General features: G+C 44.5%; 3 protein-coding genes across 3 annotated transcripts; 2 read left to right on the forward strand and 1 right to left on the reverse strand.

The window, feature by feature from the left end:
* Positions 1 to 38,792: 38,792 nt before the first annotated feature.
* Positions 38,793 to 39,086, forward strand: LOC308426145 (large ribosomal subunit protein eL37-like; the record flags this gene model as incomplete). Its single annotated transcript, XM_080923901.1, has 1 exon — positions 38,793 to 39,086. One exon carries the CDS (start codon positions 38,793 to 38,795, stop codon positions 39,084 to 39,086), a length of 294 nt encoding a protein of 97 aa, XP_080780027.1.
* Positions 39,087 to 49,630: 10,544 nt separating this feature from the next.
* Positions 49,631 to 54,589, reverse strand: LYZL6 (lysozyme like 6; the record flags this gene model as incomplete). Its single annotated transcript, XM_080924661.1, has 4 exons — positions 49,631 to 49,700; positions 51,538 to 51,616; positions 52,549 to 52,707; positions 54,451 to 54,589. The coding sequence occupies 4 exons, from the start codon at positions 54,587 to 54,589 to the stop codon at positions 49,631 to 49,633; spliced, it is 447 nt and encodes a 148-aa protein (XP_080780787.1).
* An 11,716-nt stretch (positions 54,590 to 66,305) lies between these two features.
* RPRML (reprimo like) lies at positions 66,306 to 66,659 on the forward strand (the record flags this gene model as incomplete). Its single annotated transcript, XM_080924428.1, has 1 exon — positions 66,306 to 66,659. The coding sequence occupies one exon, from the start codon at positions 66,306 to 66,308 to the stop codon at positions 66,657 to 66,659; it is 354 nt and encodes a 117-aa protein (XP_080780554.1).
* Between the last annotated feature and the right edge of the window lie 5,430 nt (positions 66,660 to 72,089).

Consider the following 72,089-nt stretch of genomic DNA (forward strand, 5'->3'; position numbering starts at 1 on the left):
CTCCCTTGGTAACTTGCTTTTGGAAATGATACAAGGAGCTCGTGTCCCACCAGAGTCCATGCTGCTGTCAGAACCCCAGGCCACACACAGACATCAGCACCTAGATCTATAATCTCCCCAAACCCAGATACCTAGACACCAGTGTAAGAACAAACCACAGCAAAGGCAATGTCACCACCAGAACCCAGTTATCCTACTACAGCAGACCCTAAATATTCCAACACAGCTGAAGCACAAGAAAATGACCTAAGCCAAACTTAAAGAGGAAATGAATCCCTTAAAGAAATCAAGGAAGAGGAAATGAATAATAACCCTTAAAGAAAGCCAAGGAAAAAACCCCAAAAGTTGAATAAAACAAAACTGTTCAAGACCTAAAAATGCAAATGGAAGCAATAAAGAGAACAGCAACTGAGCGAATTCTGGAAATGGCAGATCTAGGCAAGTGGACAGGAGTTACAGAGGCAAGCATCTCCAACAGAATACAAGAGATGGAAAAGAGACTCTCCTGCATTGAAGAAATTATAGCAGTAGTTTCATTGGTCAAAGAAAATGTCAAATCTAAAACATTTCTGATACAGAACATCCAGAAAATTTGGAACACTATGAATAAATCAAACCTAAGAATAACAGAGGGAAAAGGAGGAGGAGGAAGAGAAAAAGAAAGAAGAAACCCAGCTCAAAAACCCAGAAACTATTTTCAACAAAACCATAAAAGCATTACTAACCTAAAGAAGTACATGCCTACTCCTGTCTGTTACAAATAAGGCTGCTATAGGACATAGCGGAACACATGTCCTTGTGGTATGGTGGAACATCTTTTTGGTATATGCTCCAGAGTGGTACAGCTGGGTCTTCAGGTAGAACTATCTCCAGTTTTCTGAGGAACTACCATATTGATTTCCAGAGTGGTTGTACTAGCTTGCAATCCCACCAGCAATGGAGGAGTGTTCCTTTTTCTCTACATCCTCACCAGCATGTGCTGTCACTTGAGGTTTTTATCTTAGCCATTCTGATTGGTGTAAGGTGGAACCTAAGGGTCATTTTGATTTTCATTTTCCTGGTGACTACAGATGTTGAACATTTCAAGTGCTTTTCGACCATTCAAGAATCCTCAGTTGTGAACTCTTTGTTTAGTTCTGTATCCTATTTTTAAAATTGGGTTATTGGGTTTTTTAGAAGTTAACTTCTTGAGTTCTTTATATCTTTTGGATATTAACCCTCTATCAAATGTAAAGGTTAGTGAAGATTTTTTCCCAATTGATGTGATCTATTGGCGGTGTTTTTTGTCTTACAGAAGCTTTTCAGTTTCATGAGGTCCCATTCATCATTTGTTAATCTCAGAGCCTGAGCTCTGTTCAGGGAATTCCCCCTGTCCATGCCAATGAGTTTGAGGCTCTTATGTTGAGGTCTTTGACTCACTTGGACTCGAGATTTGTACAAGGTGGTAAATATGGATCTATTTTCATTCTTCTACATACAGACTGCCAGTTAGACCAGCACCACTTATTGAAGATGCTTTCCTTTTTCTACTGTATGTTTTTGGCTTCTTTGTCAAATATCAAGTGTCCATAAGTGTGTGAGTTTATTTCTGGGTCTTCCATTACATTACATCGATTGACCTGTCTGTCTCTGAACCAATACCATGTGGTCTTGTCCCACAACCAAAGAATGTATACAGAAAATGTGGGTCATTTACATAATGGAGTACCTTTCAGGTATTAAAAACAAGGATATCATGAATTTTGCAGGCAAATAGATGGAACTAGAAAATATCATCCTGAATGTTGCAACCGAGATTCAAAAGGACATGCATAATATGTATTCACTGATAGGAGAATATTAGGCAAAAAGCACAGAATACTTAGGATACAACCCATATACTGTAATAAGTTTAACAAACAGAAAGGACCAAATGAGGATGCTTCAATCCCACATGAAGGACATGCTGGGACAATGGTGCAGAACTTGTAGGACAGGCCAATCCATGACTGGTCTAACTTGAGGCCCATGCCATGAGAGGGAACCCACACCTGACACTGATTGGATGGCCAGGAACCAGAGGCAGGGCAGCCTAGAGATCCAGGATGAACCTAACATGACTGGGGGAAAATATTCAATGAAATAATTACTAATAAAATTTTGCTATACTCACAGGTCAGTGCCTAGTCCAGATGTTATCAGAGAGGAGTCATACAGCAACTGATGGAAACAGATACAAAGACCCACAGCCAAACACTAGGTAGAATCAGAGGAATCCCACAAAAGGGGAAGGGGAGAGAACTGCAGAGGCCAGATGAACTGAAGACACCACATGAACACAGTCCACAGAACCAACTAAGCAGGGCTCTTAAGGGATTTCAAAAACTGAAAGGACAAACACAGACCCTGTGTGGATCTGAGCTAGTCCTCTGCATATTCTGCATATGCATCACAGTTGCATAGCTTGGTGTTCATATGGGATTCTTAATAGTGGGGGGGCTCTTTTGCCTACTTACAACTGCTGTAAAAACTGCATTCCGTGCCATGCTTGAAATGTTCCAAAGCTCAGTTCAGTGAGTAAATTGCATCCAAGGTTTCTAAAATAATTTTAAAAAATTAAAAAGACATGAGCCAAAAGAAAAAATTCTTTAGAATAGTAACAATCATCCCATTATACATATGATGAAAATGAGCCTTTCTCAGAAACTGTTTCAATGTTTTCTCAATTCACTAAAATCTCACTGTGGATAATACCGGCTTATGATTTATACTTTATATTTACATATGCAATATACTAACTACACTAAGTGATAACTAGGTCCCCCTTTTGTCAATGATCTTACTTCTCTAGGAAAGGGTTTGTCAAGCTCAAAACCACTGAATTTTTGGGCTGGAGCACTGTTTTGTCTTATAGCTTTGTCCCATATTCTGGAGGGTGTTTTGAATAGCTGTGGTACTTGTATACTAGATGCCAGCTGCAAATCCACAGTTGCCAAATATTACCTGGGTGCACAATCACACAGACTAAGAACCAGCGCTATATTGTAAGACAAGTCTCACTCATTTTTACTCAGATTAAAAAAAAAATGTGGGTTGGTGAGATAGCTCAGTGAGTAAAAATGCTTGCCACCCAGCCTGTGTTCAAGCCCCAGCACTTATGGTAGAAGGATAGAAAATATAAATAAATCCACATGGGTGCACTCACACACACACACACACACACACACACACACACACAGAGAGAGAGAGAGAGAGAGAGAGAGAGAGAGAGAGAGAGAGAGAGAGAGAGAGAGAGAGAGAGAGAGAATTGATTTCAACTGATAGAAAACAATGTCTTTCTCTCATCATCCTCTCTTGTTCTACACATCTTGCTCTCCAAAGTCCATCTTCTACTTTCATGAGACAAATATGTGTATTTACATATAAGTCTAAGGGTTGTGGATTTAGCTCATTGATAGAGTGTTTGCTTAGCAAATACAAGTCCCTGGGTTTGGTCCCCAGTACTGAAAAAAATAGGCATAAATCTATCTTCTACACATGAGAGGAGACATGTACTTCTTGTACTGAGTGTGGCTTATTTCCTACTAACAAAATTTTAATCATGCACTATAAGTAGCATGGGGGTTATAAAATTCCAAATATGAATGTGTTATATTTATAACTTACATATACTTCAAAAAAGGTAATGATTCAAATGTTCCTCTTTCAATATAGGATATTTTATTGCAGGATAGATCCCTAGGAAAAGTAAAAAAAATATTGCTTTGATTAGCTATTAGATATCTCAGTATGAATAAACATCAAAATTTAGAATTGATAATATTATTCTTTTTGTTTAAATTCTAAACCTTTGGCTTTATACCTGAACTTTCTTGAGCCCCAAATCCTATCCTAAGTATCTCAACCTTTATGCTCCTCATATATGAACCCTGGTAAATTTCAAAGGCTGTCTTTCCTGAGAGAATTATTAAGTGACTTGGTTTTGAAACAGGGTTTTTCTATGTAGAATATAATCCTCCACCTCAGCCTCCTGTATACTGAATTTACAAGCACAAATCAGGCCCCTTGGAGCTTTAGAAGATGGAAATTCTCAACCCTACCCCAGACTTACTGAACTAGTAACTGAAGGGTGGGGTACTATCAGAATGAAGTTCTCTCAAGATCTCCAGGTGACACTGAGGCTCCCGGCTGTCTTAGAGCATGAGTTACAGAGCCATGATCCCATCATGGCTCCTTGGCTTGGCACTCAAACCCAAAGAAGGCCTGGATCTGATCTACCTTCCCTCTTCTACTCTGCAGATGATCATCACTACACCCCTCTAACTCTTTCTACACTCTTGTTTTTAATATTTAACACATTCTTCCCAGGAGACCTGCCTGACAATTCCCATTGACTCTTCAAGGTCTTACTCAGATTGCACGGGTGCAGGAACAGCTTCCATGAACCAACCTCAAGTCTTCTTTTCTGTGCTCTAGACATAGTTTATATCTCAGTGACCAATGAAAGTATGTATGTATGAATGTGTTCATGTGTGGAGGTCCAAGGACAGTTTCAATATTTATAAAATAAACAACTATTGTTAAGTTTAAGAAATGTGGCTTATTTGGAAGAAATTCAGTTATGACTTCATGGCTGAATCTTCTGTGTCCTAGAAGCATTAAGATTCATGCTCGTGTGTTGTTTCTTTCACAGTATGTGAATTCTGAGAGGGAAGGAACCTTGTTTTATGCATCTCTGAGCCTCCAATAACAGATGCAGTATTTGGCATGTTCTATTTTAATGCATTTTTAAATTGTAGGATATTTAAATAAATGGATGATAATGTTAACATAAAATAATTGCTTATAAGCTAAAATAATAAGAGGACTGCTCCACTAAGTTTACTTTCTCTAAACATTTTTGTACAGTTTGGCAGTTTAGTTGCAAAATAAAATAGGACCAATCATGGACATCCTCTAAGTGTCTATGGGAGAAAATTGTTTTTGGTTTTGTTTTTAAAGATAAGACTCAATATATAGCCCTGGTTGGTCTTAAATATGGAGAAATCTGCCTGCCTCTGCCTCCAGAATGCTGGGATTAAAGATGTGTATCACCACACCCAGCAGACAGAAGATTTTTTTAACACCATATAAGGCTAGTATATGCACTCCCCTAATGCTCTGTAATTGAAAATATACCCCATTCATTTTTTAAAAAGTCACTTTTTAACTTTTTAGCATGGTAATGATTAAAGATTTGTACTGTTCTGAACTCCATGGGCAAAGGTTAGAAATCTAGCTCTGACACTGAACAACAAGGTATATTCTTATCTCTAAACAAATAGAGTTACTTTTGCAAGTATTCTTTGACAACAATGTTGAGTTCTTTTTGGTATTTGTTTTGTTTCATTTTTGTTTGTTTTGTTTGCTTTTTTATACACTGTTTAGGCCTGGTTGGCCTGGAACTCACTATAGACCAGACTGGCTTCAGCTAAAGTCAAGAAACTTGCCTGCCTCTACCTCTTCAGTGCTATGATTAAAGCAATATGTATCCCTGCCTCTTACTGTTTAATCAATGAATAACAGGGGTATTTCTGTTTCAAGTAAACTTTTGTATATACTTATAAACCACAATTTCAGTATTTATTTTGACATGGGCATAAAATTATTACATTGAAAACTGAAATAACAGAATATTCTCCTAATGGCTTGATCATGTTAATAATATTTATATAATCTACCATTTAGCTACCATAGTTCATTGTCAATTTCATTCAGATTAAATTGTCATACAAAGCTGGATATGATGGCAGTGAATGCAGTCTTAGTACTTGGTAGGCTGAATTAGGAAAACTGCTGCAAATTCTCAAACTAAAAAAAAAAAAAGCATAAGGTATATCTATCATGGTTGATAGAGGTCTTGCCTACTATACACAAAACCTTGGATTTGATCCCCAGTTTTATTTAAAAAAAAAAAAAAAAAAAAAAAAAAAAAAAAAAAAAAAAAAAAAGCCATGTGATAATGTATCTCTGTAATCCCAGAACTTTATTTTTCCTTAAAACTTTATTTTTAAAAAAAAAAAAAAACAGAGATACATGTTCAGATTTTTTAAAGCATTTCGGCATAAAACTATGTGAATATATCTTTGTTGGTACTTGATTTTTCTTTTTTTGCAACAATGATAAACAGTTTTTATTTAGGCAATGAACCATGAAAAAATATATTAGTAATTATCATAATAATTTCTTTTGTGTGAGTATAACTTTTACAAATATTTACCTGACATATAAAAAGGGAAATTACTATGTGTATAAAATCTGAGGATGATTATTCCACACAACACCATCCTGACAGCAGGAGTCAATGCAGTGTGTGCCCCCTACCCTCAACCCAGTGAGGGGCTCCTCACGCACTCCGGGGCACCAGGAGGTGGGGGTGGGGGGATGTTTGACACAGTGGGAGCAGATGTGCAGTAAACACTTGGCACATTAGGTACTTGATTTTTTTAAAGGTTTGATAGGATGCATTGAAATCTTTCTAGTTACAATGAGCATAAAGTACATGTAAAACAAAACATAACATGGAAATAGTCCAAGTTTTCTTGGTGTATATAGATTAAACATAATGATTTTTAAATACCAAAAATTGCCACAAGGCTATCTTCTTAGCTCTTGAGTTATTAATGATTTAAAGTCTAGGTGTACCCCACTCTGAGAGGGTGCTATACACTTGTTTTTTTTTTCTTTTCTTTTTTCTTAGAAGGACTGAGGCTTCCACTTTTTGGCCTTTCGTTTTTTTGAACTTCATATGGTCTCTGAGTTGTTTCTTGGGTGTTCAGAGCTTTCTGGAGCTAGTATCCAATTATCAGTGACTGCATATTATATCTGTTCTTCTGTAACTGGATTACCTCACTCAGGATGATATTCTCTAGATACATTCATTTTCCTAGGAATTTCATATAGTCATTGTTTCTAATAGCTGAGTTGTAATCCCAGAACTTTAAAAATAGAGGCAAGAGATGCAAGAATATGTCAGGTCTAGCTTTGGTTATTTAGAGAATTCAAGGCAAGTCTTTGCTACATGAGACTGTATCTCAAAGGGGAAAATGTCAAAACATTCTAGGTTAATGACCTTTCCAATTCAAATTAATGTAGTTGGCTAATTTCTTCTCTTTGATACAACTATTCAAAGTTAGCATTAATTTCTTTAATCCTTTTATGCTGTCTTAAACCTTTTTGTAAAGGCTAAGTTAGTAAACATGTTAGGTTTCTAAGCCCACACACAGGCCCAGAAACAATGGAGCTAGCTGTCACGAACTAAAAACCTCTGAGATGAAGGGCCAAAATGAATCTTGCCTCCTTAAGTTGTTCTCATCAGGCACCCTGTCACATCAATGTGCACAAGTCCTGTAAGAGCATCAAAGCACTCTCAACTCATGGGCTACAGTAATTGAGAACATGGACCAGACTTGATCGAGGTACGGCAAGATCTAAATAGAAGCATATGCCTTAGAAAACAATGGTCGTGTGGAAAATGATTTAGGAAATTTAAAATGCATAGAAGGCATTTTAATGTTAGAGACAGACTGACACACCCACAGACTGACAGAACTGCAGATTTTCTTTTATCCTGTTCTTAGAGCCAGGCTCTTGCCAAGCAGCCCTGGCAGGTATGAAACACACTATGTAGACCACGCAGATCTCCAATTTGCAGCAATCCTCCCATTCCTCAGTGCTGGGATTATAGGCAAGCACTGCCAAACCTAGTCAATAATTGCACAATGTTGCTGCTTGAAGAGATGTTAGTATCTAATCCATCCACAGATAACTCATAACTTACAAATAGATATGCTCAACTAACTTACAAAACCCGGAGGGATAGCAGTCCTTCGAATGAATCCTTATGTAATTCAGTCAGGTGATTTTCACTGAGAATTCTGGAAAATTAAAAGGTAACCTGGATCAAAAATTATCAAACAAGCGGAGAACATGGGTGGTGAAATGGGGTGAAGAGAGACACACGGTCACGTGCTATTGCCTAGTGCATAAGTTGGCACTACTTATTTTTAGGGCAATTAAAATTTCATATACACAGTGGTCTCCACCCTAAAGGTTCTATTTCTGGATATCTGATCTATGGAAACACTTGTCCAAGGCATACAGGACATTTATTACAGCCAGACATGTAGCAGAGAAACCAGACAGTCTCTAAACATCAGCAGGGTAATACTAAATTCTCACTGATGTGTACATACTATGAAATATTACACAGAACTGTAAATGACTAATACAAATCTCTACATAAGTGAAAGAAAACTTTAAATATCATCAAGTGAAAACAAAAAGTTACCAAATGTTATCATTTATGTAAAAGTGATAAGAAAAGCAGAGACACGTATTTTCTGTATGCAAATGTACAAATATATACCAATTTAGAGGAGTGGTTAACTCAGAGCTGAAGAATTATGGCACAAGGAAGTTTTCACTGTCCCTCTTATTTAATTACTAACCATTTCTGTAGATGATTTCTGTAGGCAAAACAAATCTGCCTCTTCTTTCAATGTAAACCCACAACATTTAAATTAAAAATTTTGCCTGCCTTGGTGAAGTTCCAATTCATGGTCTCATGCACTAGGCAAGCATACTAACACTGAACCAAACCCCAGTCCTCATGCAATTTACCACAGAAATGTAATCAATACCAATTTATTTGTTTATTTAGTGGAATTAGAACTTCCTATCTCTACCCTAAGCCTTCCAAGTTGAGCTATCTATTCTACAGAAATTTCCTGGGATATGCAGAGGAAATGTCTTTCCTCAAACATACTGACCTCAAAATCTGGACAAAAAGGGTCTTAGTGCAATATTTTGCATAATATTTGGAGAGAATATATCTATGCACATACACACACTACTCACAGTTTCTCAGCCCAACGGTATACCTTCCATACATTTTTGTCAATGTAGGAAATATCATTTCCTTTGAAATTTCTGTGGAGAAACAGTTGATATACTTGAATAAATAAAAAAATAAGCAGAATCAGTAAAAATCATAACACCTTCATGGGAAGTGCTCAACGCAGAACAAAGGACACCATCAACTTTCTAATTTCTGAAGCTATCAGTTTCCAAGGGAGCACAGTTAAGAATGCATGGTTACTGGTGCAGACAGTGAGATATTTTCTCAACAGGCGAACTTAAATCTGACTCACCTTTTGTTTAAAAAAATAATAGTTACTAAGTATTTTTCTCAAAATTACTTATGTTTAAATGAAGTCCTTCTATAAATTCATAAAAATATGTGACTTAAAATTTAATATAGTGGTTAATAACTCATCTGTAAAACAGGCAATTTTTTATCACTATGAGCTAGAAAGAAATCATATTAATACCAAAACTTTGCTTAAGGTCTGTCTGTTGCAGCCTATGTAGGTGTTAGAAAGATGAGAAAATTATACTTAGTGAAAGTAAGTGTACTGGTATGGAAATGGTTCTTGGACATGCCACATAGGGAATCACTGTGAAAGGAGTTCTGGCTAATCTGGGAGGAAAAAAAGAATGAAATTGAATTTTATACCCCAAAATACAAGTGGGATTTATGTTATGTATGGTAAAAGAGTGACAAGCTCTAAGGATTGAAGTGTATAAAATAGCCTATAAACATTGTACGTTTTGATTCCATTTTACATGTCGAGGCCCAACTTTGATGTTAAGAGTCATCTTCAATCACTCTTCTACTCTAATGAGGCAAAGTTCCTCAAACCTAGACTCTCGCCAATATAGCAGACTTGTCAGCCAGATTGTTCTGGAGAATGGGATCTAGCTTTCAAGCTGTAAATACAGGTAGACTGTCACATTGACCTGTCATTTACATGGGATTCTGAGAATCTGAACTCTAGGCCCCACACTTGCAATTTGGACATGTTAACAACTGAGTAATCTGCTCAGGTGTCCCAAACCTCCCCCACTTTTTTAGCCCTAATAACAGGATCCAGGGCATGGTGTGTGTTAGTCAAGCACTCTACCACTGAGCTGTATTCCTAGCCCTTTGGTAATTCTGGGATAGTATTACCAGTCCAGTTGGCCTTGAACTTGTGGTTCTCATTATTTCCCAAGTGCTAAGATTATAGGTACATGCCACCACACAAGGCTTCCATGACATTTCAAAAAGAGTGACACATGCTTAAAAGAAGCTATTAAATGCCTTAGTTGTGTTCAATTTCTTTGTTCTGTGACTCACTTTGAGCATTTACCTTTCTTTATGTTATTACATCTCAGTGAAGATCTTCTTGCTCAGTTTAAACATATTTTTCTTATGTTAGGGAAGAAAAACATCTTTTCACTTGATAGTGGACATCTCCACTCAACCTAAGCTAATTTTATGTTCACCAATAAAGATAATGCCTACAACTGAACTCAGCACCCCCAGGCTGCTCTCCTTCCTGATTGCTGAGTCCATCTGTTAAACTATCTTCTTCATCTTCATCAAGAACAAAAACTGTGAGCTCATTTTTTTTTTTTGTATTTTGAAATGGGGCTCACCTGTAAGCCTTGGATGGTGTGGAACTCTCTCTGTATAACTTGATCTGCCAGCTCTGCCTCTTGAGTGCTGGGACTAAAAGCCACATCAGTCCTCGGCTCTTTAATCAGTCACTAAGTCCTATCTTCTCTTACTCTGTGGGGATTTGGAGTTTTCCTCCCACAATCAAATGGCCACAGTGGCTCAGTTCTCCCTCATTTCATTCCTAAATTTTTCTAGCTCCTTCCACATGGTCATCAGAATTAAGCTTCTCCCCTGGATCACTCAACACATAGGTGCTAAAATAATCCTGCACCTGAGTGTTATGACACATGCCTGTATTTGTTATTTAAGAGGCTGGGATAGAATGAGCATGAACTTGGGGGCCAACCGGTACTACCCAGTGAGGTTCTGCCCTCCATTTCAAATGGTTTTTCATTAGTTCTTAGAAATTTATTACGGCTCTCCATATCATACTGTGACTTTAAAGCCACTAGAGATGATATTCAAACTATTTCATAATATATCTCATTGCTTTCTCTTTGCTGGCAAAAAAAAAAAAGTCTACTAAATCCTTATTCGTGTAGCTATGCCTTTGCCTATGCTGTAATCATATTTTTACTTTATTTAAAAATTAGAAACACTTTGAACCAAAGGTAAAGTTTTAACATAGCATTACCCCTTTCCCTGTCTAATGTTTCGTGTTCCAGAGGAAAACACCATACATATATGGGTTCTATACTTCTTAGTCCTAAGTAGTGCACACAATGAATCTGAAATATAGAAAGTTAACAAGAACGAGCTCTGGACCAAACAGAGATTTCTAAGTATTAACAGCTAGCAGTCATGTATGCTAAGAACTAAGATAAATATTCCATGTATTCAACTAAGCCTCACAACAGTCCTATGAAAGAGTAGCTATCAGACTTCTCATTCTACAGGTTAGGAAGTTCATTCATGACTAAGCATTCTTCCTACAGTTGTAGAGCTACCACATGAAAGACCCGGGGTCAGGCTGGAGAGATAGGTCAGCAGTTTAAAGCACTGAGTGCTCTTTCAGAGGTCCTGAGTTCAATTCTCAATAACCATATGGTGGCTCACAATCAACTGTAATGAGATCTGATGCCCTCTTCTGGTGTGTCTGAAGAGAGTAATAGTGCACTCACATAAAATAAATAAACTTGAAAGAAAGAAAGAAAGAAAGAAAGAAAGAAAGAAAGAAAGAAAGGCCTGGGGTCAAACTTCAGGAGTCCAGCTCTGAAATCTACTCTAATCAGTGTTACATCTTCACTAATTAAATAAATTATAAAGAGGGTATAGTGAAACAGAAGAACAGAAGTTAAGCTATGAATATGGAAAAAGAAAGCTATCATAAACAAAAGGTTGGAGAAGGGGCACTGAAGTAGGAAGGAAAGTAAAGACAATAAAAAATTGACAAGCCAAGGTAAGAGCAAAAAAGTAAATCGATGGGAGCTGGGGTGACAAGGAAGGTCCAGGAGTGCTTTAAGGGAAAAGTCGCCATGTCAGGCAGAATGTAAAACAGAAATAAAAGGTGAGTCTTACAAGATAGCAAAAGCGTCATTGTAGGTGTTGGGCCTTGGTACAGGCACTTGGTGGAGTCTCCATACTGGGCTGGGATGAACACACAACAATGTCTCATTTTCACACTCGCAGAAGTCGCATATGTTGGTGTAGTTATAGGCATTTTTTTCTATAGTTAAATCATTTTCTGTATTAGAATTTTCAGAATGTGGAGATATGGTAGATTCCATTTTCAAAACTTGAACTGTGACTTCAGTTGTGCTTGGATGTTTCTCAACTGGAGGTAGACTTGTTATGCCAGACCACTTCAGAGTAGGAGCTGTAGTCTTTGGGGCTTTAAAATGTGCAATCTCAGGAGAAGCAGCTATAGTTGTAGCGACTCCAAAATGTGTAGCCTCTGGATAAGGAGCTGTAGTTGTTGAGACTTCAAAATTCTCAACCTCCAGATAAGGAGCTATAGTTGATGGGACTTTAGAATGTATGGCCTCTGGATAAGGAGCTCTAGGTGTTAGGACTTCAGGGTGTACAGCCTCTGGAAAAGAGGCTGTAGTTGTCGGGACATCAGAATGTGTACTCTCTATTGCTGAAAAACTTAAAAGTTGAGTTTCAACATAAACTGAAGTTAAAACTGTTGTTGAATAATTCTCTACAGATTGGGCTACAGTTTCCACAGGTATCTCTGAAGTCTGAGTTGGAGTCTTTGACATTAGGGCAGAACGTTTGACCACTGTGTTAGGTTGTTGAGTTACAGAAAATTCTGAGTGTGAATGTGGACTTGTGACTTGAAGATGGATTGAAGAAGGAACTGTAGTCTTATTGAAAGTAGTAGAATGATAAGCCTCAGGAGTGCGGCCAGAAGATTCAAAGAGATGCAGGTCCAAAGGTGGATATGAAACACTGGATGATGGATATTTAGCATGATCCTTAATTAGAGGTGAAACAACTACCTCTTTATATTCTAGAGTTTGAACTACAACGTCTTCAGGTGATTCAGTAATCAGACCTGGGGCCTCCTGAACAGGATTAGATTCTGTAGTTTTGAGGAAAAACATATCCAGAGGTTGCTCTACCATTTCCAATGAAGGTTCTGCATGGTGAAAGATAATTTCTTCTGGCTTGTGTTCTTTATTATCCTTCAGATTTGGCGGTTGCTGAGCCCTTCCAGGAGGAGATGATATGATGATTTCCTGATTAAAAGGCTGTAAGAAAACACTGGGCGAAGTTCGAGAATCATCTTGAGCCCCAACTGGAGGTGAAAGTACATACTGCTTATATTCTACAGTTGGAGCTACCACTTCTTTAGGTGACTTTGTAATATGAATTGGGGTCTTCTGTACAGGTTTAGATTTTGTAGTTTTGAGAAAAAACAGATCTGGAGATTCAACTACCATTCCTAAGGAAGGTTCTGCATAATGAAGGTAAATCTTTCCTGGTGTGAGGTTTTTACCCGCTTTTGCATCTGGAGAGTGGGGAGTATATCCAGGAGGCTGAGAAGTCATAGTGAGCTCCTGATCTAAAGGCTGTAATGACTTACTGGGTGGAGTTGGAGACTCATCTTGACCTTCAACTAGAGCTAGAAGCCTGCCCTCTTTATATTTGAAAGTTTGATCCTCAACCTGTTTACGTGATTTTGAAATTTGAGTTGGGGTCTCCTGCACAGGTTTAGATTTTGTAGTTTTGAGGAAAAACTGATCAGTAGGTTCAACTACCATTCCCCTGAGAGGTTCTTCATAATGAAGGTAAATCCTTTCTTGAGTATGGTCTTTATTCTCATGTAGATTAGGTGAGTCATGAGCCAATGAAGGTGGAAAAGAAGGTATTATGAGTTCCTGATCCAAAAGCTGAAATGACATATTGGGTAGGGTTGGAGGATTAGGATGGCCCTCAACAGGAGCTGAAAGTAAACTCTCCTCATGCCTTAGTGTTCCAGCTGCAATCTCTTTAGGTGATTTTGTAATCTGAGTTGATATCGCCTGTGCAGCTATCCTTTTTGTAGTTTTGAGAAAAAACAGATCAGGAGGTTCAAATACTAATCCTATGGGAGGTTCCGCTTGATGAAGGTAAATTTTTCCTGCTGTATTGTACTTAGTATCCTTTGGATTTGGAGGGGGGTGAGTCCATCCAGAAGGTTGAGAAGATAAATGTATCTGATCCAAAGGCTGTAATGACATATTCGGTAAGGCTGGAGAATCCTCTTGACCTCGAACGGGTGCGAGAAGAATGCCCTTTTGAGAAACTGGAGGATACTGAACAACCTCTTTAGGTAATTTTGTAATCTGAATTGGGGTTTCATTCACAAGTTTAGATCTTGTAGTTTTGAGGAAAAGCAGATCAGGAGGTTCGACATACAGTCCCAGGAGAGGTTCGGCATAATGAAGGAAAATGTTTCGGGGTATCTGGTTTTTAGTCAGCTTTGGTTTAGGTGAGCTGTCAGTAAAAAGAGAAATAGAAGAATGCTGCTTCAAAGGGATATCCAATGCAGGTGTAGAATGTATAGTTTTGAGGAAAAACGGATCAGGAGGTTCCACATACGGTCCCAGGGGAGGGTCTGCATAATGAAGGTAGATCTTGCCTGGTGTATGTTTTTTAGGCTCCTTTACGATGCGAGGCTGGCGGGAATGTCCTGAAGAACGAGAAGATATGACACCTTCTTCCTCCAAAGGCTGTAAGAACGGATTCGGTGGTGCTGGAAACTCACCTTGGCTGTCAGTGGGGGATGGAAGCATGCCCTCCTTATACTCCTGGGTGGGACTTGGGACCTCCTCGGGTGAACGTGTAATCTGACTTGGGGTCTCGGGTGCGGGTCTCCTTTTTGTAGTTTTGAGGAAAAACAGATCAGGAGGCTCAACATACGGTCCCAGGGGAGGTTCGGCATAATGAAGGAAAATCTTTCCGGGTCTCTGGTTTGCAGTCTCCTTTGGACTTGGTGGGTTTCCAGTCCAAACAGGGATGGGAGGATGCTGAGGGAAAAGGGGTTCCCATGCAGGTGTAGAATGTGTAGTTTTGAGGAAAAACAGATCAGGAGGTTCCACATACGGTCCCAGGGGAGGGTCTGCATAATGAAGGTAGATCTTGCCTGGTGTATGTTTTTTAGGCTCCTTTACGATGCGAGGCTGGCGGGAACCTCCCGAAGAACGAGAAGATATGACACCTTCTTCCTCCAAAGGCTGTAATAACACATTCGGTGGTGCTGGAAACTCACCTTGGCTGTCAGTGGGGGATGGAAGCATGCCCTCATTATACTCCTGGGTGGGACTTGGGACCTCCTCGGGTGAACGTTTAATCTGACTTGGGGTCTCGGGTGCGGGTCTCCTTTTTGTAGTTTTGAGGAAAAACAGATCAGGAGGCTCAACATACGGTCCCAGGGGAGGTTCGGCATAATGAAGGAAAATCTTTCCGGGTCTCTGGTTTGCAGTCTCCTTTGGACTTGGTGGGTTTCCAGTCCAAACAGGGATGGGAGGATGCTGAGGGAAAAGGGGTTCCCATGCAGGTGTAGAATGTGTAGTTTTGAGGAAAAACAGATCAGGAGGTTCCACATACGGTCCCAGGGGAGGGTCTGCATAATGAAGGTAGATCTTGCCTGGTGTATGTTTTTTAGGTTCCTTTACGATGCGAGGCTGGCGGGAACGTCCCGAAGAACGAGAAGATATGACATCTTCTTCCTCCAAAGGCTGTAATAACACATTCGGTGGTGCTGGAAACTCACCTTGGCTGTCAGTGGGGGATGGAAGCATGCCCTCCTTATACTCCTGGGTGGGACTTGGGACCTCCTCGGGTGAACGTGTAATCTGACTTGGGGTCTCGGGTGCGGGTCTCCTTTTTGTAGTTTTGAGGAAAAACAGATCAGGAGGCTCAACATACGGTCCCAGGGGAGGTTCGGCATAATGAAGGAAAATCTTTCCGGGTCTCTGGTTTGCAGTCTCCTTTGGACTTGGTGGGTTTCCAGTCCAAACAGGGATGGGAGGATGCTGAGGGAAAAGGGGTTCCCATGCAGGTGTAGAATGTGTAGTTTTGAGGAAAAACAGATCAGGAGGTTCCACATACGGTCCCAGGGGAGGGTCTGCATAATGAAGGTAGATCTTGCCTGGTGTATGTTTTTTAGGTTCCTTTACGATGCGAGGCTGGCGGGAACCTCCCGAAGAACGAGAAGATATGACACCTTCTTCCTCCAAAGGCTGTAATAACACATTCGGTGGTGCTGGAAACTCACCTTGGCTGTCAGTGGGGGATGGAAGCATGCCCTCCTTATACTCCTGGGAGGGACTTGGGACCTCCTCGGGTGAACGTGTAATCTGACTTGGGGTCTCGGGTGCGGGTCTCCTTTTTGTAGTTTTGAGGAAAAACAGATCAGGAGGCTCAACATACGGTCCCAGGGGAGGTTCGGCATAATGAAGGAAAATCTTTCCGGGTCTCTGGTTTGCAGTCTCCTTTGGACTTGGTGGGTTTCCAGTCCAAACAGGGATGGGAGGATGCTGAGGGAAAAGGGGTTCCCATGCAGGTGTAGAATGTGTAGTTTTGAGGAAAAACAGATCAGGAGGTTCCACATACGGTCCCAGGGGAGGGTCTGCATAATGAAGGTAGATCTTGCCTGGTGTATGTTTTTTAGGTTCCTTTACGATGCGAGGCTGGCGGGAACGTCCCGAAGAACGAGAAGATATGACATTTTCTTCCTCCAAAGGCTGTAATAACACATTCGGTGGTGCTGGAAACTCACCTTGGCTGTCAGTGGGGGATGGAAGCATGCCCTCCTTATACTCCTGGGTGGGACTTGGGACCTCCTCGGGTGAACGTGTAATCTGACTTGGGGTCTCGGGTGCGGGTCTCCTTTTTGTAGTTTTGAGGAAAAACAGATCAGGAGGCTCAACATACGGTCCCAGGGGAGGTTCGGCATAATGAAGGAAAATCTTTCCGGGTCTCTGGTTTGCAGTCTCCTTTGGACTTGGTGGGTTTCCAGTCCAAACAGGGATGGGAGGATGCTGAGGGAAAAGGGGTTCCCATGCAGGTGTAGAATGTGTAGTTTTGAGGAAAAACAGATCAGGAGGTTCCACATACGGTCCCAGGGGAGGGTCTGCATAATGAAGGTAGATCTTGCCTGGTGTATGTTTTTTAGGTTCCTTTACGATGCGAGGCTGGCGGGAACCTCCCGAAGAACGAGAAGATATGACACCTTCTTCCTCCAAAGGCTGTAATAACACATTCGGTGGTGCTGGAAACTCACCTTGGCTGTCAGTGGGGGATGGAAGCATGCCCTCCTTATACTCCTGGGAGGGACTTGGGACCTCCTCGGGTGAACGTGTAATCTGACTTGGGGTCTCGGGTGCGGGTCTCCTTTTTGTAGTTTTGAGGAAAAACAGATCAGGAGGCTCAACATACGGTCCCAGGGGAGGTTCGGCATAATGAAGGAAAATCTTTCCGGGTCTCTGGTTTGCAGTCTCCTTTGGACTTGGTGGGTTTCCAGTCCAAACAGGGATGGGAGGATGCTGAGGGAAAAGGGGTTCCCATGCAGGTGTAGAATGTGTAGTTTTGAGGAAAAACAGATCAGGAGGTTCCACATACGGTCCCAGGGGAGGGTCTGCATAATGAAGGTAGATCTTGCCTGGTGTATGTTTTTTAGGCTCCTTTACGATGCGAGGCTGGCGGGAACCTCCCGAAGAACGAGAAGATATGACACCTTCTTCCTCCAAAGGCTGTAATAACACATTCGGTGGTGCTGGAAACTCACCTTGGCTGTCAGTGGGGGATGGAAGCATGCCCTCATTATACTCCTGGGTGGGACTTGGGACCTCCTCGGGTGAACGTTTAATCTGACTTGGGGTCTCGGGTGCGGGTCTCCTTTTTGTAGTTTTGAGGAAAAACAGATCAGGAGGCTCAACATATGGTCCCAGGGGAGGTTCGGCATAGTGAAGGAAAATCTTTCCGGGTCTCTGGTTTGCAGTCTCCTTTGGACTTGGTGGGTTTCCAGTCCAAACAGGGATGGGAGGATGCTGAGGGAAAAGGGGTTCCCATGCAGGTGTAGAATGTGTAGTTTTGAGGAAAAACAGATCAGGAGGTTCCACATACGGTCCCAGGGGAGGGTCTGCATAATGAAGGTAGATCTTGCCTGGTGTATGTTTTTTAGGTTCCTTTACGATGCGAGGCTGGCGGGAACGTCCCGAAGAACGAGAAGATATGACACCTTCTTCCTCCAAAGGCTGTAATAACACATTCGGTGGTGCTGGAAACTCACCTTGGCTGTCAGTGGGGGATGGAAGCATGCCCTCCTTATACTCCTGGGTGGGACTTGGGACCTCCTCGGGTGAACGTGTAATCTGACTTGGGGTCTCGGGTGCGGGTCTCCTTTTTGTAGTTTTGAGGAAAAACAGATCAGGAGGCTCAACATACGGTCCCAGGGGAGGTTCGGCATAGTGAAGGAAAATCTTTCCGGGTCTCTGGTTTGCAGTCTCCTTTGGACTTGGTGGGTTTCCAGTCCAAACAGGGATGGGAGGATGCTGAGGGAAAAGGGGTTCCCATGCAGGTGTAGAATGTGTAGTTTTGAGGAAAAACAGATCAGGAGGTTCCACATACGGTCCCAGGGGAGGGTCTGCATAATGAAGGTAGATCTTGCCTGGTGTATGTTTTTTAGGTTCCTTTACGATGCGAGGCTGGCGGGAACGTCCCGAAGAACGAGAAGATATGACACCTTCTTCCTCCAAAGGCTGTAATAACACATTCGGTGGTGCTGGAAACTCACCTTGGCTGTCAGTGGGGGATGGAAGCATGCCCTCCTTATACTCCTGGGTGGGACTTGGGACCTCCTCGGGTGAACGTGTAATCTGACTTGGGGTCTCGGGTGCGGGTCTCCTTTTTGTAGTTTTGAGGAAAAACAGATCAGGAGGCTCAACATACGGTCCCAGGGGAGGTTCGGCATAGTGAAGGAAAATCTTTCCGGGTCTCTGGTTTGCAGTCTCCTTTGGACTTGGTGGGTTTCCAGTCCAAACAGGGATGGGAGGATGCTGAGGGAAAAGGGGTTCCCATGCAGGTGTAGAATGTGTAGTTTTGAGGAAAAACAGATCAGGAGGTTCCACATACGGTCCCAGGGGAGGGTCTGCATAATGAAGGTAGATCTTGCCTGGTGTATGTTTTTTAGGTTCCTTTACGATGCGAGGCTGGCGGGAACGTCCCGAAGAACGAGAAGATATGACACCTTCTTCCTCCAAAGGCTGTAATAACACATTCGGTGGTGCTGGAAACTCACCTTGGCTGTCAGTGGGGGATGGAAGCATGCCCTCCTTATACTCCTGGGTGGGACTTGGGACCTCCTCGGGTGAACGTGTAATCTGACTTGGGGTCTCGGGTGCGGGTCTCCTTTTTGTAGTTTTGAGGAAAAACAGATCAGGAGGCTCAACATACGGTCCCAGGGGAGGTTCGGCATAATGAAGGAAAATCTTTCCGGGTCTCTGGTTTGCAGTCTCCTTTGGACTTGGTGGGTTTCCAGTCCAAACAGGGATGGGAGGATGCTGAGGGAAAAGGGGTTCCCATGCAGGTGTAGAATGTGTAGTTTTGAGGAAAAACAGATCAGGAGGTTCCACATACGGTCCCAGGGGAGGGTCTGCATAATGAAGGTAGATCTTGCCTGGTGTATGTTTTTTAGGTTCCTTTACGATGCGAGGCTGGCGGGAACCTCCCGAAGAACGAGAAGATATGACACCTTCTTCCTCCAAAGGCTGTAATAACACATTCGGTGGTGCTGGAAACTCACCTTGGCTGTCAGTGGGGGATGGAAGCATGCCCTCCTTATACTCCTGGGAGGGACTTGGGACCTCCTCGGGTGAACGTGTAATCTGACTTGGGGTCTCGGGTGCGGGTCTCCTTTTTGTAGTTTTGAGGAAAAACAGATCAGGAGGCTCAACATACGGTCCCAGGGGAGGTTCGGCATAGTGAAGGAAAATCTTTCCGGGTCTCTGGTTTGCAGTCTCCTTTGGACTTGGTGGGTTTCCAGTCCAAACAGGGATGGGAGGATGCTGAGGGAAAAGGGGTTCCCATGCAGGTGTAGAATGTGTAGTTTTGAGGAAAAACAGATCAGGAGGTTCCACATACGGTCCCAGGGGAGGGTCTGCATAATGAAGGTAGATCTTGCCTGGTGTATGTTTTTTAGGTTCCTTTACGATGCGAGGCTGGCGGGAACCTCCCGAAGAACGAGAAGATATGACACCTTCTTCCTCCAAAGGCTGTAATAACACATTCGGTGGTGCTGGAAACTCACCTTGGCTGTCAGTGGGGGATGGAAGCATGCCCTCATTATACTCCTGGGTGGGACTTGGGACCTCCTCGGGTGAACGTTTAATCTGACTTGGGGTCTCGGGTGCGGGTCTCCTTTTTGTAGTTTTGAGGAAAAACAGATCAGGAGGCTCAACATACGGTCCCAGGGGAGGTTCGGCATAGTGAAGGAAAATCTTTCCGGGTCTCTGGTTTGCAGTCTCCTTTGGACTTGGTGGGTTTCCAGTCCAAACAGGGATGGGAGGATGCTGAGGGAAAAGGGGTTCCCATGCAGGTGTAGAATGTGTAGTTTTGAGGAAAAACAGATCAGGTGGTTCCACATACGGTCCCAGGGGAGGGTCTGCATAATGAAGGTAGATCTTGCCTGGTGTATGTTTTTTAGGCTCCTTTACGATGCGAGGCTGGCGGGAACGTCCCGAAGAACGAGAAGATATGACACCTTCTTCCTCCAAAGGCTGTAATAACACATTCGGTGGTGCTGGAAACTCACCTTGGCTGTCAGTGGGGGATGGAAGCATGCCCTCCTTATACTCCTGGGAGGGACTTGGGACCTCCTCGGGTGAACGTGTAATCTGACTTGGGGTCTCGGGTGCGGGTCTCCTTTTTGTAGTTTTGAGGAAAAACAGATCAGGAGGCTCAACATACGGTCCCAGGGGAGGTTCGGCATAATGAAGGAAAATCTTTCCGGGTCTCTGGTTTGCAGTCTCCTTTGGACTTGGTGGGTTTCCAGTCCAAACAGGGATGGGAGGATGCTGAGGGAAAAGGGGTTCCCATGCAGGTGTAGAATGTGTAGTTTTGAGGAAAAACAGATCAGGAGGTTCCACATACGGTCCCAGGGGAGGGTCTGCATAATGAAGGTAGATCTTGCCTGGTGTATGTTTTTTAGGCTCCTTTACGATGCGAGGCTGGCGGGAACGTCCCGAAGAACGAGAAGATATGACACCTTCTTCCTCCAAAGGCTGTAATAACACATTCGGTGGTGCTGGAAACTCACCTTGGCTGTCAGTGGGGGATGGAAGCATGCCCTCCTTATACTCCTGGGAGGGACTTGGGACCTCCTCGGGTGAACGTGTAATCTGACTTGGGGTCTCGGGTGCGGGTCTCCTTTTTGTAGTTTTGAGGAAAAACAGATCAGGAGGCTCAACATACGGTCCCAGGGGAGGTTCGGCATAATGAAGGAAAATCTTTCCGGGTCTCTGGTTTGCAGTCTCCTTTGGACTTGGTGGGTTTCCAGTCCAAACAGGGATGGGAGGATGCTGAGGGAAAAGGGGTTCCCATGCAGGTGTAGAATGTGTAGTTTTGAGGAAAAACAGATCAGGAGGTTCCACATACGGTCCCAGGGGAGGGTCTGCATAATGAAGGTAGATCTTGCCTGGTGTATGTTTTTTAGGTTCCTTTACGATGCGAGGCTGGCGGGAACGTCCCGAAGAACGAGAAGATATGACACCTTCTTCCTCCAAAGGCTGTAATAACACATTCGGTGGTGCTGGAAACTCACCTTGGCTGTCAGTGGGGGATGGAAGCATGCCCTCATTATACTCCTGGGTGGGACTTGGGACCTCCTCGGGTGAACGTGTAATCTGACTTGGGGTCTCGGGTGCGGGTCTCCTTTTTGTAGTTTTGAGGAAAAACAGATCAGGAGGCTCAACATACGGTCCCAGGGGAGGTTCGGCATAATGAAGGAAAATCTTTCCGGGTCTCTGGTTTGCAGTCTCCTTTGGACTTGGTGGGTTTCCAGTCCAAACAGGGATGGGAGGATGCTGAGGGAAAAGGGGTTCCCATGCAGGTGTAGAATGTGTAGTTTTGAGGAAAAACAGATCAGGAGGTTCCACATACGGTCCCAGGGGAGGGTCTGCATAATGAAGGTAGATCTTGCCTGGTGTATGTTTTTTAGGCTCCTTTACGATGCGAGGCTGGCGGGAACGTCCCGAAGAACGAGAAGATATGACACCTTCTTCCTCCAAAGGCTGTAATAACACATTCGGTGGTGCTGGAAACTCACCTTGGCTGTCAGTGGGGGATGGAAGCATGCCCTCCTTATACTCCTGGGAGGGACTTGGGACCTCCTCGGGTGAACGTGTAATCTGACTTGGGGTCTCGGGTGCGGGTCTCCTTTTTGTAGTTTTGAGGAAAAACAGATCAGGAGGCTCAACATACGGTCCCAGGGGAGGTTCGGCATAATGAAGGAAAATCTTTCCGGGTCTCTGGTTTGCAGTCTCCTTTGGACTTGGTGGGTTTCCAGTCCAAACAGGGATGGGAGGATGCTGAGGGAAAAGGGGTTCCCATGCAGGTGTAGAATGTGTAGTTTTGAGGAAAAACAGATCAGGAGGTTCCACATACGGTCCCAGGGGAGGGTCTGCATAATGAAGGTAGATCTTGCCTGGTGTATGTTTTTTAGGTTCCTTTACGATGCGAGGCTGGCGGGAACGTCCCGAAGAACGAGAAGATATGACACCTTCTTCCTCCAAAGGCTGTAATAACACATTCGGTGGTGCTGGAAACTCACCTTGGCTGTCAGTGGGGGATGGAAGCATGCCCTCCTTATACTCCTGGGTGGGACTTGGGACCTCCTCGGGTGAACGTGTAATCTGACTTGGGGTCTCGGGTGCGGGTCTCCTTTTTGTAGTTTTGAGGAAAAACAGATCAGGAGGCTCAACATACGGTCCCAGGGGAGGTTCGGCATAATGAAGGAAAATCTTTCCGGGTCTCTGGTTTGCAGTCTCCTTTGGACTTGGTGGGTTTCCAGTCCAAACAGGGATGGGAGGATGCTGAGGGAAAAGGGGTTCCCATGCAGGTGTAGAATGTGTAGTTTTGAGGAAAAACAGATCAGGAGGTTCCACATACGGTCCCAGGGGAGGGTCTGCATAATGAAGGTAGATCTTGCCTGGTGTATGTTTTTTAGGTTCCTTTACGATGCGAGGCTGGCGGGAACGTCCCGAAGAACGAGAAGATATGACACCTTCTTCCTCCAAAGGCTGTAATAACACATTCGGTGGTGCTGGAAACTCACCTTGGCTGTCAGTGGGGGATGGAAGCATGCCCTCCTTATACTCCTGGGTGGGACTTGGGACCTCCTCGGGTGAACGTGTAATCTGACTTGGGGTCTCGGGTGCGGGTCTCCTTTTTGTAGTTTTGAGGAAAAAAAGATCAGGAGGCTCAACATACGGTTCCAGGGGAGGTTCGGCATAATGAAGGAAAATCTTTCCGGGTCTCTGGTTTGCAGTCTCCTTTGGACTTGGTGGGTTTCCAGTCCAAACAGGGATGGGAGGATGCTGAGGGAAAAGGGGTTCCCATGCAGGTGTAGAATGTGTAGTTTTGAGGAAAAACAGATCAGGAGGTTCCACATACGGTCCCAGGGGAGGGTCTGCATAATGAAGGTAGATCTTGCCTGGTGTATGTTTTTTAGGTTCCTTTACGATGCGAGGCTGGCGGGAACGTCCCGAAGAACGAGAAGATATGACACCTTCTTCCTCCAAAGGCTGTAATAACACATTCGGTGGTGCTGGAAACTCACCTTGGCTGTCAGTGGGGGATGGAAGCATGCCCTCCTTATACTCCTGGGAGGGACTTGGGACCTCCTCGGGTGAACGTGTAATCTGACTTGGGGTCTCGGGTGCGGGTCTCCTTTTTGTAGTTTTGAGGAAAAACAGATCAGGAGGCTCAACATACGGTCCCAGGGGAGGTTCGGCATAATGAAGGAAAATCTTTCCGGGTCTCTGGTTTGCAGTCTCCTTTGGACTTGGTGGGTTTCCAGTCCAAACAGGGATGGGAGGATGCTGAGGGAAAAGGGGTTCCCATGCAGGTGTAGAATGTGTAGTTTTGAGGAAAAACAGATCAGGAGGTTCCACATACGGTCCCAGGGGAGGGTCTGCATAATGAAGGTAGATCTTGCCTGGTGTATGTTTTTTAGGCTCCTTTACGATGCGAGGCTGGCGGGAACGTCCCGAAGAACGAGAAGATATGACACCTTCTTCCTCCAAAGGCTGTAATAACACATTCGGTGGTGCTGGAAACTCACCTTGGCTGTCAGTGGGGGATGGAAGCATGCCCTCCTTATACTCCTGGGAGGGACTTGGGACCTCCTCGGGTGAACGTGTAATCTGACTTGGGGTCTCGGGTGCGGGTCTCCTTTTTGTAGTTTTGAGGAAAAACAGATCAGGAGGCTCAACATACGGTCCCAGGGGAGGTTCGGCATAATGAAGGAAAATCTTTCCGGGTCTCTGGTTTGCAGTCTCCTTTGGACTTGGTGGGTTTCCAGTCCAAACAGGGATGGGAGGATGCTGAGGGAAAAGGGGTTCCCATGCAGGTGTAGAATGTGTAGTTTTGAGGAAAAACAGATCAGGAGGTTCCACATACGGTCCCAGGGGAGGGTCTGCATAATGAAGGTAGATCTTGCCTGGTGTATGTTTTTTAGGTTCCTTTACGATGCGAGGCTGGCGGGAACGTCCCGAAGAACGAGAAGATATGACACCTTCTTCCTCCAAAGGCTGTAATAACACATTCGGTGGTGCTGGAAACTCACCTTGGCTGTCAGTGGGGGATGGAAGCATGCCCTCCTTATACTCCTGGGTGGGACTTGGGACCTCCTCGGGTGAACGTGTAATCTGACTTGGGGTCTCGGGTGCGGGTCTCCTTTTTGTAGTTTTGAGGAAAAACAGATCAGGAGGCTCAACATACGGTCCCAGGGGAGGTTCGGCATAATGAAGGAAAATCTTTCCGGGTCTCTGGTTTGCAGTCTCCTTTGGACTTGGTGGGTTTCCAGTCCAAACAGGGATGGGAGGATGCTGAGGGAAAAGGGGTTCCCATGCAGGTGTAGAATGTGTAGTTTTGAGGAAAAACAGATCAGGAGGTTCCACATACGGTCCCAGGGGAGGGTCTGCATAATGAAGGTAGATCTTGCCTGGTGTATGTTTTTTAGGTTCCTTTACGATGCGAGGCTGGCGGGAACGTCCCGAAGAACGAGAAGATATGACACCTTCTTCCTCCAAAGGCTGTAATAACACATTCGGTGGTGCTGGAAACTCACCTTGGCTGTCAGTGGGGGATGGAAGCATGCCCTCCTTATACTCCTGGGTGGGACTTGGGACCTCCTCGGGTGAACGTGTAATCTGACTTGGGGTCTCGGGTGCGGGTCTCCTTTTTGTAGTTTTGAGGAAAAACAGATCAGGAGGCTCAACATACGGTCCCAGGGGAGGTTCGGCATAATGAAGGAAAATCTTTCCGGGTCTCTGGTTTGCAGTCTCCTTTGGACTTGGTGGGTTTCCAGTCCAAACAGGGATGGGAGGATGCTGAGGGAAAAGGGGTTCCCATGCAGGTGTAGAATGTGTAGTTTTGAGGAAAAACAGATCAGGAGGTTCCACATACGGTCCCAGGGGAGGGTCTGCATAATGAAGGTAGATCTTGCCTGGTGTATGTTTTTTAGGCTCCTTTACGATGCGAGGCTGGCGGGAACGTCCCGAAGAACGAGAAGATATGACACCTTCTTCCTCCAAAGGCTGTAATAACACATTCGGTGGTGCTGGAAACTCACCTTGGCTGTCAGTGGGGGATGGAAGCATGCCCTCCTTATACTCCTGGGTGGGACTTGGGACCTCCTCGGGTGAACGTGTAATCTGACTTGGGGTCTCGGGTGCGGGTCTCCTTTTTGTAGTTTTGAGGAAAAACAGATCAGGAGGCTCAACATACGGTCCCAGGGGAGGTTCGGCATAATGAAGGAAAATCTTTCCGGGTCTCTGGTTTGCAGTCTCCTTTGGACTTGGTGGGTTTCCAGTCCAAACAGGGATGGGAGGATGCTGAGGGAAAAGGGGTTCCCATGCAGGTGTAGAATGTGTAGTTTTGAGGAAAAACAGATCAGGAGGTTCCACATACGGTCCCAGGGGAGGGTCTGCATAATGAAGGTAGATCTTGCCTGGTGTATGTTTTTTAGGTTCCTTTACGATGCGAGGCTGGCGGGAACGTCCCGAAGAACGAGAAGATATGACACCTTCTTCCTCCAAAGGCTGTAATAACACATTCGGTGGTGCTGGAAACTCACCTTGGCTGTCAGTGGGGGATGGAAGCATGCCCTCCTTATACTCCTGGGTGGGACTTGGGACCTCCTCGGGTGAACGTGTAATCTGACTTGGGGTCTCGGGTGCGGGTCTCCTTTTTGTAGTTTTGAGGAAAAACAGATCAGGAGGCTCAACATACGGTCCCAGGGGAGGTTCGGCATAATGAAGGAAAATCTTTCCGGGTCTCTGGTTTGCAGTCTCCTTTGGACTTGGTGGGTTTCCAGTCCAAACAGGGATGGGAGGATGCTGAGGGAAAAGGGGTTCCCATGCAGGTGTAGAATGTGTAGTTTTGAGGAAAAACAGATCAGGAGGTTCCACATACGGTCCCAGGGGAGGGTCTGCATAATGAAGGTAGATCTTGCCTGGTGTATGTTTTTTAGGTTCCTTTACGATGCGAGGCTGGCGGGAACGTCCCGAAGAACGAGAAGATATGACACCTTCTTCCTCCAAAGGCTGTAATAACACATTCGGTGGTGCTGGAAACTCACCTTGGCTGTCAGTGGGGGATGGAAGCATGCCCTCCTTATACTCCTGGGTGGGACTTGGGACCTCCTCGGGTGAACGTGTAATCTGACTTGGGGTCTCGGGTGCGGGTCTCCTTTTTGTAGTTTTGAGGAAAAACAGATCAGGAGGCTCAACATACGGTCCCAGGGGAGGTTCGGCATAATGAAGGAAAATCTTTCCGGGTCTCTGGTTTGCAGTCTCCTTTGGACTTGGTGGGTTTCCAGTCCAAACAGGGATGGGAGGATGCTGAGGGAAAAGGGGTTCCCATGCAGGTGTAGAATGTGTAGTTTTGAGGAAAAACAGATCAGGAGGTTCCACATACGGTCCCAGGGGAGGGTCTGCATAATGAAGGTAGATCTTGCCTGGTGTATGTTTTTTAGGTTCCTTTACGATGCGAGGCTGGCGGGAACGTCCCGAAGAACGAGAAGATATGACACCTTCTTCCTCCAAAGGCTGTAATAACACATTCGGTGGTGCTGGAAACTCACCTTGGCTGTCAGTGGGGGATGGAAGCATGCCCTCCTTATACTCCTGGGTGGGACTTGGGACCTCCTCGGGTGAACGTGTAATCTGACTTGGGGTCTCGGGTGCGGGTCTCCTTTTTGTAGTTTTGAGGAAAAACAGATCAGGAGGCTCAACATACGGTCCCAGGGGAGGTTCGGCATAATGAAGGAAAATCTTTCCGGGTCTCTGGTTTGCAGTCTCCTTTGGACTTGGTGGGTTTCCAGTCCAAACAGGGATGGGAGGATGCTGAGGGAAAAGGGGTTCCCATGCAGGTGTAGAATGTGTAGTTTTGAGGAAAAACAGATCAGGAGGTTCCACATACGGTCCCAGGGGAGGGTCTGCATAATGAAGGTAGATCTTGCCTGGTGTATGTTTTTTAGGCTCCTTTACGATGCGAGGCTGGCGGGAACGTCCCGAAGAACGAGAAGATATGACACCTTCTTCCTCCAAAGGCTGTAATAACACATTCGGTGGTGCTGGAAACTCACCTTGGCTGTCAGTGGGGGATGGAAGCATGCCCTCCTTATACTCCTGGGTGGGACTTGGGACCTCCTCGGGTGAACGTGTAATCTGACTTGGGGTCTCGGGTGCGGGTCTCCTTTTTGTAGTTTTGAGGAAAAACAGATCAGGAGGCTCAACATACGGTCCCAGGGGAGGTTCGGCATAATGAAGGAAAATCTTTCCGGGTCTCTGGTTTGCAGTCTCCTTTGGACTTGGTGGGTTTCCAGTCCAAACAGGGATGGGAGGATGCTGAGGGAAAAGGGGTTCCCATGCAGGTGTAGAATGTGTAGTTTTGAGGAAAAACAGATCAGGAGGTTCCACATACGGTCCCAGGGGAGGGTCTGCATAATGAAGGTAGATCTTGCCTGGTGTATGTTTTTTAGGCTCCTTTACGATGCGAGGCTGGCGGGAACGTCCCGAAGAACGAGAAGATATGACACCTTCTTCCTCCAAAGGCTGTAATAACACATTCGGTGGTGCTGGAAACTCACCTTGGCTGTCAGTGGGGGATGGAAGCATGCCCTCCTTATACTCCTGGGAGGGACTTGGGACCTCCTCGGGTGAACGTGTAATCTGACTTGGGGTCTCGGGTGCGGGTCTCCTTTTTGTAGTTTTGAGGAAAAACAGATCAGGAGGCTCAACATACGGTCCCAGGGGAGGTTCGGCATAATGAAGGAAAATCTTTCCTTTTGTATGTGTTTTAGTATCCTTTTGAGTTGGAGAGTATCTATTCCAATTATGAGGTTGAGAAGATAGGGTGAGTTCCTGAGCCAGTGCCTGTAAAGACATATTTGGATGTATTGCAGAGTCAGTTTGGTCATTAATTATATTTGGATGCAACGCCTTTTTATCTTCTGGAGTTTGATTTGCAACCTTGTTGTGTATTTTTTTAATATTAGTTGGCATTTTCTTAACTGCCTTAGATTTTGTAGTTTTATCAACAAAATGCTCTGTAGTGTCACCTATCATTCCCTTGGGAGGTTTTGAATAATGAAGGAAATTTTTTTCTACTGTATTCTTTTTTGTCTTTTTTTGAATGGGAGTCTCTTTTTCTTCCCCATGAGGAAGAATAGGTATGATATGTTCCTGATCCAAATGTTGCAATGACATATTTGGCAGAAATTGAGATTCATCTTGACCCTCAACCTGTGCTGGAATTACAGCTTTCTCATATTCTGGACTTTGAGTTACTGTGTTTTTAGGTGATTTAGTCATCTGAGTTGGGGTTTCCTGCACAATACGTTCTAGATTCAAACGTTGATTGATGACATCAATTTGATTTAAATTCGGTCTGTTAACATGCTCTGGATATATCCCTATAGGGTACTTTGGCAGAGGAACCATAGACTCATCTGTAATTGTCTTATGATGATCCTCTCTATGAGGCTCTGAACTTATAGTTAGTTCCAGGTCCAAAGGATGAGATGAGACAGTTGTTGAAAGTGGATACTTGGACTGATCCTGAACAGCTGCAGGAATTGCCACTTCTTGATATTCTGGGACTGGATTTACAACCTGTTTGTTTAGTTCTGAAATCTGAGTTGTTGTGTCTTGCATATTTTGAGAAAGTTCTCCCTCAGCAGTAGGTTGTGGAGTTATGGTAAGTTCTAGATCTAAAGGCTGAATTGTGGCTTCAGCTGTGGTTGGATGCTGTGTGTAAACATGTTCTGGATGTATCACCAGAGGGTGCTTTGGAAAATAAACAGTCATAGTCTTCTTTGATATTGTAGAATGGTAAGCTTCTTTTGTAGGCTCTGAAGTTATGGTGTGTTCTAGATCCAACGGTTGCAATGATTTTTGATACTCAGCTTGATCCTGACTTGGTGTTGGAACTGTCACCTCGAGATATACTGGAACTGGAACTGTAACAGCTGTAGGTGGTCCTGTGATTGTCTGAGATAAGCTGTCTTGTAGAGTTTGAGGAAGTTCTCCCTCAGCAGTAGGCTGTGGGGTTATGGTAAGTTCCATATCCAAAGGTTGAATTGTGGCTTCAGTTGGGTGTTCTGGAACTGTAGACTGCTGAGCCTCTCTGGTAGCCTCTGGAGGTACAGTGAGTTCCAGGTCTAAGGGCTGAAATGAGACATTGGGTGAGGGTAGATCCTCAGCTTGATCCTGATTTGATGTTTGAACTGTCACCTCCCGATAGACTGGGACTGGAACTACAACCACTTTTTGTGGTTCTATGATCTGAGTTGTGCTGTCTTGTAGAGTTTGAGGAAGTTCTCCCTCAGCAGTAGGCTGTGGGGTTATGGTAAGTTCCATATCCAAAGGTTGGACTGTGGCTTCAGTTGGGTGTTCTGAAACTGTAGGATGCTGAGCCTCTCTGGTAGCCTCTGGAGTTACAGTGAGTTCCAGGTCTAAGGGCTGCAATGAGACAGTGGGTGAGGGTAGATACTCAACTTGATCCTGACTTGATGTTTGAACTGTCACCTCCTGATAGATTGGGACTGGAACTACAACCACTCTTTGTGGTTCTATGATCTGAGTTGTGCTGTCTTGTAGAATTTGAGGAAGTTCTCCCTCAGCAGTAGGCTGTGGGATTATGGTAAGTTCCATATCCAAAGGTTGAACTGTGGCTTCAGTTGGGTGTTCTGAAACTGTAGGATGCTGAGCCTCTCTGGTAGCCTCTGGAGTTACAGTGAGTTCCAGGTCTAAGGGCTGCAATGAGACAGTGGATGAGGATAGATACTCAGCTTGATTCTGATTTGATGTTTGAACTGTCACCTCCTGATAGACTGGGACTGGAACTACAACCACTCGTTGTGGTTCTATGATCTGAGTTGTGCTGTCTTGTAGAGTTTGAGGAAGTTCTCCCTCAGCAGTAGGCTGTGGGGTTATGGTAAGTTCCATATCCAAAGGCTGGACTGTGGCTTCAGCTGGGTTTGGATGCTGAGTGTGAACTTGTTCCGAATGTATCACAAGGTGCTCTGGAGGATGAACAATTATAGTCTGCTGTGGAACTGTAGGATGTTGAGGTTCTCTGGTAGCCTCTGAAGTTACAGTGAGTTCCAAGTCTAATGGCTGAAATGAGACAGTGGGTGAAGTTGAATACTTAGCTTGATCCTGAGTTGGTATTGGACTTGTCCTCTCATGATGTTCTAGAGCTTGAGTTATAACCTCTTTAGGTGGTCCTGTCATCTGAGTCGTGGTATCCTGCAAAGTTTGAGCAAAATTCTCTTTAGAAGTAGGTTGCAGATTTATGGAAAGTTCCAGATCCAAAGGTTGAACTGTGGTTTTAGCTGGGTTTATATGCTGAGTTTCAACATGCTGTGGATGTGGGATTTTCACCTGAGAATAAGTCTGTGGATTTACAGTTCTCTTTGGTAGTATATGCTTAGCCTCCGGAATAATTGCTGAAGTTACAGTAACTTCCAGGTCCAAAGGCTGAAATGAACCATTAGATGACATTGTATAGTCACCTTGATGCTTATCTGGCCTTGGAACTCTCATTGTGTGTGCTGGAATGTTAGTTTCCATATTTTTTAGTGGTTTTGAAGGGTGATATGGAATCATGTTTTGGGTTAGAAAAAGTTTTCCCTTCCTAAGATATTGTAAGGCCTGAGCTGCAGTGGGCTTTAGCACTGGAAATGATTTCAGATTTTCATGGAGGCCTTTGGGATGAGATTGGGTAATTTGCTGATATAGAGAAGGTCCTAATCCCATGGTGTAATCTAGAGGTAGTTCTGAGGCCTCCTGATGAGTTGAAGAAAGATTTATCTGTTTAGAGTTGTATGTTGTCTCAGCCATAGCCTCTTGGAAGGCTAGAGATTTGGTGTTGGAGAAATATGGAGGCTTTGAAAGGGCACTAGTCTTGATACGTGAAAATTCACCTAGCTCAGTAGAATCTGTAGGCTGAAGTAGGTCCTTCTGTGGAAATAGAATAGATCCATTCTCCAGAGGGGGATCTGGAGTTATGGTAAGTGCTAGGTCCTCATGTTTAATGGTTGTTTTATATGATTTTGAATGTGCACTTCTGAATACTGCCTCTAGATCTGCAGGTGAAAAATACATGTCTGTCACTAAATGCCATGCTGAGTTCTCCTGCTGACTTGCAGAAGGTTCCACAGAAAATTCTTCAAACTGGGTTGGAACCCCTTGACCAACTGGAGAATGCTGATCATCTTCCAGGAAGGTTGGATACTGAGAAGATAGCATATTCTGTGATGCTGGAGAATAAACTTGACCATGACCCAGGGGTGGGCCTGTTATTGCATGGTGACCTGAAGGCTGAGCTATCTCTTCCATAGGCAGCCTTAAACTATGTTCTGGAGTCTCCTGCTGGGCTAGAAAGGGTTCTCCTTCCTCAGAGATCTGTGATATTCCAGTAGTATCTTCCTGCCGGCTTACAGATTTATCAAACAGAATAGGTTCTACGAATTGAGACAGAACACCCTGTCCATTTGTCAGGAATTCAGCCTCTTCAGTAGCTGCTGCAGCATCATGATGGCCAGTAGTTATTCTCATCTCTATGGGGTTTTCTGTTATGGTAATATCCAGATCTGAAGGTTGACCAGTAACACTTAACAAGCTAGAATGCTGAGCCTGATAGCGATTTGAGGGCAAAACTGTCACTTCATGATTCTCTGGAAATTGAGCTAGTTGTTCCTGTTCAGCTGCAGAACTTTTAAACTCTTCATCATACTCTGAGGCTTGAACTGGTACCTCCAGCGGGCTTTCAAATTGACTCTCCTCAGGAGTCTCAGAAGCCTGAGCTGAAGATTCCTCCTCATTGAGAATGGGTTCCATATTATTAGAATATTCTAAAGCATGCACTGGGAATTCCTGTGAGGCCAGAAAAGCTTTGTTCTCCTTGATAGGCTCCGAAGTTATAGTAAGTGTTGCATCCATAGGTCTAACTGTAACATTTGGCAAGTGATGTTGGTAATCTTCATTTTGAGTTGGCTGGATTTTATGAATTTGTGGAGTTTCAACTACAGTTTCAATAGGGTACCCTTGAGCTCCAAATGGAGACTCTTGCTTTACTATAGGGAGCACTGTAGACTGAACTGAGGCTTCTGGCTGGTTCTCAGAACCTGATCCTACCTCCTCAGAAGACTCAGAAAGTTGAACCGGTTGCTCTAGTTCACTGAGAGAAGATTCATCCTCCAAAACAGGGCCTAAATGTTGAGGTAGATCTTCCTGCTGGGTTGGTAAGGGCCCTTCCTCCTCTGAATCCTCCTGAGGCTGAACTGAAGACTCCAGATCAATTCCAGAAGATTCGCCTTCCTGAGGAGTCTCAGAAGATTCAGCTGGCTGCTGCTGCTGGCTAGAAAAAAGTTTGGCTCCAACAAGAGGACCTGGAGTCTGAAGTGGAGTCTCCTCCTCATATGGAGATGACTCAACCTCCTTTATAGGTTCAGAAGTTATTTTAAGTTCCATTTCTACAGGCTTACCTGTAATGGTGGACAAAGCATAGTGGAGTTGATGGTGAGCTGGGTATTCTTTTTGAATTAAAGGCTTATCTTCCTCAGGGGACTGTGGGAAATAATCTGGAGCTTCCTGCTGGGGGTTCTCTGAAGTTTGTCCCTCCATCTGGTTAAGTTCAACCTGCTCTAAGAGCTCAGGAGCTTCATCTGCATTCTCCTGAGATTGCAGAGGAAGGTTATAAGAAAGAGGTTCATTCATATTCAGATCTTCATAATAATCATTCTTGACTTGCTTCTGAAATTGAGGTTTTCCAACAACCACTTTAGCAAATTTCTTGTGCTGAGCTAGATCTTTCTTCAACTCCTTGGGTGAAATAATGAACGTTGTTGCTTTTGAACTCTGGCTGTCTAGTGGTGGAACAAGTTTTTCATACAACTGATGATCTGCAGTCCCAACGAGACTGGCAGTACTTTTAAACTCTGAAGGCAGAATGGAAGCCTGATTTTGAACCCCATTTAGCATTACATTATCTCCTGGCTGCTTCCCAGTTGGTATCAGCTTGTTGGTCAGATCCTTATGGGGAACAATGAGCTCCTCAGACTCTGGGTTCAGCTCCTGAAAAGTACTGGGGTCCTGGAACGGAAGTAAACTGTCAGTTAACTCCTCAAGTGGGGATAACACCTCTGTGGAAACAGAGGACCCCAGGTAATCAACACCCCTTGAATCTGTCTTGGATATTCGAGTATGTGCAGCTTTAGGTGAATGATCAGAAGGGTGCCAAGACCAGACCTTGGTTGGCACCCAGGGTTCTGAAGTCAACTGGACTGGATCTCCAGTGAACTCTGGAATGGGAATAGTTGGGGCCAGCAGCCACAAAAGTTGCCATGTGAAGAGAAGCCTTCGTGCGCCAAAATGCAGTGGAGACATGACATGCAGTACAGGCTGATCCACAGTGCTGTCCCACTCTGGTGGGAAACTGAATGAGAGCACCCCGGAACCTTGGCAACCAGCCTGCCCTGCCCCGCCCTTTATTTATGACAGTTGACCTTTGTTACAAAACCATTACTAGGCAGGGTCCCAGTTGGATTCTGCTTGTTCTCTTGCTTGTAATCTTTTCTCTCTTTCAACTTTGTTGTTGAAAATTCCAACAGTCAAATTTAAAAGTTAGCTTGGAGTATTTATATCCTGCTTCTTGCTTTTGTAGTATCTTCCTAGTGTCCAGAGTAGACTGACTGGTCAATGGAATAAGCACCAAATAATATCTGTTGTTAGGACTTTAAAAATGTTTCATTATAATAAAGTTATATACTTTATTATTATTGGTAGATAGGACACATGCTCCAATATGCATGCAGAACTCCAAGAACAGATTTATGGAGTTAGTTTTCTCTTTCAATCTTTAAGAGGCTTCTAGGGATGGAACTCTGGTCATCAGACTTGCAATATGAGGTGGCAAGTACCTTTTTATCTGTTGAGCTACCTGCAGGCCATGAATATAAATTAATCATACTTTACTATCTTCAAGTTTTTACCTCTCGTGGACCTTTTTAATATAGACCTTATGTAATGTGCTTAACCTTCCTGGGTTTATCCTAAATTTTGATGTACATTTTGGAACACTGATTACTTTAGGACAAAGCTACCATATCCAATCCTTTCTCATCTAAAAGCATTTTTAAACTATTTTTACCAAAATGTATTTTATATCTCTGCCCTTTGTTGTATCTCTTTTATTAATTGATTACTTCATTATACTTTCTTTACAAATTAAAAAAGTATTTTATGTTATACTTCATACTGACATGTGGATAAGTAGGATACTTATAAACTACAACAGTGCTCTAAGCTACATAGCTATATACCTATGTGCCAAAATTAAGCATAAGCCTACCTCATATAGAAAGAGAGGACATGGGCCACTCAGCAAGAATAAAGCTATAGACTCAGTGAGATTCTGTTGTCATATACAGATAACAAAAAATTATTTCAGACAATAACTTTGTGTTCATGTTATCTGAAAAGAGAATAGCTGACTATTCTAGTTATTTGTGCCTTTGTTGGGGGGAGGAAACCTATGGCATCCACAATCCATAAGAGTCCCAAGGTCCTTTTTGCTCGGTGTTGGTAATAACCTAGGGATTATACTATGCCACTGTCTTTTCTTAATCTATAAAAATAGAATGATACATTCTTTATGAAGATATAGGCTGTTAGACTTCACTCAGATGCTTCTTCGTTGAAACACAAATATCTTCTGATGTTTGCTGACATCTCAATGTGCAAAAAAGTTCACTCCACCCAGATGGCAGAAACTCAGACAGTAAGATCTTACTCTTACCCTAGAGTATGATCTATCCTTTTTGAGTCTTTATAGCTTCAAGGGCATCACAAAGTTAATGTTGCTTCAACATCCTAAAACCTGTCAAAAAACATAAATTGTCTCTTCAAGTAAAAAAAAAAAGACATTTACTTTAAATACAAAGGCAAGTTCTATGTCTAAATATTACCTCCTTATGTTTTAGTCTACATCCTTGCTTTTCTTTTTGACACTCTTGGTATACCATATACTCAATAATGTATAAATGATTATAACCTCCCACTCTTTTCTTATTAATTATTCCATCATTGACTCTACTTCTTAGACTTCTTTTGTTGTGTTTACCACATTAATGCAGATATTTCTGCACGTAAATATCAGTAATTTTTTTCAAAGTTGAAGAGAGCTTCTTGCTAAACTCAGTAGTTAAGACACCGAAGACGGCTGTCTAAAAATAGGTGCCTGGCTCTTAATATCTGTCAGCAACACAAGGGGAACCTGCACCATTATTAAACAGAATGATGACTGCCCTAGAACCAACTGGAATTAACAGATATCTACAGAACATATCATCCTAAAAAAAAAAAAGAATACACCTTCTTCTCAGCACCTCATGACACCTTCTCAAAAATTGACCACATAATCAGTCACAAAACGAGCCTCAATAGATATAAGAAGATTGAAATACTCCCATGCATCCTCTCAGATCACCATGGTCTAAGGCTGGTCTTTAACAACAACAAAGACAACAAAAAACCCATATACACATGGAAACTAAACAATGCTTTATTAAACAATAGCAGGGTCAAAGAAGAAATAAAGAAAGAAATTAAGGATTTTCTAGAATTCAATAAAAACAAAAACACAACATAACCAAACCTATGGGATGCAATGAAAGCAGTACTGAGAGGAAAACTCATAGCTCTGAGTGCTTCCAAAAAGAAACTAGAGAGAGCATACATCAGCAACTTGACAGCACAGCTGAAAGCTCTAGAACAAAAGGAAGCATATACACCCAAAAGGAGTAGATGGCAAGAAATAATCAAACTTAGGGCAGAAATAGACCAAATAGAAACAAAAAGAACCACTGAAAGAATCAACAAAACCAAGAGCTGGTTCTTTGAGAAAATCAACAAGATTGATAAACCCTTAGCCAGACTAACTATAGGGCAAAGAGAGAGTATCCAAATTAACAAAATCAGAAAGGAAAGTGGAGAAATAACAACTGAAACTGAGGAAATTCAAGAAATCATCCGATCCTACTACAAAAGCCTATACTCAACAAAGCTGGAAAATTTGGAGGAAATGGATGAATTCCTAGACAGATACAAGATACTAAAGTTAAATCAGGACCAGGTAAACCATCTAAATAATCCCATAACACCTAAAGAAATAGAGGCAGTCATCAAAAGCCTCCCAACCAAAAAAAGCCCAAGTCCATATGGGTTTAGTGCAAAATTTTATTAGACATTTATTGACGACATAATACCAATACTCTCCAAACTATTCCACAAAATAGAATCAGATGGAATACTACCTAACTCATTTTTTGAGGCTACAATAACCCTCATTCCTAAACCACACAGAGACCCTAAAAGGAAAGAGAACCTCAGACCAATCTCACTTATGAACATTGATGCAAAAATACTCAACAAAATCCTTGCAAACCGAATCCAAGAACACATCAAAACGATCATTCACCATGATCAAGTAGGCTTCATCACTGGCATGCAGGGATAGTTTAACATATGGAAATCCATCAATGTAATCCACCATATAAACAAACTCAAAGAAAAAAAACCACATGGTCATCTCACTAGATGCTGAGAAAGCATTTGATAAAATTCAACACCCCTTCATGTTAAAAGTCTTGGAAAGAACAGAAATCCAAGGTCCATACCTAAACATAATAAAAGCAATATACAGCAAACCAACAGCCAATATCAAACTTAACGGTGGGAAACTTGAAGCAATCCCACTAAAATCAGGGACTCAACAAGGCTGCCCACTCTCCCCCTACCTATTCAACATAGTACTGGAAGTCCTGGCCAGAGTAATTAGACAGCAAAAGGAAATCAAAGGGATACAAATTGGAAAGGAAGAAGTAAAAACATCACTATTTGTAGATGACATGATAGTGTACTTAAGCGACCCCACAAATTCTACCAGAGAACTCCTACAGCTGATAAACAAGTTCAGCAAAGGGGCTGGATATAAAACTAACTCAAACAAATCAGTAGCCTTCCTATATTCAAAGGACAAACATGTGGAGAAAGAAATTAGGAAAAAGATACCCTTCACAATAGTCACAAAAACTATGAAATACCTTGGTGTGACTCTAACTAAGCAAGTGAAGGACCTGTATGATAAGAACTTCAAACCTCTAAAAAAGGTAATCGAGGAAGACCTCAAAAAATGGAAAGATCTCCCATGCTCATGGATTGGAAGGATCAACATTTTAAAAATGTCCATCTTACCAAAAGCAATCTACAGATTCAATGCAATCCCCATCAAAATTCCAACCCAACTCTTCACTGAGTTAGAAAAGAGCAATGTGCAATTTCATTTAGAATAACAAAAGACCTGGAATAGTGAAATCCATCCTCAACAACAAGAAAACATCTGTGGGAATCACTATCCCTGACCTCAAGATATATTACAAGGCAATTGCGCTGAAAACTGCATGGTACTGGTACAGAAATAGGCACGTGGATCAATGGAATAGAATGGAAGATCCAGAAATGACCACTCACGTATATGATCACCTGATTTTTGACAAAGGAGCTGTAAACATTCAATGGAAAAAGGACAGCCTATTCAACAAATGGTGTTGGTCCAACTGGCACTCAGCATGCAGAAGAATAAAAATAGACCCTTTCTTATCTCCTTGTACAAAGCTCAAGTGCAAGTGGATCAAAGATCTCCACATTAAACAAGGTACACTGAAACTATTAGATGAGAAAGTAGAGAAAACCTTAGAACTCATAGGCACAGGAGAAAATTTCCTAAGTAGAATACCAATAGCTTGAACTCTAAGGTCAAAGATTGACAAATGGGACTTAATGAGATTGCAAAGTTTCTGTAAGGCTAAAGACACTATCATGAAAACAAAACAGCAGCCAACAGAGTGGGAAAAGATCTTTACCAACTCCACATCAGATAGAGGCCTAATATCCAAGGTATACAAAGAACTCAAAAAGCGAGACACCAGAGAATCAAACAACCCTATTAAAAAAATGGGGTACAGCTCTTTGGCCTCACCGGTAGAAGCAAGATGACAAAAAGAATGTCATCCTTTGGAAAGCGTCACAATAAGACGCACACGCTGTGCCACCGCTGTGGCTCTAAGGCCTACCACCTTCAGAAGTCAACCTGTGGCAAATGTGGCTACCCTGCCAAGTGCAAGAGAAAGTATAACTGGAGTGCCAAGGCTAAAAGACGAAACACTACCGGGACTGGTCGCATGAGGCACCTAAAGATTGTCTACCGCAGATTCAGACATGGATTCCATGAAGGAACAACACCTAAACCCAAGAGGGCAGCTGTTGCAGCATCCAGTTCATCTTGAGGATTTCAATCAGTCATAAAATAAATGTTCTGGTTTCAAAAAAAATGGGGTACAGACTTAAACAAAAAGTTCTCAATGGAGGAATATCAAATGGCTGAGAAACATCTAAGGAAGTGCTCAACATCCTTAGCCATCAGAAAAATGCAAATCAAAACAACCCTGAGATTCCACCTCACACTAGTCAGATTGGCCAAGATCCAAAACTCAGTGGACAACAGATGCTGGCGAGGATGTGGAGAAAGAGAAACACTTCTCCACTGTTGGTGGGATTGTAAACTGATACAACCATTCTGGAAATCAGTCTGGCGGTTCCTCAGAAAAATTGACATAGTACTACCTAAAGACCCAGTTATTCTACTTCTGGGCATTTACCCCAGAGATGCTCCAACATACAACAAAGATACATGCACCACAATGTTCATTGCAGCTCTATTTATAATAGCCAGAAGCTGGAAAGAACTCAGATGTCCTTCAGTAGATGAATGGATACAAAAATTGTGGTACATTTACACAATGGAGTACTACTCAGCTATCAGAAACAATGGCTTAACAAAATTCTTAAGAAAATGGATGCATCTAGAGAATATCATCCTGAGTGAGATAACCCAGTCACAAAAGAACAGACATAATATGCAGTCACTGATAATGGGATACTAACCCCAGAAAGCTCTGAACACCCCAGAAACAACTCACAGACTGTTAAGTTCAAGAAAAAAAAATATTTTTTAATTAAAATAGAACTGTATCACATCCCCCTTTCCTTCCTACAGCCCCTCCCAGTTTCTCTCCTATCCCCTCAAATTAATAACCTCTTTTCCTATATTATTGTTACATATATACATATGTGTATGTATATGTACCCACAAATACTTAATTACAACCTTAAAAATGTATTTGTATACTTTTATGCAAAAACGCTTAAAAATCTGTACATTTATCTTTGTTTCTTAAAATAAAGTTTAAAAAAATAGTAGCAGCATAGTTTAAAAAAAACTAATTTGTGACTAAAAATGGAATGTAGTATTCAGTAAACAGAAAATACTATTTCTATTCTAAACATCCACGGGAAAAAAAATCACAAAATTTATCATGCATTAAGACATAGAAAACCTCAGTGGAGTTCAATAAAGCAAAAAAATGAATTTTTAAATTCTTGTAAGAATAATAATTGTTCTATGTTTCAAAAAAAAGTATATCCATAATTATTAGGCCATTATCCTAGTGATACCTGGCTACCTGGCTTTACATTAGGTATATTCTGATAGGACTCATTCTTACTGTCCCTAATCTATTCCAGAAGTTCCTGGTGCCAGCTTAGGGACCTAAGCTGAAAATATGGCATGAATCTTACATACCCACAGCTTTCAAATTGGCAGGTGGAAGATATACTTGCTGCAGACTCTTGCCTTCTGTAGATCAAGGCTTGAATCACACACTGAGCAAAATTGGTTGGTAGACTGATGATAGTGAGCCTATTCCACTCCATCATTATCACCCCTACTTCTGACTTAGACCCCATAGCCTTAGAACCAGTCTAGGAAAAAAATCAGAATCAATTGGACTATCTTTTCAACATTGGATTTATTCACTGATTAAGCCATTCCATAAGCAGTCAAAGAACTAAATGTTCAAAAAAGGGTTTATGAAAATATTTATAGATAGTGATTTGCCAAGGTAATTGAAGACTCTCAAGACATTTGGATTGGGGCAAGTATTTTAGCATAAAAGCAAGTCCTTAACCAGGAAGTAGAGAAACATGATTCCCTTTTTCCTCCAAAACTGCTGGGCAGGTCAACTCTCCTACTGTAAATTTAAAAGTTCTGTCAAGTACATGCTTAATATAAAAAAACTTGCCACTGAAAAGGGAGTTCAAGAAATTAATAATGCAACTCTCCTCTTTTCCCCTCTCCACACTGAGAACAAAGCTTATTCCAGTTCATTCATAGACTCTTTGGGGGCACCAACAACTCAAGGCTTTCTGTGTTCATGAGACAATAGCACCACTTCTGTAGCATAGAATAACTAAGCCTGTGAAGCTATTAGGAGTTTGAATTAAAGTCCATTCTAGAATATTCTCTCCCCCCACTCCCTCCATCTCTGTCTCTGTCTCCCTGTCTCTCTCTGTCTCTCTCTCCCTGTGTGTGTGTTATTGACACTAAAATCAAAGGCCTTGTGAATGTTAGGCAAGCTCTTTACCATCGAGTCACATTCCCAGAACTCCTAAATTTTTAATGAAAAGGTATTTAAAAAAAATACTCCAACAATCCCAGCTAACAAACAGTGAGGTACCCTATAGCTTCAAAACCAATTAAGATTTTCACAGGAACAACTAGATGTTGGCATTCTGATTACATACTGCAGAAGCAGTGAAGAAAATGTGGACTATCCTAATGATTAAAGTGGTTAGTTCTAGGTGTTGGGCTAATTCATATAGATCCACTAACTTTCAACAGTAGTTGTCCTCTTGCATGTTCTCCACATAACCCTGTTCAATCCTTTTGTCTAAAGTCTTTGGTTATGTTGACATCAAAGTGTGGTTAGTCAAAGTCTAGAAAATTTTCTTCATGACTCTGACCAATGGAAACCAAAGTAGTAATTTGACCTCTCTTGGCATTGCAAGTCATTTAGAACACGAACCTGATGTCAAGCTGCCTTATATTTGGTGCTAAGATGAAGCCAGTCACAAGAGACTTAAAAATAATCATACTCTGCCAGAGACTCTATTTTGGATATTCTGGAAATTCAGTGTTCATTTTACAGAGTGGATGGCATAAGAAAAACATTTTAACTGTATTCAGAGATAACCCTATTTTTATTTATTTATTTATTTTTAAGTCACAGCACTTTCCTGAATCATTTTCAGGACACACGATTTACTAGTTGCCCTCTATTGGTGGGTAGTGATAACAAGGAAGTCCTGCAGAGAAAAGCACAGACTTGTGAGTGAGCAAAGGCATGTTTCAGTCTTCACATCTAGCAGCTCCTACTGAAGAATATGACCCAAATGCAGAGGAGATGAACTGGCCAACAAGCTCATTTCCAAATTGCTAACCCATTAAAAGGAATAAATATACCTATCTCTATGAATTTTACAGGCAACTAAAACTATGAGAGAGGTTCATCTGCATTACTATACTTCTGTAACAATGCAAATTCTTCTTAACATTAGCTCTAAATATTTTATAAATCATTGTGGATTTTTTTTTTTTGACAAGGCCTCCTATAAACTGGATTCTCTTTGTTGCCCTAGGACAATATTGAACTTTTGATCCTCCTACCTCCAACTTGAGTTGGAGTGTTAGGATTAGAGGTGTATACCAATGTGCCTACTTTTTATTGTTTTTAGTGTGGTGTTAGAAATAAAAGCCAACTTCATGCTTGGCAAGCACTCACTCTACCAAATGAACTAATTCCCAGCCTTACAGCATAGTAGTTCTTTCAAAGGTATCTACTTCAATTTTTAAAGTGTTATATATTCAAAAGATTTGAACAATAGAAAATGAATAAATGAAAGCACTATTAGTAGCCTGTGGATCTGTCTATGCACCTTAGTTCTCTGTCACAAGTCTATAAGCAAATAAGCACCTGATAGGCCAATATTTTGTTCTTTTCCAGAACCAAGCACATCTATACTATCTCCTAGGGGATTGATAATATGTCAATTGAATAAGTGAATGAATGAATGATTTAAAGATGAAACTGATTTCTCTACCTGAAGATCTAAACCTGCCTGTTAGAAATGTCCAGTACTGCAAGGGAGACTGGCTGTACAATGTGTCACAGTGGGATTCCTCTGGACAAGCAGGAAGCATGGAGTTACCTCAGATAAGTTTATTATAGTTATTTCTGGAAGTCACCTTCCTTCATGAAGAGAAATAAAAATGAAATAAAAATTTATCTTAAGATGCTTTATATCCTTTCTTGGTGTTATTTTAAACACTATTCTCTTTTCTATATTTATAAAAGGTATGTGGGGAGGGATAGGGGACAAGGCTGAACTACCTAGATTCACTGAAGCTAAAAGAATAATTATAGTTAAACTCATAACAAGGCAGAAGGGTAAATAATAGTAAGGCAAGGCTCTGCAGTATGATTTCACTTATTCAATGATAGGCTTAATTTGTAAAATTCTTAAATCCTAAGATTTATAAAATGTTTCAGTTTCCAAAAAACAATAAAAATTTACTACTGTTTTGTAATTTCTCCAGTGACATCTATACTATACAAATGCTTGTGTTAGATCCTCAAAGCAAGGACCCCCATGCTCCATCCCAGGAAAGGCGACACCCCAAATCACTCACAAGAAGCGGTCTTGATGCAAACTGCAAGAAGATTTTTATTCCAAGCGCGCTGGGGCCCACAGTCGTACACCACGCAGGGGTAGAGGACTGCGGACCCTGAGTGCAGGATTGGGACAGCTTTTATAGGGTTCACAACAAAGCCCATGAATCCCAAACCAATCATGGCAAAGCCCATGAATTATAAACCAACCATTTTAAATTATCTAAGCCCGCACTTTCTAGGCCAATCATTGTAAACCATCTAAGCCCATGCTCCAGGGACCAATCCTGTTAAACTATCTAAGCCCATGCTCCATGGACCAATAAGTCTCTGAGGTCTGTATTTTCATGGTCTCCTGGGTGAGGGTGACAATGGCACTTAGGATAAGTCACTAGGGCGGGGGTGGGTTCTATGGTGCAAGCAGTTTGCAGAAGCCAGATAAGCAGTTAAGTCAGCTTATTTCCTGTTAACTTCCTAGGCCCAGCTGTCCTACGCCCTTTCACCCAGTTTCATACAAAAAGCAGGCTCCAGAACAGCAAGGAGTGTGACCTTATATCTACTTACTGGCAGAGAGCAGGGTCTGGAATTTGAGTTATTTAGGGGTTCTTAGGCGTAGGGGTTAAGGCTCCTTTAGAGTGAGATAGCTTGGGATCCTTGGAGGGGTTAGGCTATATTTTTTATCCTTTCACTTGGACTACTCACAGGTTAGAGACAGATCACAATAGTTAAAGAATGTCTCACAGATGATCTCTTCAGTCAGAAGTGGATGATCTATGATGGAAGAGAGTGTTGAACAATGTACAGAAGTAGAGATAGTGTAATAATACACTACTGAGTAGAACTTCCAGATCCAATAAAAGCTACATGAACAAACACAGGCAACAAGGAAAGATCAACTGGCCAATCATTACAGATGTCTGAATAGAGAAACTAGTGAGAAGTCACCCGGAGGCAAGTTCTTAGAAATTATAAAGGTTGGCTTGTTGAGATGGAAGGGAGTTTCTACAACACCTTAATGGAGCCCATTTTCTGGGAACTAAAAGGAGTTTTGACAGGACAGTTTAAAAGATCATGACAAACTATCCCCTCTTTGGATTACAAATCACAGGTTACACATCTTAAGTTAAGAGACAAGTAACAGAAGCCAGTCTCCTGTGAATTCTCAAATATAAAGGCAACATAAACTGGTGTGGAACATTCTACAGTACACTTGAGTTTGACATCCCACAAGTCACTGCTACAAACATAAAAAAACATCATGTAATCATGCAGAAGCCTGAAGCCAGAGGCTCAGTGAAAATGCACCTGGAAGTGTGGAATGAACCAGAGAGCAGCACAAACACTAGCTCACTGCCCAACACAGATCTTCAATCCAGATCCCTCATGTGTACCCACCTTCACGGGCCACATCTGCTGCTTCCAGTTGCATGCCTTACCTAGTAAAACTTGATGATGGTGTAGAAACCTGGGAGGACCACTTCAGGGTTCGGGAAGACCCGGATTACATATTTTTCTATACATATACATACCTACATATTATATGTGTGTATGTATATACACAGATATACTACGTGTGTGGTATATATTACATATGTTATATAATAAATATTACATGTGTGCACGTGTATCTGTATACATACGTACACCCACACACACATACAGCACTGGGAGAACGCTGCGAACAGAGAATGCTGTGGGAGGCCCACGACCTGAGCGTTGATCCCCCACCCTTCTCCACTCCGAGCATTCCTTCCTGCAGGAACGCGGGCTTCCTGAGGAGACCAGTGCGTGAGAAGCGGATGGCCAAAGGCGCCCAGAGGGCTCACTGACTGCTGGTCCTCTAGCCCTGCGTCCGAAGTTATTACCTGCAGCTGAAACTCGAAACCAGAGGGACCCAAATTCCCCAGGTGCGGAAGCGGCCTCGTCCATCTTCTCCTCAGCACAGCCCCTCACTTGAAAGGCCTCAGTTTGAGGGCCTGAGCTCAACGCTTTCTCGTACCAGCAGCAACGTCTATGCCTCACTGTCACTGCGCCTGCGCAAGCAACGCGGGGGGGGGGGGGGGGGGGAGCTCCGCACAGGCGCACAACAAGCAAGGGGCGTGACCTCGCCCTGCTCACCTGGCTGACCTCTGTTTCTCCTTCCTCTGCTCTAACTGCACCACTCCAGCGTTAGAGTTGATGCTAACTCCCCTATCCAAGCGTATTTTTTATTTTTAAGGGCAGACTTGCAGGATCCAATTGGTTTCATCTTCACTTCACTTCCAGAAGAGACTAAAATAGTAAGTAGTTAGCACCGTTGAACTGGTGGGAAATGACATCTCAAGATGGGTTCCTTGGCGTCAACTCTTGAGGGGTTTAAATTATGCTAGATTAAGCAGAACTCAATCACTAGGGGTCGAGCGGTTGAAATGTTTAGACATGTTCCTGATTGTCCTGGAGTTTCTGGTGGTGTATAATTATGGAGTTGGATTGGGGTGGGGTGGGAAGCTGGGAGTAAAGTGAGAAGCAGCAAATTTGGAAAGGGATCAAAATGGATCCAAATCACTACTGGAGCTGATGGTGCCTAAGAAAGGTGTTCCGGAAGATATAATGGGCTACTTGTGGAAGTAATGTTCAGAGAGAAGGTGGGGCCTAAGGCTCAATAATTCTAGGTTGTCAGAGGCCAGTAAGACTCTGCAGAACCTGTGAGTTCTAATGACAGCCCTCAGATCCTTGCTATGATGGCGTTTTTACCTGTCCTCAACAAATAGCAAAAAAAGCCATTTCATTATCTTAATGTTTATAGGTGATTTGCCTGTGTGCATGCCTGTGCACCACATATGCCTATTGCCTGTGGAAGCCAGAAGATGCAGTTCTGAGCTGCTATGTGGGTGCTAGGAATTGGGGCTGGATCCTCTGGAAGAGCAGCCAGTGTTCTTAACCACTGAGCCGTCTCTCCCACCCTGACAATATAATTTTTTAATTGTATAAAAATCAACTGTAATGTATTCCACTCCCCTGAACTTTACCCCCCCAAAAAATGCGGAGACTAGTTATAATATTATTATTTTTTAAATAGCATTGGTTCACTTGTCCATAGTGAAACCAATGGTGCCAATCGCTTTAAGGACAGCTTGGACATTTGGGCTCATTTCTCTACCTATTCCCGATCTCATAATTTGCAGCTCTCAGGCTCTGCAGAATAGATAGAGGCTCAGTTACAGTTGAACCAGGTTGGATTACTGGTGCTTTGAATGACGTCATGGTAGCACTCTCTCATTTACTCCAGACGAGTGCTACTGAAGAGAGATCTGGAAATGCTCACAGAGCCAGTTTGATGGAGTCACAGTGTCGAAGTGCAGCTATGAACTGAAACCACTCTTCGAGGCTCGTTTTTGAGATTCCATGGATAGGAAAGAAGGTATCTCGGGGGCAACTTGTGGGAAAGTAATGGTACCATCCAGGCTCTGAGTACTGCCTGATCAAAACATACATTGTCACCTGAGCATATGATGTCACCATTTAAATCTGGTCCATAAGCTCTTTCCCAGGGGACTTAAATTCGGTTGCTAAGAAACCAAATGGCAAAGATCCTGAACCCAATCAACTGCAGCACTTGGTGGATAAGTGTTAAAAGGTGGCCAGATTTCTCTAGTGTAACCAAGAGGGTCTTGGCTCGATGTTTGACTTGTTCAGAGCCTTTACAAATTTTTTTCAGAGAATCCAACAACCAATTCAATCAGGAGTATACAGCAGTGACCAACAATAAAAAATATCTCAAGAGATATAATCACAGTCTTTAATTCCCTCTCGGTGGTGCACTGCGGTTTCATAGGCAGGCCCATCTTTCCCTTGGACAGGTGAGAAGAGGTAAGACCGCTCAGGACCTCCAGCAGAACACAGAGCTTCCCACAGTTCTGGGAATAGGTAACACATGAAGATTAAACTGCTGGTAGGTGGATGGAATCTCATCCTGTGTTCCTGACTGAACACTGACAGTGTGTTGATCTCAATGTCTCTTTCTGCCCATTCCTACATGGGGATCTGTGGTGTCTCCAGGATATTCTCTGCAGGCACCACTCAATTTGAAATCCAGTGTAAACCTAATACCAGTTGTTTCTGTGTCCGTAGCTTCTACTCTATCATCAGAAAACGGTGTCTGGGTTGGGTCAGGCTTCCTTCTTTTGTTGACATTTTATAGCTATCTTAGAATGTTCTAGTTATAGTATTCTTGACTAAGTATTAAAATCAAGTTGGAATTTGTGATGATTAATCCTCATCACCCAGACTGGATTTAAGATTGCTATGGAAACAGCACTGAGTGTGTCTGGGAGGGTATTTCCAGGAAAATTTTGATGGAGGAAGGAAGATCTATTTGAATGCTGGGTGGTACCATCCCATGGGCTGGGATTCTGGAGCAATCAAACAGGAGAAAGTGAGCTGAGCTGAGTACCAGCACCTCTCTCTTCCTAACTACAGATGCCATGTGACCAACTCTCCCACACTTCTGCTGCCATGTCAGCTGTGATGGGCCGGTCTCTCAAACTGGGAGTCAAAGAAGAAAATACAAAAATAAAGACCTTGGGTTTTTCCAGGTGTTTTGGCACAGCAACAAGACAGGCATCTAATATGGAGCTCTTGTGGTTTCAGTTGTTGGTCGACGTCCTACTTGATTGGGAAATACAAAAGTCAGGAAACAAGTAAGTTGTCAGATCGTTCGTCTGATTGTCGATGCAGTTAAAGCTTGGGGTGTAGAGTCATGTTAAGGTGATAAATGATTGGACATGAGAGAGATAGGCAGGGAAAGGTTGAGTGAGGCCTGGAAGTGGAGGAGGAGGCGAGGGAGATTCTGGGAGGAATAAAGATGGAACTGGAGAAGGAAGATCTAGATCCAGGTGGACTTAATTGGAGATAGGTAGATGTGAATATTTTTAATAGATTCTATAAGTCTTTTTATCTCATAGAGAAGGGCAGTTTGTATATTTGTCCATTGGATGTAATCTTAGGTATAGAGGATTTGTGGATTGAGAATTTAATATATAAACCTGCTTGAAAAGCTATGGGCTTTGGAGTCATGTTTGTGCCGGGTGGTGGGGCAAAGAAACATGCCAGGGCGATTGTATACCTGGGGCAGAAGCAACAGGGTGGGTGGAGGGAACTGCCTGGGAAGGGATCCAGGTGGAGAGGGCGTCTTTCCGACTGAGTGGCAGAGTCCGTGAGATCAGCTCCACACTCCGCAGAGTGAGACCAATAAGCCATCCTTCCAATATTTACCACAACATTGGGGTAAAGGAATAAGCAGTCTGAGTTAATTTCCCAGTTTAGTTAGATGCTACAGGTAGTGGCTTTGTGCAGGTCACCCTCCCAAAACTGTCCATTTTCTGCCTTGTCCTTAAGCAAATTATACTCCATTTCTGCACCTGCCAGGCCAACAAGATTGTGTAAAAAAGCTTTTGTGCCCGCATGTGTGCATGTGTGTGTGTGTGTGTGTGTGCATACACGCACACAGAAGTGTAGGTCAGGACAACTTCCAGGAATCAGTTTTCTCCTCTACCATGTAGGTTCCTAGAATCGAACTGAGGCCATTAGGCTTGACAGGAAGCATTACTACCTGTGAAGCCATTTTGCCGGTTCCCTTTATTAAAAATAATCAAGATTGTCAGTCTCTCCGAATCATTTGTACTTATTACCATATCTTTGTCTCTACCATTTTCTCCACTTCAATACCAGACCCTCACTCAGCACTACTGGCTGGTTACCTATATCTGATCTTCAATTTACCTTTAAAAACAGTTGTCTGGCACTGTTTCTAACCAATGTGTATAGATTTTAGTAAGCATTTTGTTGCACACTGCCATCTTTGTGGATGTCTCTGCTTTGCCACCTAAATTATGAATGCCCAAGAGTAACATACATTTGTCTTCCTTTTTCTTATGCCTAGAACACTCTTAAAGTGGTAGGTACACAAATGTAGCTGGAATTAATAACAAGATAAACACATCCTTTGCCCATGGTGTGGTTTAATAAATTTTGAAAAAATATAATTGCATTTATATGACATCTTCTTGGTTTGCAAATGATAGGAACAAAGGAGCTGGGCCTGGATGAACCCAAGCAGGGAGCCAAGGTAAGATACGCCCCCCCCCCCCCGGGACTCTGGTCAGTTTTACTTGTGAGTGGGAAGAGAAGAAAGTGACAGGTGAAGGCAAGACGATGAAATAGTGAAGAATGTCCAAGGAGTACAGGGGTTGTGGAGTGACCCCCCAGTAAGTCTGCACCCTGGTTCATCCCAAACGGCATCCCGTCATCCAGTAGGAGAGTGGCCGTTCCGAACAGTGCAACCGCCACTCCACCCTGTGGAGTTAAAAATAGGAGGCTTTTGCTCTCTGTTTAAGTGCTGTTTCTCAACACACTAACCCAGTTCTTCAGGGTCCTCCCTGAAGAGCATCCCCTAGGATCCCCTTCATTCCTGGCAGGGCCATCCCTTCTGATTCTTCTTTAAGGTTCCCTCACTCTTGTGACTTACCCTCTTCCTTCAGTAAGTCTCCACATGTTCAAATCCTCTTTTCCCTTTGAAGGTGGGTGGCACTCTTCCATTGGATTTAGAGTTAATTAAAACCCGAGTAGCAGTCTATGAGCCTACCCTTCAGAAAGGAACGGCCCTATAATCCTTAATGGTCTTTCCTGGATCTTGTATCAAACATACAAGGCTCCAAACTCTATAACTCTTACACATTCCTGTAGATGGAGTCTTTTGGATTAGTTACATGTCCCGTTTGAATCACAGAGAAGTGGTGGTCTATGCATTCGATTTTGAGAGACCTATCCCACTAAGGGGCTCCCTTTAATAGGAAACATTGTTTGTTATGAGAGGCCCCTTGCAGAAGACACGTTTGTATTCTTTAAATCCTCTCCTGCTTTCAGCTGATGGGAACAAGGAGAAAACCACTGGTTCATACTGAACCAATTAGAGTCTCTGCCTCCAGAACTTTGACTAGGACTTGCCTAACCGGTCCACTTAGGGCTTTAAGTCGTAGACTTGGGAGGCTGTAGTCTGTCTTGTGTGTTGGGGAGCAAAGGCTGGTCTGCAGAGAACAGTGTCTTGCGTATGCAGTGGTGGAAGCCGAACTGGCCATGGGAAGCCTCTGCCTTTTTCCTAGCCTCCCCTGAGGTTCTTGCCCTCTCCTAAGGCCTATTGCTACATTCCTTAAGTGGAATCAGTAAGAGACCTTCTCTTGAAATAAATTTCTGGGCTGGGGATGACTTGCAAACGTAAGGACCTGAGTTGGAATTCCCCCCAAGCCCACACAAATGCTGGGTCATTGTCCCTGCCTGCCTGTAATTCCAGAAGGCTGGGACAAAGGATTTCTGGAGCAAACTAGTTAGCCAGACTAGCCAATTCCGTGAGCTCTGGGTATAATCCAGAGACCCCGCCTCAGGGAATAAGATAAAGAAAACTGAGGAAGGCTGCTGCCATCAACATCAGGTCTCCACACACATGCATGCAGAAGTGCATACCACATGCACACACAAGCTAAAAATAAATAACCAAAAAGCATCTAAATGTATGAATAGTAAGAGTCCCCCGGCTAGCTCAAGTTGTTTTCTATTATTACAATTAGAAGTTATTAATACAACATTAGAGAAGGAACCAAATGTGGGGGTTGGGACAAAAAGTGCTGAAGTCATCCACTACCCCATCTTTCCCCGCTTTTAAATATTTTTTGAGATTTTTAATTTTTATTTTGTACATAAGAGTGTTTGCTGGGTGGAGGTCTGAACACCATGCGTACACCACATGTGCAGGGCCAGTGGAGGCCAGAAGAGGGCGTGATTCCCTCTAGGACTGGAGTTGCAGGTGGTTGTGGGTGCTAGGAATTGAACCAGGGTCCTCTGGGAAAGCAGCCAGTGGTATTAACCACTGAGCCATCTCTCCAACCTCACATTTTTCTACAGCTCTGTGAGGGATTACCCATAACTCTTTGATCCCTGGCCCCTGCTCTGTCATGTCCTCCTCCTTGGGGCTCTGACCACTAACTTCATCCCCTCAGTCTCCCCAGTAGTCCTTCCAGTAATCCTCCCACTAGTTCTCCTACTAGTCCTCCTACCAGTCCTCCCACTAGTTCTCCCAGTAGTCCTCCCACTAGTCCTCCCAGTAGTCCTCCCACCAGTTCCCCCATGTCCCCCTCACCAGTTCTTCATCCCTCTGGATCCAGACACAATCTTTTTTGCACATTGGATGGATGAAATAAGGTTGGAATTCAGTAGCTCTGAAAAGAAGGAAGAGGTCCAAAGACCAAACAAACTCTGTCTTGCCAACCTGAGCACTTCCAGGTTAGGCAAGGCCTCCATCCTTCAAACCCCTTAGAAGGAAGATACCCCTACAGTGGCTGCCAAAGATGGGAAGTGGGCCGGGAGACTGGACTCTGGCCCCTGCTCTTTCTCTAGCCAGGGTAGATAATGGCCCACCCAAAGTTTGCAGGACTTCTGGCATGAGGGATGCCGAAACAGACAACACAGAGACCAAGAAAAGGCCCTGCTTCTATAGGTGAGATGCCCAGGGATGTTCGGGTAGGAAGGATTCACCCACCTTGTCAAGCCTCCTAGATTAGCTTTGAGACAGAGAATTTGTACCCGGCTTTGATTCGGCCATTAGCCTGGGTACTAGTGAGTGGACATATCTGAGCCTTCAAGGCCACAAGTCACATTCACTTCTAGACTAACTGCTTCCCTCTCTCTCCTTCCTTCTTCCCTCTCTCCCTCCCCCCCTTCCTCAGACAGTATCTCATTGTGCGTCCCCAGGCCAGCCTTGAATTTCTGGGCTCTGACAACCCTCCTGCTCCAGCCTGCCGATTAGATGGCACTAAATGACAACATACCTCGGCTCTTCTCTGAGCCTGAGTTTGCTCATAAACAGTTTGTACCATGTGGAAGGGCAGATAAATGCCCTGTGCCTATACTGTGTTTGCTATATAGCATGTTGTCAGGGTGGCTGAAGAGTCTTTCTGGGTTCAAGGGACCCTCCAAACCTTCTGCAAGCATGGGACAACTGAAGGGTTATTCATCTGCTCTACCAAGCGATTCCTTGCTCTCTAAACCATCCCTGGAAGGTCATGCCCAGGCAGTGTCTGGAGAGAAAGGTCCTGTACATAGAGCCTGGTCTCCTCTCTCACCTCTCCCACCCTAGGGCTCCCAGCCAGACCTTGACATTCCATGTGGCAGAAGTTCTCTGAGTGACTCTGGTAATCATTGCACCAGTAATGGCTGTTGATCTGGAAGATGCCGTAGTCAAAGCTGCCATCAACGTTCTCGTTCACCTTTGACACGTTGAAGTTGCTTTCCACAAAAGCTAAGCACAGCCCTTAGAAACAAGAGAAGAGGGATGTTCTTTAGGAAGGACGTAAACTGGGTGGGTAGGGGAAAGGTATCAGGAGAGAACAAGGCCCAAGAGGCTAGCCATGCCTGAAGAGCTAGAAACAGTCATAGGCTTATCTGTCCTGTCCTTGGTCCATCCCCCCATCCATTTGTATAGCCATCCCCCCACCTTTACACCTACACATGTTTTATGCACTTGCTGAGTACCTGCTGTTTGCCAGGAGCTATGCACAGCCAAATAGGCTAGTACTGACTTCAAGGGGCCAGTTCAGATTGAACACAAGTACTAAGGTGTGGGTTTAACACGGAGGAAGGGGAGGGGGGAGGGGAAAAGAGGGAGGGAGGGCTTAACACAAGAGAGGGGGAGGGCAGGGAGAGAGAGGGGGAAGAGAGAGAGAGGGAGAGAGAGAGAGCGAGCAGTGTAAGTGGAGACGATATCACAGGCAGGAATGTACAAATTTTAGATGGAGAGGAGAGGGCTCTTCCATGAAGCCTTTGCATTGGCCGTTCCTTTGGCCTGGGATGCCTTTCTTCTGATCACGTGGTTCATTTATTCAGCACTGCCCAGTGCCACTTCTCAGTCTTCCCCTGACTTCAGTTTCAACAGTGTTACCCATGTACATGTATTTACTGTTTACATTTTTAAAGTTGTGTGTGTAAGGAAGAGGTAGACAGGAGACAAGAGAGAGACAAAGGGAGGGAGATAGAGAGAGAGAGAGAGAGAATGAATGAATGAATGAATGAATGAATGAATATGTGTTGAAGTCAGTTCTCTCTTTTAGGACCTTTCTTGTTTCTGCAGCTGTGCCATGTATTCCACACTAGCTGGCCTGGGAGCTTCAGGCTGCTCTCTCTCTCTTTTTCTCCCTCTCTCTCTCTCTGTCTCTGTCTCTCTCTGTCTCTCTCTCTGTCTCTCTCTCTCTGTCTCTCTCTCTCTCTCTGTCTCTGTCTCTCTCTCTCTCTCTCTCTCTCTCTCTCTCTCTCTCTCGCTCTCTCATGTGCGTGCACTCTGATACACGTTTCTCCATAAGTGTCGGTATTATAGATGCAAAAATTATATTTTTAATTATGTGTGTGTGTGTGTATATATGTGCATATGACCTCATGGAGGTCAGAAGTATCACATCCCTTGGAGATGGAGTCGCAGGTGGTCATAAGTTGCTGATGTGGGACTCAAATTCAGGTCTTCTGGATGAGCTGAACATGCATGCTCACAACTGCTGGGCATTTCTCCAGCTCCCACTTTTTTTTTTTTAAAGTCATTTTTTAGGATCCAACTCAAACTGTCAGGCATACAAGACAGGTGCTTTTACCCACTGAGCCATGTGCTGACCCCTTAAGCTTCTCCTTTGTTTGTTTGAGACAAGAACTTGCTATAGAGCCCTGGTTGGCCTCATAGCAATTCTCTTGTCTTCAACTCTGGGAATGACAAGCCTGAACCACATTCTTCATACACACGTCACCACCAGCCAATGCTGGGTATCTCTGTGTGTGCTTGTTGCTGTGCTTGCCCTCCTAGAATGTAAGCACTATGAGGGAAAGAATTTGATTTATACTAAAGCAGTAGTGCATAGCCGTTGGTCGAGATGTGACATGTTGGGAAAGACTTCTTGCTGCAGGGAGATATTTCTCCGAACTTCGCTTGGAAAGACAAATGGCTAAGAAAGGAAGGCATGTAAGAGATCCAGAGGAGGGATGGAGAGGAAGGAGCCGAGGGGATGACACTCACAGTCAGTCAGGGAGTAGCCCTCAAACCCATCCAAGTCCTCCTGATACAGAATCTTGGCCAAGGTACAGCGATGGATGATGCTGCCCTCATTCACTACCAGAAGACAGCTCGCCACACAGATAAACAGCGCCCTCATCATCATCCAAGGAGACAGGGTACCAGCCAGTCTCTGGGAGCCTAGGGAATCTGAGAGAGAAGCCAAATTTCCCTGCTCACACAGTGCTCAGTGCCTGGTGAGTTTCAGTGCTCCCCACACACCCCACAATCTCAATGTATACCCCAAGCCTATCCTGGAACTCAGTGTGTATGTAGCCAGCTTTCAGCAATCCCCCGCCTCTACTACCAGAATCTTGGTATCACAGGCAAGAGCCTGTTCTTTTATATTCGTATCATATTGTTTTGGGTTTTTTTTTTTTTTTTTTTTTTTTTTTTTGTCTCAGAAAATCCAAACACAAAAGGAGAGAGAATAATCTCCTGATCCTCCATACACCCATTGCTCAGATTCAACAGTTCAAAATCAAGACCACTCTGGCGTCAGTGGCTGGGCCTCCTCTAATGGGTTATTTAGGCACAAGCAGCATTTGGGTACCAGGATGGGGAGTGAGGTTGGCAAAGGAGGTTAGTGTAGATTTTGTTTCGCCAGCATTTGTGGTACACATTTGAGCACGTGCCTTCAGAGGAAGAGCAGGGACACTGGATGCCATTATGCCCCAACCCATAACTCCCAGACACACAACCTATAACCTTCACCACTGCAAACTCTGCCTCATGCTGTTCCTGGTGGGCTGCTTGCAGGTTTTATTCTTTTGTTTCTGTACAAGTGCATATCAGAAAGCAAGTAAATATGATGTTATTATAAAAATAATCTGCACTTAAATGGTGTGTGTGCATGTGTATGCATGGGTGCACATGTATGCACGTGTGTGTGTGTGTGTGTGTGTGTGTGTGTGTGTATTTGAAGATGAATGACTCTGAATTCCCATCACACAGTTCAAAGGCTGGGCTGCTGTATGGCTTTGAACACCATACTTAACTTCTCTAGACCCCATGTGTAAAATGAAGATTTGTTTTCTAATACCCGCCCAATCAGAATGGTATAATGATTAAGATAAATAATAAACACCAAGACATGATTTCGAATTCCTTACAGAATGGTACCAGGACTCCTATGAATGTGGCAGATTTCTATGCTACAATAGGAACACAGCCTGGGCACAGTGATTGATTTAAATAATGACCATTGTAGGCACTGGTCTGAGAAGCTGGAAGCTGGAAAGGTATCAGGGCTTGTATACAGGGTCTTGGCCATCCCCAGGTTGCTTAGCAAACCCCAATGTATTGACCTTGCAAATACATTGTCAGGGGCAAAGGGACACTCTGCACCTCGGGATGTGAAACCTCAAGAGACATAAGCTCTGCCGAGGTGTTCTGGCCAAGGATGGAAGCCTGGGTCCATTCATAAAGAAATGAACCTAAACAGAAGGGAACATCTAAAAAATAACTGGGTTCTCTCCGTCAAAATGCTCTTTCTGTGAGAGTGTGCGTAGGCTGGTCTGACCATAGAATGTATGGCTTTCTCTTTAAACCACGTGTATGAGACTGAGGGCAAAGGCCAGGATCCCTCCACCTTCCCTTCATTGTGTATAGGGATGAGGTGGCCTCTCTGGTGGCCACACAGCATGCACTTGGGACATCCTCTGAATATTTTCATTACCCCGCTCTGGTGTTGCAGATAGAACGGACAAAGCCCTGTTGAATTAGACTTTCAGGTGAATAGCAAATAACTGTTTAAGTCACAGATGTGCCATACAGCCCTCCCCATTCTGATTCAGAATGTCCTTCAGAGATAGGCTTCTCAGAGCCTTGGGATGCAGAAAGGTCTGGCTTGGCCCATTGAGCCCCTTGGGTACCTTTGGGGTGACAGTGGTCCCAGCATGTGGCCCCATCCAGCTTCAAAGCGTACCTCTCTGGCCCTAGCTTCCAGACAGCCCAGGGCCTTCTGGGAGAATCTACAGGACAAGGTGGTTCGTGGCAGGTGCTTCCTCTTTCTTACCAAGCACTCTCTGGTCCCATCTGGCTAATAGTTCTCTTTCCTCTCTCAAGAAGGCACGTGTTCTTGGCCACCCCAGCCTTCTGGAACCCTGGTTCTGTGACGTCATCACCCTCCAGGAAATATGCTGTTTTGAACTGTGCAAACTGTCCATGCTTTAGATAGAAATGGTAGGTGGGTTTGGAAGGCAACGTGTCCCGTGTAAGGCAGACCAGTGGCTAGAACCCTGCCACCTCCCTTTCTTTCTGGGAACAGGACAACCTTATCTTCTAAAGAGGACCTACCCATCCTTCCCCTGCCCTGGGTGCAGGGTGTGTGCTCATATTCTGAATTGGAACTCTGCAGAGCTGTAGGGTTTTGCACAGGACCTATACCCTGCAGTTTGATTTCTGTGGGCCCAGCCCCTGTGCAGCCCCAATTCTTTAGAGAAAGTCTATGGAGTCCAGGTCAGAATCTGGTCCAGAAGCAACCTTCAGGTATCCACATACACTCTCTGGGACTCAGTGAGTATCCCTTCTTCCATAAACAAATTTGAGTTGTGTCTCTGTTACTTGCTCACAAAGAAGACTTATCCACCTATTATAGCATGAGAACGCTTCAGACAGGTGCTAAAAATATTTATAAATTACTATCGTTAAACAAGATACATTTCATGGACAGGTAATTATGGGTCAAGCATGGTTGAGAAACTGTAATTTAGAAGTCTGGAAACAATGCTCAACATCTTGAAGCTGGTACTTGCTGTGCTAGGCAGCAGCCACTAGAGAGCAGAAGCAGCCCATGTCTAAGAAGACCGCGGGGGGCGGGGCTGGGAGAGGGCGGTGTTCAGAGTTTGGTATTCCGAAATGCAAAATGCCTTCCCTTTGATGTCCTATCCTCCCATTCTCTTAGTTAGCCGGCACCATTCTCTTTTACCTGGTACAGCTTGAATTTCAGCTTTGGTCTCTTTGGTTTGGATCTGCCTTGTTTGTCCATCAGCACTAGGAGAGCTGCCTGTGTTCCCAGAGCTTTTTTTAAAGGGGGGGGTAGGTACCAGGTTCTGGTTTGTGGAGCTGGCGATAGCATCAGAGTTGTGATTCTCAGAGTAGCTTTAGAAAAATCTCCCATTCACTTCGCCTGGAGCCCTATGATCAGGAAGCAGGGCAACTTACTGGACCAGTTGCTGCATAATCTCAGGCTTAACTAACCCGGCTAGCATACGGCAAACAATGAGGCACCAGGATGAGCAAAGAGACAGGAAAGAGAGCAGTTAAAGCAGACAGGGACGTGCCCATGGATGCAACAGATGAGCCTCCTTGTGAGACCAAATGTTGACCATGAGTGAACCCTGCCAATGGGGTACAGTGCTCAACACTGCAGGCAGGAAATTCATTTGTCTTCACAGAGCTCCTAAGAATCAGCTGCAGAGAAGTTAAGCCATCCCAGAATCTCCGAGTGGAGAGGAGGCAGCCTAAAGCTGAACCTGGGTCAATATTAACATGCAGGCTTAGCTCCTACTCAGGAGCGATCACAGAAAATTGTCTTCATCTTTTTCTTTTTCTTTTTCTTGAGGCAAGAACTCCTCTGTAGCCCAGGCTAGCCCCAAACTCATGGTCCTCTTTCTGCCTTAGTCTCCCAAGTCCTGATGGGCTCATTGTTGAGGACTAATGTCCAACTCTGCAGTTTGTTACATGTTGCAAATTTGTGATATGGCCTAATATGTTTTCAGTTGGTGGGTTGTTGGTTTTGTTTTGTTTGGTTTGGTTTTTTTGTTTTCTCTGTTCATTGATAGTTGAATCTAGATGCCTAATCAGATGAAGATTTAAACTTTTGGCAAGTCAAGTCGTCTCCCCAAAGGCATTGTCCTGGTTTTATTTCTGTGATTAAAATACCCTGGCAACAAACAATTTAGAAGAGAAAGGAATTGTTTGAGCTTGCAATTCCAAGTTACAGTCCATTACTACTAGGAAGTCATCATGGAAAGAGCTTGGGACAGCTGGTCACATCACATCCCCAGTGACCGGTAGAGAGAAATGAAGGTGTGAGTGTGCATGTGCTTGCTTGCCTTCTTGTGCTCAGATCAGTTTCTCCATCTTAAACAGTTCAAGATCCCTTGCCTAGGGAATGGCGCTGCCAACACTGGGCAGGCTCTTCCCTTAATTTGGTTAAGACAATTGTGAACAGACATTTCCACAGGGCAGTCCAAGTAGACATTTTCTGTCTGAGCCTCTCTTCTCAGATTCTAGGTTACATTAACATTAGAGCTAACTGTCACACGCATGTCATGCCTTTCTTTAGTGACATTGTCAGTGGTTGGTGATCAGTGTCTAGTCCTGCTATTTCAAGCAGTACATGCATGCTCTTAGCCGCTGAGCCATATTTTCAACCCAGTCTCCCTGCCTTCCTTATAATTTTTATGAAGCAGGAGGTAGCAACCATTTTTCTTATAAAGGTCTTCATAGTATGTATTTCACCATTGCAGACCATTTAGTTGCAACTTTTTAGTTCTATCACCATGGAACAAAATCAGCCACAAATAACGCATCCATCTGCGAGTGAGCCTGTCTGTGCTGCCGTAAAATTTCGCAAACACAGGTTGCTGCTAAACTTGGCCCATCATCTAATCACCGATCCTTCTTATAAACAATAGCGTATAGTGTGTCTCCTTTGAAACTAACCCTTGTGGTATTGAGCAGTTGCAGTCTTTTAACAGCAGTTTTATACCATTTTCAGAAATAGGATCCTTTTTCAAATGACACGTTATAAACATTCATCTAGCCAGGGGCTGGAGAGATGGCTCAGCAGTGAAGAGCTCTTGCAGAAGATTCAGGTTCGTGTGTCAGCACCCACATAGCCGCCAACAGGCACTAACAGTGGATCTAAAGAGACTGTCACCCATTCCTGGCCTCCATGGGTTCTGCATGCATAGGACCTGGATTTTTTTTTTTTTTTGAAGACTCTAATAATAGCATCATCAAAGATGTTATTATTAAATAAGCTCATGTAGTGACCGTACCAAGACAGTCAGACCCAGAAACAAACATTTCTCAAACCAGCCCCTTGTTTTACCTTTTCAGTTGTCCAATTGGTTGGAAGAAATCATATGGCTAATTCCATCTGTGTGAAAGGTGTGGGTCTTAGTTAGGGTTTGTATTCCTGCACAAAAACATCATGATCAAGGAGCAAGTTGGGGAGGAAAGGGGTTTATTCAGCTTATATACTTCCACATTGCTGTTCATCATGCAGAGAAGTCAGTACAGGAACTCATACAGGGCAGGTACTTGGAGGCTGGAACTGATGCAGGGGCCATGGAGGGGGGTCTGCTTACTGGCTTGCTCTCCCTGACTTGCTCAGCCTTCTTTCTTATAGAACTCAGAACCACCAGCTCAGGGATGTCACCAACCACAATGGCCTGTGCCCTTTCCCCCTTGATCACTAATTGAGACAATGCCTTACAGCTGGATCTCATGGAGGCATTTCCTCAAGGAAGGATCCTTTCTCTGTGATAACTCCAGCTTGTGTCAAATTGACACACAAAACCAGCCAGTAGAGTATGATTCCTTGGTTAAACAGTGGTTACCTACCATTCCGGCCTGCTGTCTGGGGCAGGGACTGTCCTGTACACCATGATTTCCCAAAGGTCCCAACCTTTGTATTGTTTTGAGTCAGGGAGCCACATATCCCAAACTGCTCTCAAATCTGGCAAGTAGCAGAGAGAGAGGGGATGACCTTGAACGTCTCCTCCATCTGCCTCTGTTCCCCAGGACTGGAATTACAGGCATGCAACACCACAAGCTGGGGATTCAGACCCAGGGTCTTACGAAAGTGCTCTATCTACTGGACTACATACCCAGCCCTTCCTGTTGTCTTTGTGAAACAAGGTCTCATTCTGTAGCCCAGACTTTACTGGAGCATACGGGAGCTCATCTGCCTGAGCCTGCTTGCCACACCCCTGCCCATGCTGGTATGGCAGGTGTGAGCCACCATGCCCAAACTAGGGGCCTTATCTCTTCCAGGTTCAACCTTCTCTTAGTTCTACTACCACCCTAGGAACAAAGTCATCAACACACAAACCCTTCGGGGACATTTCAACCATATTCGAACTTTAGCAACCATAAAGCAGCCCTGATTTTCCCTTCAGCTGTCTGCACTGGCAAATAGCCCCCAAGGGTCTGAGCTAACAGGGAACCACAGGCTCCTCTGGCCCTGTCATTAAGGGCTGGCATCTTGCTCCATTCCCTGTTGTACCGGCTGGTGGGGAGGCTTCTGAACAAATGGGCAACCCAGAAGGAGCCTTCTCCCTCTTCTCCTTGCTCCCGGCTTATTCTTTCTGCTCAGGAAGCCAGATGCTTTGCAGTTTAATTACATGCTGCAGTTGGAAGTACAGAATGTCAGTACAGGAAAGGAAGGGCCTCGTTATATATAATAGCTACCAGCATTTATTGAGCACTTACTCTGTGCCAGGTGCTGTGCCAGGCCTGTTTCCAGGCATGGCCTTATTTAACTTTTGTAACATTGTCTATGTTCTACACAAAGAAACTGGGGCTTAAGAGAAGCTTCAGAGAATTTCCCAGTGTTTTAGATGGTACCTCATGGCACAAAGTATCAATTGATATTAGGGTGGGAGTGCACACACACACACACTTTTTTGAGATAGGGTCTTTTACTTGTGGGACCTACCAAGTAGATGAGGCTACCTGGCCAATGAGTCTCAAGAGACCTTCAGTATCTGCTGTGGTATTACAAGTATGTAATGTGGTATATATGTGCAACATGCCCCACCTTTTTTAGAAAACAGTTTGTAAGGATCAAACTCGAGTCCTCACCTTTTCAAGACAAGCATGTTACTAAGCAATCTCTCCAGCTTCCTTGATTAATGGATGAAACTAATCAAAAACCCAGAGAGGAGGGGTAGACTTGTCCAAAAATCACACAGCCAACTAGGATCCCAGCAGAAACAGATTCTAGATCTCTAAAATGCCAGTATTCTCGAAAACATGAACCAACTGGACATAGGATTTCACCTGTTATCCAGCACCCAAGAAGCTGAGGCAGGAGCATCTTGAGTTCCAGGTCAGTCAGGACTATGTAGCAAACTGTCTTAGTTAGGGTTTCCAGAGTTGTGAAGAGAGACCATGACCAAGGCAACTCTTATAAAGGCAAACATTTACTTGGGGCTGGCGTCTTAGTTAGGGTTTTACTACTTTGAACAGACACCATGACCAAGGCAACTGTTACAAAGGACTACATTTAATTAGGGCTGGCTTACAGGTTCAGAGGTTCAGTCCATTATCATCAAGGCGGGAGCATAGCAGCATCCAGGCAGGCATGGTGCAGGAGGAGCTGAGGCAAACATCTCTTTCCAAAGGCAAACAGGAGAAGACTAACTTCCAGGCAGCTGAGGGTCTTAAAGCCCACACCCACAGTGACACACTTCCTCCAAAAAGACCACACCTACTCCAACAAGGCCACACCTCCTAATAGTGCCACTCCCCAGGCCAAGCATGGCAGAGCCCAGGCAGATATGGTGCGGGATTAGGAGCTGAGAGTTCTACATCTTGATCCAAAGACAGCCAGGAAAGTCTCTTCTGCCTTGGGTGGATCTTAAGCATAGGACCCCAAAGCCTGCCCCCATAGTGACACACTTCCTCCAACAAAGCCACATCTACTCCAAGACCATACATCTTAATAGTGCCACTTCCCATGGGCAAAACATATTCAAACCATCACAAAAACCCCATTTCAATCAATCAATCAATCAATCAATCATCAATCAGTCATTAGTCAGCCTATCCTAAATCAGACAGGGGGTAGAGGTGAGTCATAGAGTATCTGCTCCTCTTTGTGCAGTGCTTGTATTGACTTTCCACATCTGTAGGTATTACCCATGCCCAGGCCTTTCTCCCATGGACCTCAGTAAAGCTATACTGACCATCTGAAGGCCTCCCTCTGCCCTCTACCCACTCGCCATAGAAGAACAGGGCTGGCACCCTAGTGGCAACATTATGTGAACAACGGTGAACAAAGCAACTAGTGTTTAATTCCCAATGCAGTAAAAATGTCATTGGCTTCCCTCCTGTCCGCCAACTGGAAACAGGAGACCATTTGGACAGGAACTGGGCAGAAGGCAAATTTGCCTGCTTCCGGAAGGGCTTGCTGAGATAATGAATCCTGTAAATAGGCTCCAAGGAGGACTGCTAGTGATGGAAATTCCACTCTGAAGCTCTCAGCCTCTCTGAAGGGCAGGCTTCTCCCAATGGTCAACTATTTGCATTTTTAAAGGGCAGAGAAGGTATTGTTGGATATGTAAATGAACTTGGTGTCACCGTTATTACAATAGCTCATGTGTGCCAGGAACACTGCATTACCCTGTAGATGGTTTCTAATGTCCGCTCATGAGGACGTTGTAGTCCCCGTGGTTCGGCTAGCTAGCCGTCAGCAGCAAGAAGAAAGGTTTTATTAACCTATTTGCCCCAGGGAGGATCATTTCTTACCGACCCTGGTGGCCCACACATGCCAGAAGGCTAAAGGTTAATTCAAACAGCTTCAGAGACAGTGCATTACAGCCTGTGAGTGGCCCATGCAATTCCTCTTGGGGACCAGATTGTCCACATGGCCCTTCCAGAGCGGAGAGAGACAGAAGTGTGACTGAGGTAGAGGGTAAAAATAGTCCCATGTGGATGGCAGCTGGGCCAGAGGCACCTTCTTCCTTCTCTCTAGAGGAGGGTGGTAACCTGGGTGGAAAACAGCTCCTGGGTTCCTGGGGCCCCACCCTGTACTTTGAACTTCCCCTGACAATGAAATGCACCCCCACACAGATCTACCCATATGCACTATGAGCTGGAAAGAGTGTGGACTTGGTTGTAAATCTTACTGGTTTAAATACTGTCTGTGCCACACTACCTGCTACTACCTTCTAAGTCTCCAAGGACTTTTTTCCCCAAGGCTTGCCGTGACAGCATGGCCATGTGAGGGTTGCTGGCAGGTTTCATTTTTCTTCCCTCTCCCATCCACCAGTTGTTCACATTCTAGAGCATTCTCCAAGTGTGGCCATAAGGAAAGCCACACAGCCCCATGGAAAGGCCACTGGGGGCGGGGGGCTGCCTACAGGCAACTGAGGGACTAAGGGAGTGTCGTGGTTTGAATGAAAATGGCTCCCATGGGCTCATAGAAGGTGTGGTCTTGCTGAAGTTAGGTGTGGCTTTGTTGGAGAAAGTGTGTCACTGAATCCAGATGTAGAACTCTCAGCTCCTTCTCCAGCACCATGTCTGCCTGCGTGCCACCATATTTCATGCCACATGCCAGCAATGAACTGAACCTCTGAACTGTAAGCCAGCCCCAATTCAATGTTTTCCTCTATAAGAGTTGCTGTGGTCATGGTATCTCTTCACAGCAGTAAAAATCCTAAATAAGATTGAGAGAGATCTAGGAAGCCAGTCCTCTGTCCTCAGCCTTTTGGATGACTAAAGCCTTAGCCAAGACCTGGAGTTCCATCTTGTGAGAGACTTGGTCAGAGCCTAGCTGCTCAGGTACTGTGAAGGAGCCCGTGTCTGCTCCATGTGAAGGATCTATGAGGCAGCCATTGATAAGGAATGCCTTTACCCGTCAGGGTTCCCACAAAAATTAAGAGTTCAGGAGCCAGGAAGAAGGCTCAGTCAGTAAAATGGCTGCCACACAGGAGTAAAGACTTGGCTTTTGCGCACCTGTAATTCTAGTGCCGAGGAGGTGAAGACTGAGGCTCCCTAGAGCTTGAAGGTCAGATAGTCTGGCTGACTTGGTGACTTCCAGACTCATCAGTAGACCCTGTTTCAGAACTAAAATAGAAGGGACTGCAGCTAAAGCCCCCTGAGAGAATGCTTGCTTCACACGTATGGCACATGGAGTTTAATCATTAGTCCTGAGTAGAGCGTTGCGGGGAGATAGATGGACCATTCACCTCTAACCTATACACACATAGGGCAGGGGGTGGTAAAAATTAAGAGTCATACACATCAAACTGTGCACAATCTTACCAGGACTCATGGTCCAAAGAGAGGGTCATACAGGACCCCCATTTCTGAGCAGAGGAGCCTGTGAGCCCAGATCTGCACAGGCAATGGCCAGACTGTATGGGAAAAATCAAAACCCTGATACTAACCAGCAAGCAAACACCTAAACATAGTCCCTATAGCAAGCAGGCTTGAGCGTAGCAGACAGCTGACAGCATCCCTAATTTTGTCCCTAAATCCTAAAGGACAGGATAGGGAAAGCATTGTGTTCCCCCAAACTAAGACTACTATGCCTCCCTTCTGCCGAGCCCACGTAATACTGTTCTATACCCCACTCCCCAGGCTTCCCTGCCTCTCCTGCAAAGCTTCCTGCCCTGCTTGCCTTCAGTCAGCTAGACACAGGCAACTGGCTGACTCTTGTCCCAGCAAGCTCCCAGGGAATAGCCTAGGCTTGTCCTCAGTTCGGTGATCTTTGCTCACTTCCACGAGCCCACGCTCTCTCCCTTCACACTACAGGTCAGAGGCAAACATCTCTTGACTCTCCTCTCTCACCAAGCTATCCAGAGGAATCTCTCTACCCAGTATGACGAAAGGGTAGGTGGGCCGACAGAAAGGATCGAGAGCTTATGGAACAGGACATTTGCTCCATGTGCGCTGAGCATGCTCACTGAAACAGTCACCCTGAAGTCTCCCTATTCACTCTCCTACCCTTTGCAGCAGACAGCTGGACTTCAGCTGGACAGAGTCAAGGACATGGGCTCCAAGTCCATGCCAAGCCTCCCCCCCACCCCACCCCATCTTAAGCTGAGCAGAATAATGAGCAAAGGACATACCAGAGCATTTCTCTTAGAAATTCTGCTGCCAAAGGCAAAGCACAGACTGTCTGGGAAGATACTTGCAGTACAAAACAGCATGTACGCTACAGTAGGCAAGACACTACATTCCCGGACACAAATAGACAACCAGAGATAACACTGACCCACCCCCAACAGCAGGATTTTGCAGTTTTAGAGGGTTTTCCCCCACTTTTGCTGATCCATGCTAAGTGATCTACAATAATTGTTTCCATAAAATAAACAAGTAAAATAGAAAACCCCCCCAATAAATTAATTTTGACAGATATATTAAATAGGGGTAGCATATGAGGCCAAACACACAGTAAAGGGTTTTCCTGCCTGCGACAGCCATCAGCCAGGGGAACGCTGAGAGGGTCCAGCAGAGACCAGCCAAGCCATCCAGAGCCAAGACCGTTAGAGTGGGCAATGCCAAGGCCAAAGCTACCCACTCCTGCCCCGCCTTAAACAAAAAGAAGGGCTCCAGACTGCCCCCACCCACAGTTCTGGGAACAGGCACCTTGGGGCAGCTTTCTGCCCAGAACAGCAACTGCCCAGAGTGAGTCAAGCTTCTTGGCCCGAGGGCAGGAGCTGCCTGGACGCTCTGACCCTTTCCAGCGGGCTTTGTGCAAACTGCACGCTGGGAGGGGTTCGTGTCCCCGCGGCTCGGGCGCCGCGAGTGGGTTGGGGAAGGGCGAGGTGGGGCGGAGCTCGGCGGTTGCCAGGGGCGGGGCGGCACGGCAAGCTTGGAGCTCCGTGGGCGACTGCCACGCACTGTTGGCTCTCCCCAGCTCGCGCGCCGCCTGTTGCTCTCTGCTCCTGGCCGCCGGTTTCCCGCTGGGGAGGTAGGCGGGCCAAAAGCGCCAGCGCGTGGGCGGCCTCCCGCCTTCCTCTTCTGGCGCAAGGGTGATCCAGGGACCCCCAGGCGTCCCCTACAGCGCGGACGCCCCCAGCTCCCGGTGCGTCCTAGCCCGCGTACTCAGACCCTCCAGGCACCACGCCGGGATGAACGTGAGCTTCCTGAACCACAGCGGCCTGGAAGAGGTGGGTGGTGACGCCCGAGCCACCCTGGGAAACCGCAGCCACGGGCTGGGCACGTGGCTAGACTGCTGCCCGGGCGGCGCACCGCTGACCGCCAGCGACGGGGTCCCCGCAGGACTGGCTCCCGACGAACGCAGCTTGTGGGTGTCGCGCGTGGCGCAGATCGCCGTGCTGTGCGTGCTGTCGCTCACCGTGGTCTTCGGCGTTTTCTTCCTGGGCTGTAACCTGCTCATCAAGTCCGAGAGCATGATCAACTTTCTGATGCAGGAGCGCAGGCCCTCCAAGGACGTGGGCGCCGCCATCCTGGGACTATACTGAACGCCCGGCCACCCTCGCCAGCGTCGGAGCACCGCGAGGAAGGGACCCCGAAAGCCTCTTTCTCAAGGCTTTGGCCGCCGCCTTCGATCAACGAAGTACCTCGCACCACCCGGCCTGGACACCATAGGACTCTGCGGCGGCGGTGCTCAAAGGAACTGTCAGGCCGGACTCTGTCCTGTGTGTGCTCCAGTAGGGGCTGGGGACGCAGGGTTCTTCACAGGTTTTTTACCAAGAGAAGTTGGGGCAGGGAGGGAGACAGGGGTGGGGAGATGAGATGCAGGGCTGAGCTTACTGCTGTGAGGAGGACAGGATGTATTAATGGGAGCCAGCTCCAAGGAGGGCTCAGGGAAGAGGCGCATCACTGAGATTTTGCAACTGATTACACATTGCGTCTAAAAAGAAATTTTGTAATAAAACCATGGCCCTCGGGCTTCCTGATACATTCTAACTGTGCTGTGCTCTGTGTGTGTGTGTGTGTGTGTAGGGAGAGGAACAATGAATGTGTCCTACTTCTGGCTCAGTTTGGTCGACTTATGGAGCTGGCAGACAGATCTGGAGGTCCTTGAATTCTCAGACCAAGAGGAGGGAGAAAAGAACTGTTTTGTTTTGGGTTTGGTTTTTTTGTTTGGTTGTTTTGTTTGTGTTGACTTTTTATTTTCTTCTTCCTACAAAGAACTGTTTTCTTCTACACCTACTCCTACAGTGGAGGAGGCAGGTCCTTTGGGGCAGCCAGACACTTGGTGAGATTCATTTAATTGCTGGAACTGTTAGTCTTCATATAATTGAAATGGCAAAAGAAAGTGAACAGAATTGGGGGCGGAAATAAAATAAATATATCAGATAAATTCTTTTGGGTAGATAGGGACTGGATCTAGTAAAAACTTCCAGGCTGAGCTCAGAAGCCCTATTTAATGGCTTCTTTTGCCCCATCCATCCTTATAGATGGTAGACAGATACACTCAGAACAAACCCCCTTAGTTCTGTTCTATAAGGGGATGTGGAGTGTTTAAGATGAGGAAAACGGTCTCTAAATACAGTCGTCTTCCGAGTACTAGACCCTCCTGTTAAGAAATGCACTTTCCACTCCCTGATAACCTAAAACCAAGTTCTGGAGGGGACTTGGTGCTTACTGGCCAGAAGGAAGGGAAGGAAGGGGCCATCTGCAGCAAGCCTTTACTCTGGGGAACAACTGAGTCCAGGCCACCACAGGGAGAAAGCCCTCTTTCCATGGGCTTTTTGACCTATGTGTCCCCTCTTAGCCAGTCTTGGGCATAGAGTACTTAGAAAGGTTTTTGAGGACCAGAGCTCAGGTCCCTCCCTCTCCTCTCCAACTGTGTGGAAATGAAGGAGGACTAGAAAGAAGATGGCTGAAGCCTCCTCGGCTTTAGAAAAGATAACGGAAGGAACCTTCTGCCTTTGGAAAGGAGGAGAGAGGGGGCATGGTATTTCATAAGTGGGGATTGAGTCTAAAGGATTTAGACTCCACCTGGCTCTCACACAGCTCTGTGGACTCATCAGCATTGAGATACGTACTTCCCACTGCTCTGCCATTCAGTCAGATACCTGGGGATTCATCTGTGGGATGGACAAGCCAGTAAGGGCAAGTACCACGGAGCCCTTGTTAAATAGCTATGAAACAAGTCCCCCAGCATAGAGGGAACACTGGGGTGTCAATAACTGACTGGCACTGTCTTGGGTAACTTGTCTGATTGGGGGGAGGGACTTGGAAGATGGGGAAACTTGAACATGGACTCTGGCCCCCTGACATGAGTTGGCACAGGTGCAGGGAGTCTGGGCCACCTACTGGCCAGAATTCCACTCAGACCACCACAGAGAAGTCTCTTTAACTCCCAAAAGACAGGAGATGAGTGGCTTGGGAAGGAACAAGGGCTTCAGACGTCTGCCTGGCCAGGTTCCGGTGGACACCAAGAACTTCCTGCAGCAAAATGCCCTGCTGCTAGTGTGACGGAGGGGAGGTCGTTCACGAGTTCAGTTTCTTGAATTTGCTGACAAAGGAGAGCCTTGGTGGAGAAGCCTTGCAAGTCCATGATCATTGTTAACAAAGACCTTTCTGAGAAGTATGAGCGCTTTGTTTTTTAGTCAAAAACTCTTAAGGTCTCCCTGTATAACCCAAGATGGCTTCAACTTAAGATCTTCCTGATTTCCTGTGTGCTGGATTTACATGCATGCACCTTACATGCCTAAGCTCACCACGAATGTTCCACTGTCTGTTTCAAACTGTTGAGGCATGCATTCACAGGCAAATTTTTGTGTTTGCTTGCACATGCAGGTATATGCTAAGGCCAGGAAGAAATGGCAGCAGGCACTGGTTCTGGGGAGGGGAGGAAAAGCAGACACATTTGTAACCATTCTTATTCCTACAGCCTGGAAGGGGTAGAAAGATATTGACTAAGTGCCTTATGTAAACCTCAGACAAGAGGAAGAAGGCTGGATGGATTGAGTTAGGTAGAAACAGCAGTGAGGCACGGTGCTCCAGGAGAAAGGTCTCCCATGATCAGAATCTTGAGCCTTGGAACTTTAGATGAAAATGCTTCCTGTGTCCCCAACCCTTGTGTAGTATGTATTCTCCCTGTGAGGCTGGCCAGATCTCAGAAGGTCCCAGATTCAGCATGGAGAGACGCAGGACCCTGTGTGGTCTGTGATATCCTCATTGCTCTGTTCTGTTTCCTGACTCCCTGACTTCAACAAAGTAGCTTGACCTTTCTGTGCCTCTCTTTCATCTACAAAATAGGAGGGGTAAGATTCAAAACTCCTATAACATGCATGTGACATAGCCAACATAGGGCCTTGCACTTAAGAGACAGTCAGCAAAGAAAACTACCAGATTTATGGTTATCTCTGTTGAATGTATGAATCTTTTCCCAGTAAAAATGGAGTCGGCTCTGAAATGAGAAATGGACAGAAAGATAATTCACATCCAGACCTCAGTTTGATGTTTTCGAAGTACTTTCCTAAGCAGGATGGGAGCACTTTGTCAAGTATCTAATTTGTGAAGCACTGGCTTTCATTAATATTCCCATTTTTACAGAGGAGGAAACTAGTGCCCAAAGAAGCTGCCTGAGTAACACTAAGACCCTACCGAGTAAGAGATGACATCACCTCAGTCGCTGTCACGTGAGAGGAAACTGAGGTTGGCTTTAATGGACTTCTTCATGTTTGTTCACTCTCTTAATTAGCATCTACAGTTAATCTACTGTCTGGTCCTTGGCCTGGGGTCTGCAAGAGCCCAGTCCCAGCATGCCAGCTGGAACTGAGGCACCAGCAACAGTCCTGGGATAGGGCAGCTGGAACGCGGTCAAGTCTTCTATTCCTTGTTAGATGTACCATCACCTACAAGATGATCCCGGAGCACAGGGCAGCTGAGAGTGCTAACACCCACACCTCCGCTCCTTCCCCAGTTTGCCACAGAGGATGCAGAGCCCCAAATGCACTGGCTGCACTGAGCCCACCCTCCCATGATCCCAGCGACACAGCAGATCATCAGTCACTTGGAGTGTCAGAACTGGTTTCCAAAGGAAAGCAGAAAGTAAAAGAGGCCAGTGTCTGTCCCCAGTGGCCTCACTGCCCAACTAGTGGTTCTTTGCTGAGCAGAACTGTGGGGGTAAGGGGAGGATGCTACCACCTTTTGCTCCAGGCTGCCATTCAGCCATGTGCTCCAGCAACCAGAATCCTCTTCCTGGAGTCCTTTTCTGCCACCGCTTAGCTTGTCTTGACCCAGAGCCAGGATCCGTGCAGGAACATCTTCCATTCTAGCTAGAACAGGAAGCAAAAATAAGAACAGGAGGAGGGGAAAGGAAATGGATGAGGAGAGAATGTGTGGGGGAGCAGAGAGAAGTCAGGATGGAAGAGAAGGCAAAGACTAGAGAAATACAGCGGAGGGAAAACAAGAGGCTCAGCAGGAGCCTAAGGTCCTTTCCCTCTGTCCCATCTTCAGGATTCTGTCTACACATGGGATGGCCAACCGCAGCCACTTTCAAATCTGCTGGAAATAGAGAGGCAAAGCAGCAGCATTTAGGGTGTTGATTGAAGTGGTCCCACCCCTACCTCACAAAGGTCTGTGCTCTCTACCAAATACATAGTCTCCTTGTGATGGTGACCCTTCCTCAAAGGTAGGTCTGGGCCTCACTCCTCCATACTTCATAAAGTATCATCCCTAGTCAGGCACGTAGTTACCCCAAGGGGTGTAGTTCAGCCCCTAGAAAACAAACAAACAAACACAACACAACACAACAAAAGCTAGGAAATGAGTGGATGGTAGGCGGGTGTGTACAGAAATAGCCATTCAGCCTCTCAAGCTTCAGGTCCTTCATCTTTAAGAACATTAGCTGATCAAGTGGGAAGTCAAATAAGAATGTCTGAAAGCACTCAATAGCACAGTGAGTTATGGAGAAAGAAATATCTTAACAAGTTCCTGTGTCTCTGCCCTGATCCGTATGAGGTTCAATGCCAGCAAAGGATGTGGTTAGTCATGGTGGCATGAGACACTGAATCACAGAGCCCCAAAGCCATGCTAGGTCCTTGGATGTCAGCTTAGACCAGTAGGTAGATTCCGTGGACTTCATACTTGGTGCATTTTTCCTCGGACAGTGATTCCATATGAAGTTTTACATTTATGGCAGCAGCAACAACAACATCAACAAAAGAGGGAATGGGCAAAAAGTAGTCCCAGCATGAATCCTTTGCTGTAGATCCTTTTTGTAGGAATCAAAACAGCAAAACTTGGACTTTTTAATTAAAAAAAGAAATGTTCTTGTAGTATTCATGCCGTTTTGAACATTTGAACTGTTTGAGATGCTGACTGTTTTTCCTTAGCAATATGCAGTGATAACTTCCTGTCGAGAACTGGTATCACATGCACAGTAGGTTTTCGTTATGCACATCTCCTCCCTTTAGCTATCCGATCCCCTGTAGTTGGGTGTTGCCCTGTTTCCGGGTGGGTAGAAAGGCTCCATCTGTGCCTGACCCCACCTTGCAAGTGAACTTAGAGAAACCTTAGCTGGAGTGTTCCTGTCGAAGCATCCCTCCCATTGCTTTCTTAGGATGCAGGACGAGCCTTCAGGCTCTTGAGTGGCATCTGCAACCACTCACCAAATCCTATCTGTTAGCCAAACTTTTGATTTCCAAAGCAACCTTAGATGTTGGCATTCATAGACCGAGACTATGCATACTCAAACAAAACAAATAAAACACCAGGTCTGGCGGGGCAGCAGCAGAGCTGGAATCTGGCGTCTTTGTCTTGGCCCCTACACGATGTAACTTTTGCTCCACTAGATCTCTCTAACCATCTGTAACTGAGGAGACTGGAACAGGTTGGGAGCAGAGAGATGCAATTTGGAGCCATGGATACACAGTAGGCTTGAGGAAAGTAGCAAGCTCCTCTCTTACCACAGAAAAGGAGGTTTGCCATAT

This window comes from Micromys minutus (assembly GCF_963924665.1).
Source record: "Micromys minutus genome assembly, chromosome: 10".
Lineage (NCBI taxonomy): Eukaryota > Metazoa > Chordata > Mammalia > Rodentia > Muridae > Micromys > Micromys minutus.